Raw genomic sequence first — 72,089 nt, 5'->3', positions numbered from 1 at the left:
TGGGGAATGAGAAGAGATACAGAGAAAAATATTACTCCATACTATTTTCATTCTTACTCCGTTCGTACGTTTCGAAGTTTAAATTTAAGTATTAGTTCGAGTGTTATAATTAACATTGTACGGGTGCTGAATTTGAAGTTTTCTACCGCGTTGAATTAATGGAAGCTAAGAACTTTTGTGTAAGTTTTGTTTATCCTTTTACTGTGTCTAGTAACTAATTTGTTATTATGCTTATTTAACCTAAGTAGTTATTATGTTTGACTAAAAATAGGAAATAGGTTGATTTAATTTGTACAACGATTAATATTTAGATAAAGAACGACTTTAAGGGAGATTGGAGTTTTAACTATTAATGGGTATGGTAAAATAATTAAGTGACAACTTTAAAATAATTAAGTGACAACTTTTTAAACTACTACTATTAATAATTCACTATATGTATAAATAATCACATACGTTGATCGGACATGGAAGACGGGTTATTTATATATATATGGAAATTATTCACTAAAACAGACATGTGAATGGATTAATGGTTAAAAGACTAGTTAAAATTAAGGTGGGTTACATTTAGTGACAACTGGTGTAATTATTGACATACGTGACAACCGCGTCAAACCATCTAAATAGTAATTAGTTAGAATATTTAACTGTGGTTACAAGATAGAATGACGAGGACACTCACATTTGATGCTTGTAATTATAGGACTGCGATGGACAACTCCAGGTGGACATATTAAATATTCTACGGGTGCAAGGAAAATTAACCCAGGGCAAAAAAAAGTAAAAAAGTAAAAGTCAAACATCATAACTACGGAAGTTAAATAAGCATAATACTCTTTTTATTGTATTTTTATCTCGTTTAGTTAAAGTAATATTTATTTACCGCAGTAATTTTTATTTACTTCATTGCTATAATCTAGTTTAAATTTATTATCTTGTGGTTTAAATTAAAAAGAAAAGCTAAAAAGACAAACCGGTCGTTAAACAGTAAATCCCCCAAAGTTACTAAAATTAATATAGATTACCAACTCTAACTTAATTACTTAATTTACCTAGTTAACCCTAGTAGAGCACCCAATAAAAGTGTCCACGGATCGACCTCCCGGACTTTACCCTAGCTATATTACTATACGATAGGTATACTTGCCTATTGTGTTTTAGTTTAATTTAGGTAATTTTCTGTAGTAAATAATAAAAAACTGATAACCGTTTCATACACCCTAGAAAACACATCAAGTTTTTGGCGCCGCTGCAGGGGACACTTTTTGTGTCTTCACAGAGTACATCAGTAGTTAAGTTAGAATTTGTAATAAAAATAATTTTTAGATAGTTTTAGTTAGTACTTAATAAATAAATAAAATAAAAATAAAAAAAATAAAATACAATCTGTGTTGAAACTAGCTTTTTGGAAGTAATTGATGTCCATGGAATATGTTGACTTGTGACTAGCTCCTCATGTGACTTGGTATAAAAAATCTGTTTTTTTCCTCCTATCATTCTAAAAAAATAAAAGTTAGATGAGATAAAAGTAATAAAAAAAGGTCACAAAACCGGGGAAAAAAATGTGTGTAAACTAGTTGTCTTAGGGAATTTTTTGATTAGTGTGGTTGTTGAAAAAATTTATTGTCATTTTTCACTTGTTTAGGAATTTTAAATTCTTTTATGAATTGAATTTTTATTAGTTTTGTTTTATATTTAAATTATATTTTTCTTTTTAGACATATTTTTAATTTTATAAAACTTAAAACCACAAAAGTACAAGAAAGACAAGGCTACAAAGAGCAAACAGCTCGTTTTAACGAGCTTCGAACTGTACGATCTGACAACTTCAATTTTTGGTAATGTTGAGGGTTAATTATTTTTATTATTAATTACTTAGGGTTGAATTGAGTTATTATATTATAATTATATAGTTAGGTTTTTAATTATCTTAATTATTTAGATAATTTTAAGTTTTAGTTTTTATTATAGTTAAGTTTAGCTTTTATTAGTCTTATTTTAATTTTTATCAAACTTGAAAAAAAAATACTCGTAGTTAATATAGTACTGTAACCAAACTATACTAAGTATTGAAGTATATAAATAAATCAAGAAGGTGCCAATCTCTTTTGGGGTTTTGTTGACGACAAATAACCAAGAAAGGAGGAGGCAAGTTTTCAAGTTGGTGTACGGTGGGCCTGCTAATAACAATTACATCAATTAACCACTCACTCTGCTTCTTTGTCTTTAGCAATTGTTATTATTATTATTATTTTATTTATTTATTGTGTAATGGAACCAGCTAACATTCCCATCTAACTTTCAAATTCTAAAATACTATTTTAACTAGTTTAATTAAATATGGTTAAATAATTAGTACTATAAATTAATCAGGGTTAGAATTTTTAATTAGTTTTAATTAATTAGATATTTTAAATTTTTTATTATTAAAATATAGAAAATAATAATAGAATTTTTAAATTAATAAATTAGTAATTTTTATAAGTTTTAGATAATTCTTAGTTATAATAGGTTACGTAGTGAATGCACCGAGCAAGACGTTCACCACCTTTTATACGTTCACCACCTGTAACTCGATCAAGACATCTAGCCAATATTGTCGCCGTTGATTTTTCTTTAGAATCATCATCAAGTCGAACAAGTACTCCAAATCAAATTTTTGATAATCCAATTTTTGAAACCAACTTCACAATTGAGGACCCGGAGGATATTCAAGGACAATTTAGAGATCCTGAACCTCTAATCATTCCTCCTGAACCACTAATCATTCAACCGGAGGTTGTCGAAGAAATAAGCATTAAATCAGAATCTTCTAGTGATTCAGAGCCAACTATTTCAAATATGGGAGACACGGATCCCCAAAGTATGGAAGACCGAATGAGAGCCACACGCACAGGCCAAGGTCACGTCATTACTCAACCAGACATTAATGCGCCAGATTATGAAATCAAAGGACAAATCCTACACATGGTAACTAATCAGTGCCAATTTAGTGGTACTCCAAAAGAAGATCCAAACGAACATCTTCGAACCTTTGATAGGATATGTACTCTATTTAAATTCAGAGAAGTTGAGGATGAACAGATCTATCTCATGTTATTTCCCTGGACTTTAAAGGGAGAAGCCAAAGATTGGTTAGAATCGTTACCTGAAGGAGCGATTGATACATGTGATGTCTTAGTTGAGAAATTTCTTAAGAGATTCTTTCCGGCATCTAAAGCCGTGACACTTCAAGGAGAAATTATTACATTCGCGCAAAAGCCAAACGAAACATTATATGAGGCGTGGACAAGATTCGGAAAGTTGTTGAGAGGATGTCCTCAGCATGGTTTAGACACTTATCAAATAGTGCAAATATTCTACCACGGATGCGACGTTGCTACAAGAAAATACATCGACACAGTAGCTGGTGGTTCCATTATGAAGAAAACCGCAACTGAAGCTCACAAAATTATTGATAACACTGCCTCCCACTCACATGAGTGGCACCAGGAAAAAGATATCCTTCAATCATCTAAAGCGGCTAGAGCCGATTCTAGCCAAGACTTTGATTCCATTTCCGCAAAGTTAGATGCTTTCGAGAGATGAATGGAAAGGATGACTAAATATATTCACCCCATACGAATTAGTTGTGAGCAGTGTGGAGGACCACATTTGATGAAAGATTGTTTTGGTGTTGAGCAAACGATGGAACAACGTGAGAATGTTTCCTACATGAACCAAAGTTCGGGAAATAATTATCAAAATAATTATCAACCGCCAAGGAATAATTTCAACCGACCTTACGACACCCCATACAATCCAAATGGGCCCAAAAATAACTCGTATAACCAACAAGGTCCTAGCAATTAGCAAAGACCCGGTTTTCTTAATAAGCCACCACAAGCCGACGAGAAAAAGCCAAACCTGGAGGAAATGATGGCAAAGCTCATGGAATCCCAAGCACAGTTTGTTGCATCTCAAAAACAAACTAGTGAACAAAACTCGCAATTATTCAGACACCAACAAGCTTCTATCCAAAACTTGGAACAAGAAGTAAGTAACTTAGCAAGGTTAATTGGTGAAAGAAAGCCAGGGAGTTTACTGAGCGACGTGAATACCAACCCTCGAAATGAAGCAGCCAAAGCAATTACCACCCGAAGTGGTTTGATGCTTACGCCACCTGTTATACCAGTAATTTCTGACTATCCTGTTCCATCACCACAACCAGAACCAGAGAAGGCGACTGAACCAGTAATTGAGAAAGCCAATGAACAACAAGCAGAAATCCCAGAAGGTTCAGTACGACCTAAACCATATGTTAAACCATATCAACCACCGCTTCCTTACCCGAGCAAACAAAGAAAAGAAAGACTCGAAGCCGAACAGTCAAAGTTTCTTGACATGTTCAAACAAATAAACGTCAATCTTCTTTTCATCGATGTAATTTCAGGAATGCCAAGATATGCGAAGTTTTTGAAAGACCTGATCACAAACAGAAAGAAAATGGAAGAACTTTCAGTTGTCACAATGAATGATGCATGTTCGGCAGTATTATTGAACAAGATACCCGAAAAACTCTCCGACCCCGGAAGTTTCACAATTCCATGTTTAATGGGTAGTCTTGATTCAATAAGAGCATTAGCAGACTTAGGTGCTAGTATTAACTTAATGCCTTATTCATTATACGTTAAACTAAGCCTTGAAGAGTTAAAACCAACACGAATGAGCATACAACTAGCTGATCGATTAATCAAATATCCTAGCGGGATAATGGAGAATATGCTAGTTAAAGTTGGTACTTTAGTATTCCCAGCAGATTTTGTGATTCTGGATATGGAAGAAGATTCTCGAGTTCCTCTTATCTTAGGAAGACCATTCTTAAACACGGCTAGAGAAATAATAGACGTGTTTGGTAAGAAATTGACCCTAAGTATAGATGACGAGAGTGTGACCTTTTCTGTTGATAAGGCCATGCAACAACCTCAATCTACAGATGACGCATGCTATTATATGCAAACTATATATGAACATCAAGAATTGTTACAAGAATTTCCAGAATTACAAAGAACGGGCGAATGTTCTTTAGGAGAAGGAACAGAACCAATTGATGAAGCTGAATTATTAGCTACACTCATGGCTAATGAATACGAACCAATAACAGAAGAACTTAAAGTTCTGAAAGAGGAAGACAGATACAGGTACAAATCATCGATTGAAGAACCACCAACATTGGAATTAAAGCCACTTCTAAACCATTTGGAATAAGCATATTTGCATGGTGAATCTCAATTACATGTAATCATCTCATCCTCCCTTTCTGAAAACGAAAAATCTCGATTGATTTTCGTGTTAAAAGCCCACAAACTAGCTATTGCATGGAAGATCCAAGATATCAAGGGTATAAGTCCTTCATATTGTACACACAAAATTCTCATGGAAGATGATTTCAAAACTTGTGTGCAACGTCAACGAAAACTAAACCCTAACATGCAAGATGTGGTGAAGAAAGAGATAATTAAACTACTTGATGCAGGTTTAATTTATCCCATCTCTGATAGTCCATGGGTAAGCCCGGTGCAATGCGTACCTAAGAATGGTGGCATTACTATGATCACAAATGAAAAAGATGAGCTTATTCCTACTCGGACTGTAACTGGATGGCGTGTTTGCATTGATTATAGAAAATTAAATGACACCACCAGAAAAGATCATTTTCCCTTACCTTTCATCGATCAAATGTTGGAAAGGTTAGCAGGAAACAGTTACTATTGTTTCCTTGATGGTTTTTTAGGGTATTTTCAAATTCCAATCGCACCCGAAGACCAAGAGAAAACCACCTTCACATGCCCATATGGAACTTTTGCGTATAAACGCATGCCATTCGGACTTTGCAATGCCCCTGCAACCTTTCAAAGGTGCATGATGGCGATTTTCTATGATATGATAGAAGAATGCATGGAAGTTTTCATGGACGAATTTTCAGTCTTCGGTGACTCTTTTGAGTCGTGTCTTTCAAATCTTGAACGAATGCTTATTAGATGCGAGAAATTAAATCTAGTGCTTAACTGGGAGAAATGTCATTTCATGGTTAAAGAAGACATCGTTCTAGGTCATAAAATCTTAAGTGAAGGAATTGAAGTGGATAAAGCAAAAGTTGATGTAATTATTAAACTTTCACATCCTACCAATGTTAAAGGAGTTAGGAGTTTTCTAGGGCATGCCGGTTTTTACCGACGATTCATTAAAGATTTTTCTAAAATTGCCACTCCAATGAACAAACTCCTCGAAAAAGATAATCCATTTATCTTCTCAGACAAATGTATTAAATCTTTCAACATTCTCAAATAAAAGCTCACCAATGCACCATTCATGATAGCTCCAAATTGGGCCCTTCCATTTGAGCTCATGTGCGATGCAAGTGATTTTGCAATAGGAGCCGTTTTAGGTTAAAGGATAGAAAAACGATTTAAACCTATTTACTATGCTAGTAAGACTTTACAAGGAGCACAAACGAACTATACAACCACTGAAAAGGAACTTCTTGCTATAGTCTTTTCTTTTGATAAATTTTGATCATATCTTGTTCTAGTAAAAACGGTTGTCTATACCGACCATTCTGCTCTTAAGTACTTGTTTTCAAAACAAGATGCTAAACCATGCTTAATTCGTTGGATCTTGCTCTTGCAAGAGTTTGACATCGAAATCCGAGATAAAAAGGGAGCAGAAAATCTTGCCGTCGATCATCTTTCACGCCTTGAGAACCCTGAGCTAGAAACTCTCGATGAATCCGCGATATAGGATGACTTTCATGACGAACATCTTATGAAGATCGAGAGTGATGAAATACCATGGTTCGCACCAATTGCGAACTATTTGGTATGTGGATTTCTTGAAAAGGGAATGTCGTATTAAAAACGAAAGAAATTCTTCAGCGACATTAAATACTACTTTTGGAAGGATCCACATCTATTTAAAAATTGTCACGATAGAGTAATACGTAGGTGTGTATTCGGGAATGAAGCTAGACAAATCTTACTCCATTGTCACACACGACCTACAGGAGGGAATTACGGACCTCAACTCACTGGAAGAAAGGTCTACGAGGCTGGATTCTATTGGCCTTCTATTTTCAAGGATGCCCATCTTCTCTGTAAATCCTGTGATGCATGTCAAAGGGTCAGGAGAATAAGTCAACGCGATGAGATGCCACAAAATGTCATTCAAGTTTGCGAAGTTTTCGACATTTAGGGCATTGACTTCGTGGGCCCTTTTCCAAAATCTCATAATAATCTCTACATACTCGTTGCTATTGATTATGTGTCTAAATGGGCGGAAGCGCAAGCTCTCCCAACAAATGATGCACGAGTTGTAGTCAACTTTTTGAAACGTCTTTTTGCACGGTTTGGAACACCGAAAGCTTTGATAAGTGATCGGGGTACACATTTTTGCAACGCTCAACTTGAGAAAGTTCTTAAAAGATATGGGGTAACTCATAAGATATCAATAGCTTATCATCCACAAACAAGTGGACAAGTTGAGAACACTAACCGAGCATTAAAACGCATTCTAGAGAAAACTGTAGGTGCAAATCCAAAGGAGTGGTCCATGAAATTGGAGGATGCTCTTTGGGCCTTTCGAATGGCCTATAAAACTCTAATTGTAACCACACCTTTTCGACTCATTTACAGAAAAGCATGTCATCTCTCGGTTGAAATCGAGCACTAAGCATTTTGGGCTCTTAAGACATGTAATCTTGATTTGCACGAAGCAGGACGATTACGTTTGTAAGACCCGATTATTTATTTTACAGAAGTGTATTAGAGTGCATGAAGTGTGGGGAAAATTGTGTGAGTAAACCGAAGACATAACCTGTTCAGCCCTTCGTGCGCGCCGCGCATGGGTAATGGTGCGCGCTGCGCACTGTCCCTGCGACAGAACCCCAGATTTTCTGTTTTGAGTTTAATGAAGGGCATTATGGTCTTTTCACTTGAGGGTCGGTTTTAGGCCACAAAGGCAGATTGGTGGACTCTTTCAAGTCCACAATCTTATCTTCATCTCTTCCACACACTCTCAAACCCTAGAGTGAGAAATAGAGCTTAGAGAGAGAAAGCTTCATTTGGGGAAGAAGGAGCTTGAATCAAACGAAGTTGCAAGTGTTAAAGTTGTTCACCTTATTCACGGCTACGTTGTGGTGGTATTGGTAAGCTCTAACTCCGAGTTTTCATAGTTTGATTTAGTGTTCATAATTGGGGTTTTGAAATGGGTGTTCTTGAAATAAACTCATTAGTTGTTAATTGGATGTTTGAGCTAGTAAATGGTGTTAATAACCATTGTTGGTTGGTTTGGGTTTGTTAATGAAGATGATTAGTTGTTAATCATGTTTGGTTGTTGGAATCACTAGTTAATTAAGATTATAAGTGATTAGAAGTGTAAACTTGCAAATGGGTGTTGACTTGAGTTTGGGTCAAAATGGATTTTTGTGTCCTAATGATGCAAGTAAGTGTTTTGATGTTGAACCTTGAGCATAAGGGGGTGTTTGAACATAATCATTAGTTAATTTTGATTATGGGTGTTTTGGGCGAGTTTTGACTTAGTCAAAGTGATGCATGTGCAAATGGGTCGATATTGCACTTATGGTGTTTTGTGTATAAGCTAGTGTATTTAGCTTATTCAGTTGTAAATTACTTAGGTGATTTGCAACGGACGATTAGGAGCTCAAGCGGAAGTTGCCTTACTTGAAATCAAGGTGAGTGGAATATTTATACATGTATGTATGTGGTTTATTTACTCGTACGCGATGTGGGCCTTTGGCGCCACATCGTGAGTGTTGGGCGTTATGTCACAAGTTGGTGGCTTATTTGGTATTCGGGTGAAGAGAACTATGGGTCGGTAGTATCTCGCTAGGTGTCTCACTAGTCGGTGACACCTCTTGGAGGTTTACAAGTCGGTGACCTCATATGTATTGACGAGTGGTGCACTATTCGGTGACACCCCATAGTGTTCACAAGTCGGTGACACTTGGTGGTACTTCACAAGTCGGTGATGCCACATGGCGTTCACGAGGCGGTGACCCATAAGTAATAGTGGTGATTCACAAGTCGGTGACACCTTATGATGATTCACAAGTCGGTGACATTTCTTAGTGATCACAAGTCGGTGACACTAGGTGGGGCTTCACAAGTCGGTGATGCTACATGGTGATTCACAAGTCGGTGACACCATATGACGAGTCACAAGTCGGTGACATGGTACGAGTGAGACTCGATGATCTTAGTCGGCTACAAGTCGGTAGTAGTAAGCGGTGAACGGTTAGCGTGTTTATGCCCTTTTATGTTTAGTATATTATCGTGTTGAATTATATACTAACGTTGTTGCTAGTCATGTGTTTGTTGATGCTAACTCGTTTGTTCGTTGTATGTAATGGTTTTGTAGGTGGATGCGTGTAGGTAAATTACATATGTATATGTATAAGTATTGCATTCACTAAACATTAGCTTACCCTCTCGTTGTTTACCATTTTATAGGTTCCGGCGTGGATAAGGGTAAGGGCATTCGTTCGGACTAGAGATCCCGCTTGATGCTAGGGGACGCTTTTGGCTTTAGTAGCTCTTGGAGTTTGACCGATAGTTGGGTAGTTTAATCCCAAACGCCATGCTCATTGTGTAGTTTGGAACTTAAACTTTTTGGTGGTCAAAACTCTAAACTTGTATTAAACTTGTATTTTGGGTCGTGTGGGCCCCGCTTGTAAAACATCGTTTTATGTTTGATTCGTGTTAGTTTTACATATATAAGTTTGCCGTGAAAAGCGTTCGGTCTAAATATGTCGGGAAGTGGTCCATCTTTTTACGAGTTAAAAACAGTTTGATCAGAGCCTGGAACGCCTTGTGCGCGCCGCGCACTTTCAGTGGAGCGAGCCGCGCACCACACCTGAGCAGCAGTTTAAATTTTTTTTTTGGGACTGTTTTTGGTCGGTTATCGGTTTGGGTTGTTACAAGTGGTATCAGAGCATGGTCTAAGGGATTTAGGTGACTTGAGATAGGCGCCTAGACTTAGACTTTTGTGTGTGCTATTATGCGGGACTTGTAGGATTGCGGGTCGGTTCGGGATTTAGTTAGTGCCTTAGAGAATGGGTGAACTAGCTATGTATTGATTATGTTGTTATTAATCGTGTTGTTTGCGTTGAATATCTAGCAAGATAATTGTTGTATTCATGAGCTCAGCATGGCGAGTGAGCATAATAATGCTTCGCGACCATTATTACGGTTGCAAGCCAAGTCATGCAAGTGATGTACAACAAGTGTTGAACTAGATGGGATGTACGAACTGTGGCATATTATATGTTTGTGAACGATTGATCGTGGTGGTGTGTGTAAGTTATTCATGTTGTGTTCCTAACCGAGTTCATTTCTTAGAATGACTACAAGGAGCAAACAAGCCAACGAAGATCAAGACGAAGACGTTGAGTTCACGGCTAAGGTTGAGGCCATCTTTAAACGTCAAAAAGCGGAGTTTCTCGAGGATTTTAGAAAAGTTTTTCGGGAATCGGTTGATGGGCAATTAACCGATCTAATTGATGAAAGGGTGAAGGTCGCAATCGAGGAAGCGCTTGATGCTAGAAATATTTATCCCCGAGGCGAAGGGAGTGAAGGAAATGGGAGGCGGGACTTCCATTACAAAAACTTCAAGGATGCACAACCTCCTATGTTTAATGGGGTAAGGGATCCGTTGAAGAGTACATGTTGGGTTTCAGACATCGAGGGGGCTTTCCGTACTAGTGAATGTCCTCCTGAGAAGAAAACGAGGTACGGTTCTAGTATGTTACGTGAAGAAGCCAAGTTGTGGTGGGATGACAAGATTCAATTGTATGGCGAGGAACAATGTATGAGCTTGTCATGGGATGAGTTCAAAAAGGAGTTCTTTGATGAATACCGAACTTCTTCCGACCTTGATAGAATCCGGGACGAGTTACACAATTTGCGACAAGGTTCGATGGACTTGGTTACTCTCAAGTCTACCTTCTTGGCAAAGACTCGTTTTTGTCCGGAGTATGTTGGTGATGATCACAAGTTGATGAAAGATTTCTATCGTACCATGAATGACGAGTTGAAGGGTAAGATTAGTCGGGGAATGGCTAAGTCTTTTGAAGAGTTGTTTGAGTTGGCGCGGGGTTTCGAACCGGAGGTGTCAAAGCCAAGTGTGTCCGATGTTAGTAAACGGAAGTTCGAAGCGGCGACGTTTTCGAACAAGAAGAGTAAAAGCGCTACCGAAGGTGTCAGAAGCTTAAAGATGAATGACACAGGTGGTTCTAAATTCGCGTGTTATAATTGTGGGCAAACGGGGCATAAGTCTCGTGATTGTCCGTCGGGTAAGGTCACATGTTTTAAGTGCCGGAAGGAGGGACACCGGAAGTCGGAATGTCCCGAGTGGAATAGTGACAGAGCGCGAAAATCTAGCGACGCTTGATTCAGGTACTATTCGATTTTAGTACTATCTTTATGCGGGTGATTTTAGATAATGACTGAGTTTATCCATGTGTTGTAGTGACTAGCTAGGTCGAGTTAGTCCATTGCGGTTTGATTAGCCATGTCGGGTTAATCAATTGGATGTTGGATGTTGACCGAGGCGGGTTAACCAAGTGAGTTTAACTAACCGGGTCGGGTTAATCAATTAAATGATAAGTGTTGACCGAGTCGGGTTGACCTAGTGTGTTTGACTTAACCAAGTCTGGTTAATCAATTGTTGTTAGGCGTTGACCGGGGCGGGTTGACTAAGGGTATTTGACTAACCGAGCCGGGTTAATCAAATTGTTTTTAGAGGATTAACCAAGTCGGGTTGACCGAGATAGTTTGACTAACCAAGTCGGGTTAATCAATAAGTTGTTGGGAGTGTTGACCAAGTCGGGTTGACCAAGTGAGTTTGACTTAACCAAGTCGGGTTAATCAATTTGGTGATAAGTGTTGATCGAGGCGGGTTGACCGAGCGTATTTGACTAACCGGGTCGGGTTAATTAATTCTTGTTAAGGGTTGGCCGAGGTAGGTTGACCGGGCGAGTTGGAGGCCTAACCGAGTCGGGTGAAATCGTGATTTGATTAGAGGGTTACTTGTTTTGCGCTCCATAAGGTTTAGCGTAGTAATGGTATGCCGTTCGAGAGGCGTTCACGTTGACTTTGTATGTGTGCGAGTATAGTCATGGTGGTTGACTATCTTTGTTTGTGTGTAAGTGACCGCGTTAACGGTCGAGACGGTACGGGTAGGGTATAAGTCTTGGTGGCACCAAGCATCGCCATTGTAAGTGAAAGTTTGCTAGGCCTGCTTTGTCTCCTAGGTAGATCTCGACTAGCAGTTGATTGCTAGGGAGTTGTGGCATTGAGCCGTAATGTTCATTGGGTTTGGGTGACTTCGAATAGTCAAGTGTCATATAACACCGAGGATGGACCCCGAAAGGGGCAAGTGAATGAGACTCGGTGGTAGTAATGGGAGTTGCATAACACTACGTCAGGTGCCCTCCATATACCTGCAAGTGGAATGCTTCACTCCGGTGGTGTGATTACTTTGTACTTGGGTACCGGTGAGGAAACCCGAAGGTACGATCATGGTTTATTGCGACGACTAGCGGGCGTTGACGTTTAGCCGATTCGGAAAGACTAGGTTCGAGTATCTTGTGGTAAGTCCGCAGAAAATTTTGAGTATGACCGACGTTGGTACCGGTCATGTATGTTGTGGAATGCTGAAATTTCGCAAGGTATTATCATCTTGACGATGATAAGGTAGGGTTAAAACCCTAAGTGGGGGAGTATGTACACGGAGGGTACGATGCTTCTTTGGTTTGGTAGGCGTGTTTGAGCCATTTGCCGTAAGTTATCTCATTTTGAGAGCCAACTAGAGACGTAGAGTGTTAGTTTGGACTGTCTCATGTAGGGGCATGTTAGGATAGAGTGCATTCGGGAACGAACTCTCTAGAGTATTGGCGATGGGCGTTAGAACTCTAAGTCGTGAGTTGGAGTATGCCAAGGAAATCATGAAGGTTAATTGTGCAATTGGAACGTTGCATGGTGGTAAAGTGTGATCGATAGGATGCACGGTGGCCTCAAAGGTTCCGAGATTGTGTGAGAACTCGAAGACTCGTGGAAAATGAGTTGTTTTCGTTCGCGATGAGGTTTATATCGTGAGGACGCAATCCAATTTAAGTGGGGGAGAGTTGTAAGACCCGATTATTTATTTTACAGAAGTGTATTAGAGTGCATGAAGTGTGGGGAAAATTGTGTGAGTAAACCGAAGACAGAACCTGTTCAGCCCTTCGTGCGCGCCGCGCAGGGGTAATGGTGCGCGCCGCGCACTGTCCCTGCGATAGAACCCCAGTTTTTCTGTTTTGAGTTTAATGAAGGGCATTATGGTCTTTTCACTTGAGGGTCGGTTTTAGGCCACAAAGGCAGATTGGTGGACTCTTTCAAGTCCACAATCTTATCTTCATCTCTTCCACACACTCTCAAACCCTAGAGTGAGAAATAGAGCTTAGAGAGAGAAAGCTTCATTTGGGGAAGAAGGAGCTTGAATCAAACGAAGTTGCAAGTGTTAAAGTTGTTCACCTTGTTCACGGCTACGTTGTGGTGGTATTGGTAAGCTCTAACTCCGAGTTTTCATAGTTTGATTTAGTGTTCATAATTGGGGTTTTGAAATGGGTGTTCTTGAAATAAACCCATTAGTTGTTAATTGGATGTTTGAGCTAGTAAATGGTGTTAATAACCATTGTTGGTTGGTTTGGGTTTGCTAATGAAGATGATTAGTTGTTAATCATGTTTGGTTGTTGGAATCACTAGTTAATTAAGATTATAAGTGATTAGAAGTGTAAACTTGCAAATGGGTGTTGACTTGAGTTTGGGTCAAAATGGATTTTTGTGTCCTAATGATGCAAGTAAGTGTTTTGATGTTGAACCTTGAGCGTAAGGGGGTGTTTGAACATAATCATTAGTTAATTTTGATTATGGGTGTTTTGGGCGAGTTTTGACTTAGTCAAAGTGATGCATGTGCAAATGGGTCGATATTGCACTTATGGTGTTTTGTGTATAAGCTAGTGTATTTAGCTTATTCGGTTGTAAATTACTTAGGTGATTTGTATCGGACGATTAAGAGCTCAAGCGGAAGTTGCCTTACTTGAAATCAAGGTGAGTGGAATATTTATACATGTATGTATGTGGTTTATTTACTCGTACGCGATGTGGGCCTTTGGCGCCACATCGTGAGTGTTGGGCGTTATGTCACAAGTTGGTGGCTTATTTGGTATTCGGGTGAAGAGAACTACGGGTCGGTAGTATCTCGCTAGGTGTCTCACGAGTCGGTGACACCTCTTGGAGGTTTACAAGTCGGTGACCTCATATGTATTGACGGGTGGTGCACTAGTCGGTGACACCCCATAGTGTTCACAAGTCGGTGACACTTGGTGGTACTTCACAAGTCGATGATGCCACATGGCGTTCACGAGGCGGTGACCCATAAGTAATAGTGGTGATTCACAAGTCGGTGACACCTTATGATGAGTTACAAGTCGGTGACATTTCTTAGTGATCACAAGTCGGTGACACTAGGTGGGGCTTCACAAGTCGGTGATGCTACATGGTGATTCACAAGTCGGTGACACCATATGACGAGTCACAAGTCGGTGACATGGTACGAGTGAGACTCGATGATCTTGGTCGGCTACAAGTCGGTAGAAGTAAGCGGTGAACGGTTAGCGTGTTTATGCCCTTTTATGTTTAGTATATTATCGTGTTGAATTATATACTAACGTTGTTGCTAGTCGTGTGTTTGTTGATGCTAACTCGTTTGTTCGTTGTATGTAATGGTTTTGTAGGTGGATGCGTGTAGGTAAATTACATATGTATATGTATAAGTATTGTATTCACTAAGCATTAGCTTACCCTCTCGTTGTTTACCATTTTATAAGTTCCGGCGTGGATAAGGGTAAGGGCATTCGTTCGGACTAGAGATCTCGCTTGATGCTAGGGGACGCTTTTAGCTTTAGTAGCTCTTGGAGTTTGACCGATAGTTGGGTAGTTTAATCTAAAACGCCATGCTCATTGTGTAGTTTGGAACTTAAACTTTTTGGTGGTCGAAACTCTAAACTTGTATTAAACTTGTATTTTGGGTCGTGTGGGCCCCGCTTGTAAAACATCATTTTATGTTTGATTCGTGTTAGTTTTACATATATAAGTTTGCCGTGAAAAGCGTTCGGTCTAAATATGTCGGGAAGTGGTCCATCTTTTTACGAGTTAAAAACAGTTTGATCAGAGCCTGGAACGCCTTGTACGCGCCGCGCACTTTCAGTGGAGCGCGCCGCGCACCACACCTGAGCAGCAGTTTAAATTTTTTTTTGGGACTGTTTTTGGTCGGTTATCGGTTTGGGTTGTTACAACGTTTAAGCCAGCTGAACGAATTAGATGAGTTAAGACATGATGCATATGAGAACTCGCTCATTTACAAGGAAAAAACGAAGAAATGGCACGATAAACGTTTAAATAAAAAAGTGTTTCATGAAGGAGACCATGTCCTTCTATTCAATTCCAGATTTAAACTATTTCCTGGAAAGTTAAAATCTAGATGGTCAGGACCGTTCATAGTTACAAGAGTTTTACCTTATGGAACGGTCAAATTTATGGACTCAAATGATAAACTATTCAAAGTAAATGGACACAGGCTGAACACTATTTCGATGGACCACGAGAGATTGAAAATGATCTTAATCATAAGTTCGACACCACAGCTAACTAAGTGTGGGGAGAGTCGAATGTTCCAAGAAAGAGAAAGATCTCGTGTTTGAAATTCCATTCTTGTGTACTTTTTCAAGAATGAAATCCGATTGGTCTTTCCCTAGCAGACCCTAAAGAACTAGTCTTCTTCCCCCATTCTGAATTTTTATTTTTCTTTAGTGTGTTTTTTTTCTATTTATTTTCAAATGCATAAGTCGCGCACTTTGTTCGATCAAAACCATTCTCTTCTCATATACGCACTGATCAACACCTTACCAATTGATATGGTGTTGGAGATCAGGGAGAAAATGACTGCTGTTAGAAAAGAGAAAAGGATAGAACATAACAAAGTTAATTTCGCACAAGGTACATCTAAATCTGCTGCAAAACGAAGGGCAAAACAACTCGAGAAATGTTACAAGTGCGGAAAATAGTCCCACGAAGGGGAATGCCCCAAGAATCAAACTTATTCTAATTTCGAGTTTGTAACTTTATGCCGAGAAGGGCCAGTCAGGTGTTTCCAAGAAAAATTACCGAGAGGGTACGCATATGAAGCTATGGAAAATCAACTTGGTCGGCTCGCTTTTGAAGCAATTCGCTCAGGTCGCTTTCAAGATGATAATTCTGTGAGATTCTGAAATTCTCACAAGTGTGCGAGTGTGCAAGTGTGTGAGTGTGTTAGTTTGTTGTGTGATTTATTTTAGTGTGCTATTGTGTGATAAACAAGTATGCCTATTTGAAAAGACAAGTGTATTTGTAATTTAAGTTTGTTTATTTAAATACATTCAATCTTCGACTTTCAAGCGATAAATCTTCTAATTTAAGTGTTTAGATTGGTAGTCGGTAAAATTAAGTACCTAAAACTGAAGTTACTGCTATCAAACAAAATTTTAAATTTTGAATTAGAGAATATCGTTTATTGAGAAGATATAAATATCTTAAGTCAAATACTTAATATAACAATTTCAAAATATTCGTGAGTGAAATTAAGTTCCTGCCGAAATTGCGTAGAACGAAAATTTTGTTATTATTATTAAAAGATAATTTGATTTAAGTGGGATAAAAACTTACTTTTAATTAATAATTTTAAAATGACGATTGCTATAAATTAGTCGCGAGTTAAAGATTAGGTGTTTACACTGAAATTACTTTACCCAAGGGTGGGGCGAGAATTTTGTTATCATTATTTTATCCTTATTAATTTAAAGTATAAAAAAATAATAATAAAAAAATGTGTGTCTTTTTGTGCATGTTTGTTTGTTTTGTTTGTTGTGTGAAAATAGGTAAAACAAGGCGAAATTTCAAAGACTGACAGTAATTTCAGTAAAAGTAACTAATTTTTGATGAAACATATGAACAAGAGAAGATATTGGTAATAAATAACAATTCAACTCCAAACAGCGCAAGTTAGGGCTTTCTAGCTCTAAGAGGTTTTAACACCCTTTCTATACTATTTGCCCTCGTGAATTCTAATTTTTGTCTGATTTTATTGCAAATGAGGGCATTGCATGATCTCAAGTGTAGGGAGGGGTTATAATTCTCTTGGTTTATACTTGGCTTATATTTTCTAAATTTTGTGAAAAAATTAAAAATATTAACTAAATGAATTCAAATCTTGTTTAATATGTTTATGAACAATAAAACTAGGTGTTAAAGCCGAAATTATTGTTACCTCAGAAGAACATAAATTAAGAAATAACCAATTCGTGAATTTATTTAATTAAAACAGAGATAAAAAGATTCGAGAAAAAAGCCAAGTGTGGGGAGATTTACCAATCTATTTGTTTAAAACTGCATATCACATGTTTGTGCAAAGTTTTGCAGGTACTTTTGTTGTAATCCATAAAGAACAATGATTGAAACCGGGACATGAGCCAATTGGAGAACTAAAAGGGCGATCTACACTATAAGGGATAATGTTGCACCCAACTGACCCTCCGTACAAAATGTTTTTAAAAGATCAAAATGTGTTCATAAAATCTTATTTTCCTTAAGAAAAACATTAATCTTTTAATACACGAGGTCTTCAGGATGACTCAATTCCATCCTAGAGGAAGTAAAGTCTTCCGAAAAAGAAACGCGCTTCTTGATTTAGGTCAAGAAGTTGTTGTCCAGACCAGTTATAGAGTCTACGGAAAACCTTGTAAAGTTTTCTCAAAAATCAGTTGAAAATCCACGGACCTCAGCATCAAACAGGGTCGCCAAGTGGTCAGACTTATCCTAACCATGAGAGGATTTATCTTATAAAATGGGGAGGATGCCTTGCAAATCAGCCAGATAAGCCTGATGAACCAGATCCCCAGAAAGGATAATATCCTTAAAGATCAAAAATCAGCATTTAAGCCTGATATTACTCAATCCTCGAGATTGACATTAAAGATTGAGATTACAAACTCATGGAATTCAATGATATCTATACTCTAACTTGATCGAGAAAATGTTTTGAAAAAATAAACCGATTTGTTTTCAAAGAACTTATTTTCAGTACGTTCATTACTGTTGAACGTAAAATCCTAGGAATTCACCGGAATTCATTAGGTCACCTGAACCAAATCCGGTGTCAACCGTATGAATGGTGGTTGCATAGCATGGTCAGAGACAGGACCTTGTGCCAGACCGAAAACTTCTAGGGTGATCTTTACTATTTCTCCTACCAAGGATAGTAATTGCATCCGACACGATATTGACCATGATTTTATGCAATGTCCTAAAAGACATCACCTTAATAGTTTCTTGTTCATCGCTCTCCTTTGCAACCGAACGGTAGTTTGCCGTAAGGTAATATATGAAACAAGTAAATTGGATGTGTGCTTTCCAAACACAGGGATAGCGAGTGGGTACACAAAATCGAAAGTTTTAAGCTAAAAATCAAAAGAATATACGAAACCCACAACCCACAAAAATATTTATGAAAACTTACACCGGTGATGGGTTAATCCGAAAAACGTGTCTAGTGTAAAAACTAGCATGCATTTTCAAAACACAAAACGTTTTCATCATGTTCCTATTTCCCTAAGGATCCAAATTTTTCTAAGTCAAGTAAGACTTTAACTACGACCCTTAAGTTTCATTAACTTGGAACTTGCTCATTGTTATGAATTGAATTGATGGAATTTGTATCGTGACGTGAAAAAGAAATCATCATCATTGTATATAGTGTGAAATAGAGTGAAAAATAAAAGAATAAATCGTGTGAAGTGTGATTTCCTATTATTTCGGAGTATTTTTAGTTCTGTATTGCTTGAGAACAAGCAATGTTCAAAGTGTGGGGATTTTGATATTGCTCAAAACGAACATATTTTTAGTCGTAATATCAATCCAAAATAATAAGATTTTATTTGTATTCGTATCATTTTTTACATTGTAATTGTACAAATAAATAAAAGTGAAGACGGAGTGCGAAAATGAAGATTAATGAAGAAAACAGTCAAAAACGCTCAATGTACAAGTTATACTCCAAAAGGTATAAGTTCTTAATACATAAATGAAGAGGTACAAGTGAAGAAGTGAAGTGTACAAATGAGTTAAGCTACAAAGTAAATCATTCGTCAAAGTACAAGTCAACAAATCACAAGATCACTGACGTAAACTTATAACATGGAAATCTGCGCACCTGCACGAGAAAAATCATACCTAAATCATACTGACTTGAAAAAAGGTGAATCTAAAGCCCAGACGTCCGTAACTCAGAAGACTACAACTTTGATTTGAATATCTACCTATGAATTTGGACCAGATCAATACTCTCTGACTCATACCTCACGAATTCTTAAACAAATAATAAAACTAAAATGGATGTTCATATGGAATATGACACATTCTGCACAACAACCTAAACAATTCTAAGGCTGCCTACTTTTCTAGTTTTTAAACCAAAAGAATTGAAATAGTGGGAAGTTTGGTCAAGTTTGTTAAACACTCATGATGGTCTTTGACTCATTGCTCATAAACATGATCGAGCATGATACTTTACAGAGGATATAAAATGAGTCTTGGGGAATGAGAAGAGATACAGAGAAAAATATTACTCCATACTATTTTCATTCTTACTCCGTTCGTACGTTTCGAAGTTTAAATTTAAGTATTAGTTCGAGTGTTATATTTAATATTGTAAGGGTGTTGAATTTGAAGTTTTCTACCGCGTTGAATTAATGGAAGCTAAGAACTTTTGTGTAAGTTTTATTTATCCTTTTACCATGTCTAGTAACTAATTTGTTATTATGCTTATTTAACCTAAGTAGTTATTATGTTTGACTAAAAATAGGAAATGGGTTGATTTAATTTGTACAACGATTAATATTTAGATAAAGAACGACCTTAAGGGAGATTGGGTTTTAACTATTAATGGGTATGGTAAAATAATTAAGTGACAACTTGTTAAATTACTGCTATTTATAATTCACTATATGTATAAATAATCACATACGTTGACCGGACACGAAAGATGGGTTATATATATATATATATATATATATATATATATATATATATATATATATATATATATATATATATATATATATATATGGTAAATTATTCATTGAAACGGACACGTGAATGGATTAATGGTTAAAAGACTAGTTAAAATTAAGGTGGGTTACATTCAGTGGCAACTGGTGTAATTATTGACATACGTGACAACCGCGTCAAACCATCTAAATAGTAATTAGTTAGAATATTTAACTGTGATTACAAGATAGAATGACGAGGACACTCGCATTTGATGCTTGTAATTATAGGACTGCGCTGGACAACTCCAGGTGGACATATTAAATATTCTACGGGTGCAAGGAAAATTAACCCAGGGTAAAAAAAAGTAAAAAAGTAAAAGTCAAACATCATAACTACGGAAGTTAAATAAGCATAATACTCTTTTTATTGTATTTTCATCTCGTTTAGTTAAAGTAATATTTATTTACCGCAGTAATTTTTATTTACTTCATTGCTATAATCTAGTTTAAATTTATTATCTTGTGGTTTAAATTAAAAAGAAAAGCTAAAAAGACAACTCGGTCGTTAAACGGTAAATCCCCCAAAGTTACTAAAATTAATATAGATTACCAACTCTAACTTAATTACTTAATTTACCTAGTTAACCCTAGTAGAGCACCCAATAAAAGTGTCCACGGATCAACCTCCCGGACTTTACCCTAGCTATATTACTATATGATAGGTATACTTGCCTATTGTGTTTTAGTTTAATTTAGGTAATTTCCTGTAGTAAATAATAAAAAACTGATAACCGTTTCATACACCCTAGAAAACACATCAAATTGCTTAATGGACCGTTGAATCACAAAATATTATACAGGCTTATTTTGATTTTAATAAATGGGCTTATTAGATCTCTGCCGCTAGAAAAAAGGTTAACAAAGAAAAGGGTTGTTGTTTGAGTTAGTCCACCGACTATCAAAAAAAATAAAAGGAATTATACCTTTTTTGATTTTAAAAGACATATAGCAAATCACAAAATAAATATAAGGGTTATTTCATTTATTTTTTTTTGCATGGAACAACAACACAAAAATATACGGCGCATATTAGTTTTGGGTTTACGAACGGTCGAAGCAAGTATTCCGAAAACCAAAGAAAATAATCCTTCTGGTTGTTGGTTGCATACGACACAACAAAACAAATTTAAGGGTTGTTGGCCACTATTTTTGTTTTAGAGATAGCCACATAAAAAGGCTTACTGTTGCCTTTAAAATATGTTATTGTTCATCCAATTAAAGAACTAATTGTTAATTATTTAATTAAGTTGAACATCTATGTTGTCTATAGAAAGCAAATCAATGTTGTTTTTCATTATTATAAACAATATTGGATATTGTTTTGGGTTATATACATACTAGCATCTGGTTGGTGTTGCTTGACGTGCTGTGTGGATCAACCATAGAGATATTCGTACACTTTGAATATATGTTTCATCCTAGATGTGGACAGTTGTTTCTACCATTCTTGCATCGCTCATTAAAGGTATATCTAAACTCCACTTTATAAATTAATTACTTTGACATTGGGTCTTGTTGGGAACCGTTAATCGTGTGAATGTTTAATTGAAGGTTTATAATAAATAATAAAAGATGTTTATTATTAAAATAAAAATATGTTTATTTTTAATTATCCGCTGCGTTTATAAAATTTAAAAGTACACACGATTTTCTTTCAGGTATATCCCATTTCACTACACCACTACACACGCCCGAACATAACGGCATGGCGGAACATAGACATCGCAACCTCATTTCCACTATTCTTGCCTTACTACAACACGCTGGTTTACCTGTATCCTTTTGTGCCTATGCTGTCACCACAGCCGCCTATCTTGTTAATAGGTTACCCACTCCCACCTTACAAAATCGATCCCCACTCGAGGTGCTATTTAAACGCAAACCAAACTATACCCGTCTTAAAGTATTTGGGTGCCTATGCTACCCATGGCTACGACCTTACAATACTTCCAAGCTTCAACCTAAATCAAATCCCTGCATCTTTCTGGGTTACTCTCTATCGCTCAATCCGTGTACAAATGTTATGACCCTAAGTCTCACAAGCTCTACATCTCATGTCACGTACGCTTTGTTGAAAGTGAGTTTCCATTAAAACACTCCATTCTGGACTACTCTAGCTTTCCAGGGCTCACCTCATTAGAACCCATTACCACTGTAGACGACACCAAACCATTTGAACAAACTAACACATCTGATGATATCCACCGTGTTACTATTCCCATTCCACTAACTACACATTAACCCTCTAACTCAGTTACTCCCACTCCTAACCACACAATCCATAATGACACCCAACCTTCACCTACTCAGTCCTCACCACAAACAAACACTTATGCAGACCCTCCCATCTCTGAACCTGCTACTACCTTAACTAATATCTCTGATCAAACGAGTGAACCACCTCCCAACTGTAACATCCCGCGTTTTTCCGTTAAATTTATTTTTAACACCGTCTTTTTTTTTAAATAATATCTTTCGCTATTTAAATTCCCAATTTCCGTTGACTAACGTTTATAATATTCTCGTTATTTAATTATAACACCACTCGTTTACTTGAGCGTTTTTAAAATATTCGTTTGGTTAAATCCCGCACCCGCTTTGAAACTCGAGGGACCGGAGTTGCCAAATGGGCAAACTAGTTGACTAGGTCAACTAGTCAACCCATTTTTCATTCATTCAATCACCTCCCTCTCTCCCTCTTTCTTTCTTTTTTTCTCTCAAGAACACAAACATAATTCATCATCTAAATTCGGATCGGGAAGCAAACTTCAAAACAAATTACATATTCGTGATCCTCTCATCATCCTCTTCGATTTGGTACCAATTTCATCCATTTTGGGTAACATTTCTAAAACACTAAATTTCTCTAAATTCGTTTTATATACTTGAAATTGTGTTAGTTAGTGTCTATGGCTCGTGTATAACATGAATATATGTTTTGTTTGCTCGATTCGTTGTTTTGAGTAACTAGTTTGAACATTTGAAATGGGTTAGCTTAATCCTTGATTTTGGATGAGTTAATGTTGTTAGATTGTTAAAGTGCATGTTTTAATTGTGTTACTAGTATCACTAGCTTCGTTTTGATGCGTAGGTTGATTAAGGAAACTTCAAAAACATGAATATTGATTTTTGCGGATTTTGGTTAGGGTTTGATAGACTTAAAACGAGCTTTTGATGTTTCGAATGCCATGAAATGTTATTAGTAAGTGCTTAGTTGTAATGTATGCTTCATTACCTTCAAAACGGCATATCGTATGTGTAAATTGGATTCCCGAATCATAAAATACGTTTTACGAACTTGAAACTTTGAAAATAAACCTTTCTTGATCAATTGACGAGTTTTCGGTTATTGTAAATGATGTTTTTGATTAATGATATGTGGTTAGTTGTATTCCTTGTCGAAATAGCTTTCCGATGATATAAAATACATGTTCTAATTGTTTGCGGATCATAAAATGTGAATGTTTGTGTTTTGGTTCGTGCATACTCTGAAAACTGACCAGAATTCTCTGGCCAGGTAGTGGCGCGGCGCGCCACATCCCCGCGCGGCGCGCAGAATCGCCTGGCCAGATTCTGCTCACTTTGGCGCATTTCACGCGAAATGTTTGACTAGCTATCGACCTCCGATTCACATGAAACTTGTTCTAATATGCTTATATATGAATAAAAACCTCAGAAAAATAGTTCGGGACCGAACCCGAACGTGTTGACTTTTTCGTTGACTTTGACCAAGTTTGACTTTTAGTCAAACTTAACCAAACTTTTATACAATCATTCTAACATGCTTTTATACTTGTTTCTTGTATGAAACTTGACAACGTGATTCACATGCTATACTTAATCGAGTCGTAACGAGCCATAGGACTAATTGAACACATTTCACCCGACCTTGTATCGTAACCGGTTAATTGATACAACTTACTTGTTTAGGTCAAGGCTAAGCAACTTTCATGCATACGTTACTTTGTGAAGTACTTTTGTACTCGTGCACTCGAGGTGAGATCATAGTCCCACCTTTTCAACAACTTTTTATACTTTTAATTCGTGGGCTGAGAAACATATACATTACATACTTATATACATTTCACATGTATATATACTTTTCATACTTTTATACTTTGAACATAAATACGAATACAAAGATACAGACGAGTTAGAACAAAAGTCCTCAATCCAATTATCATTAGTTCCACTTGCAGGGTGTAAGTGTAAGCGAGTGATTATGTTGTGTGGCCATACGGGTTTAACGAACCCTCATTCAGACGGTTCGCTACCGTTAGTGGATGAAATATAATTTCAACGTGCATAGTGTATGTTCTAACACTATATTCAAAATTCAGAGGGAAGATTCAGTTAAGCTTTGGTAATTGGGTGCTCGCAATGCAAACTACATTCTTCGGAATAAATACGATTTGGATAATCATCTATACAAACTATTGTGGTTCAAAGTATACTTTTACAAATACATTTATGATCTCACCAACGTTTTTCGTTGACAGTTTTCTATATGTTTCTCAGGTTCATACTTGGCTATTTGATACATGCTTCCGCGTACACTCATACTTGCTTGGAGTCGAGCATACATGCATACACTCTGATTTCTTGCTTGGGGTCAAGCATACATACATACATACGCTAGGGATAGCACTTTCGGATTCAAACTTTTGTTTACATACTTACGCTATTTATAGCAACTGTGTTTTTCAACTTATATTATGTCGCAGGTTATTTCATTTATACTTTATGACTTTTGTAAACTTAGACTTGTTGTCGAACGGTTTTGTAAACTAAACTTGCAAGTCTTGTACCTTTCAAATGAATGCGACATAATTTTGGTCAAACGAGTCTCATATAGGGACTACGACCACGCAACGGGACCTAAGTAGCGGCGCCGTCAATAACGGTTTGGTCGGGTCGTTACAAGTGGTATCAGAGCGTTGGTTGTAGGGAACTAGGACGTGCATTAGTGTGTCTAACAGAGTCGTTAAGACGCATTAGTGAGTCTAGACTACAACCGGATAGTTAGCATTTGCATTCTGACATACATTGCTATAGATAGCACTTACTTGACTACTTGTGCATTATACTTGAATCATTCTTAGGCAAACTTTTTAATGGTACCCAACCTTCATCATACGAACTCGTATTCCGCCAATTTTTGGTAAAACACGTGAATTCAAGATTCATACGCGTACGGATGACCGCGACTTCGTTAGCTACTCTAGCTCGGGAACTCAAATTCTTTGGTTGTTATCCACCCCGTCTTAGCTTACTATCCATGAGTATTGTAAAGTCACTGTCACTACTCTAGGTGAGTATCGTCATCACTATTTATCGCTACGGTTGCGTACTACTCGCTATCATGACTCGTTACTCTTTTCATACCTAACTACTTTATTGTCTGATTCGAACCGCATTGACGTGAACAATCACTTATACACTTCCCTCGGGGAAACGCATCTTTAGAGTTGCACTAATTCTTTCGATTCAATACGAATCATGTTTGAGACGTCGTTACATTTTGTTCATTTTAGATTTTCACGATGACACGAACTTGAACTCATGGAGTGATGTGGGAATGGAAGTATGATTTGGCGTAATATAACGACACTCGATCAACGTGGTTATATTACGGTAAGACATACCAAAGTTCTAGTGACGCGTGATGGTGGTTAGACTCGATCAACCTAAACACCACCATGTGCCATGTACATGACTTCATCCTTTCATGTTTGGACATCCGAAAACTCCGAGAATAATTATAACAACCATACCGGGGACACACCTTCAATTATTGTCAAATTATATTTATGCTTCCGAATGAATTACCGATTCCATTCGACTTCAACCGTATGTCACACGGGTATACTAGCTCGTCCTCGCGCAGTCTTATTGACTAACTACAATTTACTCGTTATGCTCACATCGGGGCGGAAACTTCTCTTGCATCACCCTCGTACTTCCGGTTCAGGAGGTCCTTATTCTAAATTCTCAATGGAGAACGACTCTTCACGTCATACAAGTATTCGCCGCGAGGGTGGATAGTCCTAACAATCGTTTTCAAAACCCGATAAGAACTTGCCCCGACGAACGTTTTTGGAAACCGATAAATCTTCCGCGACGCGAATTTTCTTGAGAAACTTGTCCTAGCTAACGTTTTCAATTCCTAGCAAACTTGTTCAATATGCCTTAGGGAAATGTACCCCGTTTCGGATCGAGATCCTCGTTTCACTTCTAGATTTTGGAGTGCCTTACAAAAAGCCTCGGGACCGCGTTTAGACATGAGCACCGCGTACCATCCACAACCCGACGGACCGAACAAACATGCGATTTAAACCTTGGAAACCATAATACAAGTTTGTATTACTAACTTCAAATTTACTTGAGAAAAGTATTTTCCTTTAACCGAATCCTCGTACTACAATGATTTTCATTCGAGTTTTAACGTCACTCCTTTTGAAACCACATGTGACCGGAAACGTCATTCTCCTTTTTGTCGAACCAAGTAAACGATGATCAACTCACCGGGGCCGAGTTTATTCATGAACAACCGAGAAAATTTATACATATTCAAGCAAGACCCAACGCGACTCGTAATCACCAAGAGCTACGCCGATGTTAGACGTAAACATTTCAAATTCCACGTGGGAAACCGCGTCACGTTAAGAGTCGCACCTTGGAAAGGTGCAATCCGTTTCGGGAAAACGTAGGAAGCTAAATCCGCGATATTTTGATCCTTTAAATACTTGGGGTGTTTTGGAACCGTCGCTAGCCGTTTAGACTTTTCCGACTCATTTTGGGTCTCCGTTTATCCTACATTCGATGTATCAACTCAAAGACGTGTTTTGCGAAACGAGAACTTGTTATCTCCTTTAATGAACTCACTATCGACGATAACCCTCACTTCCTAGGAGGACCGGTTGAAACCATGAATCATGGAAGCCAAACCTTAAAACAACATATGATCCCGACCGTCAAAATTCGTGGAAATACTCAAGGACGTACCTTCACTTATTCGTAGAATTTACAACGCAAGATCTCGAGTAAGATTCAACAACTACTACTTCCAACTAAATTTCGGGACGAAATTTCTTTTGAGGTGTGGATAATGTAACATCCCGCGTTTTTCCGTTAAATTTATTTTTAACACCGTCTTTTTTTTTTTAAATAATATCTTTCGCTATTTAAATTCCCAATTTCCGTTGACTAACGTTTATAATATTCTCGTTATTTAATTATAACACCACTCGTTTACTTGAGCGTTTTTAAAATATTCGTTTGGTTAAATCCCGCACCCGCTTTGAAACTCGAGGGACCGGAGTTGCCAAATGGGCAAACTAGTTGACTAGGTCAACTAGTCAACCCATTTTTCATTCATTCAATCACCTCCCTCTCTCCCTCTTTCTTTCTTTTTTTCTCTCAAGAACACAAACATAATTCATCATCTAAATTCGGATCGGGAAGCAAACTTCAAAACAAATTACATATTCGTGATCCTCTCATCATCCTCTTCGATTTGGTACCAATTTCATCCATTTTGGGTAACATTTCTAAAACACTAAATTTCTCTAAATTCGTTTTATATACTTGAAATTGTGTTAGTTAGTGTCTATGGCTCGTGTATAACATGAATATATGTTTTGTTTGCTCGATTCGTTGTTTTGAGTAACTAGTTTGAACATTTGAAATGGGTTAGCTTAATCCTTGATTTTGGATGAGTTAATGTTGTTAGATTGTTAAAGTGCATGTTTTAATTGTGTTACTAGTATCACTAGCTTCGTTTTGATGCGTAGGTTGATTAAGGAAACTTCAAAAACATGAATATTGATTTTTGCGGATTTTGGTTAGGGTTTGATAGACTTAAAACGAGCTTTTGATGTTTCGAATGCCATGAAATGTTATTAGTAAGTGCTTAGTTGTAATGTATGCTTCATTACCTTCAAAACGGCATATCGTATGTGTAAATTGGATTCCCGAATCATAAAATACGTTTTACGAACTTGAAACTTTGAAAATAAACCTTTCTTGATCAATTGACGAGTTTTCGGTTATTGTAAATGATGTTTTTGATTAATGATATGTGGTTAGTTGTATTCCTTGTCGAAATAGCTTTCCGATGATATAAAATACATGTTCTAATTGTTTGCGGATCATAAAATGTGAATGTTTGTGTTTTGGTTCGTGCATACTCTGAAAACTGACCAGAATTCTCTGGCCAGGTAGTGGCGCGGCGCGCCACATCCCCGCGCGGCGCGCAGAATCGCCTGGCCAGATTCTGCTCACTTTGGCGCATTTCACGCGAAATGTTTGACTAGCTATCGACCTCCGATTCACATGAAACTTGTTCTAATATGCTTATATATGAATAAAAACCTCAGAAAAATAGTTCGGGACCGAACCCGAACGTGTTGACTTTTTCGTTGACTTTGACCAAGTTTGACTTTTAGTCAAACTTAACCAAACTTTTATACAATCATTCTAACATGCTTTTATACTTGTTTCTTGTATGAAACTTGACAACGTGATTCACATGCTATACTTAATCGAGTCGTAACGAGCCATAGGACTAATTGAACACATTTCACCCGACCTTGTATCGTAACCGGTTAATTGATACAACTTACTTGTTTAGGTCAAGGCTAAGCAACTTTCATGCATACGTTACTTTGTGAAGTACTTTTGTACTCGTGCACTCGAGGTGAGATCATAGTCCCACCTTTTCAACAACTTTTTATACTTTTAATTCGTGGGCTGAGAAACATATACATTACATACTTATATACATTTCACATGTATATATACTTTTCATACTTTTATACTTTGAACATAAATACGAATACAAAGATACAGACGAGTTAGAACAAAAGTCCTCAATCCAATTATCATTAGTTCCACTTGCAGGGTGTAAGTGTAAGCGAGTGATTATGTTGTGTGGCCATACGGGTTTAACGAACCCTCATTCAGACGGTTCGCTACCGTTAGTGGATGAAATATAATTTCAACGTGCATAGTGTATGTTCTAACACTATATTCAAAATTCAGAGGGAAGATTCAGTTAAGCTTTGGTAATTGGGTGCTCGCAATGCAAACTACATTCTTCGGAATAAATACGATTTGGATAATCATCTATACAAACTATTGTGGTTCAAAGTATACTTTTACAAATACATTTATGATCTCACCAACGTTTTTCGTTGACAGTTTTCTATATGTTTCTCAGGTTCATACTTGGCTATTTGATACATGCTTCCGCGTACACTCATACTTGCTTGGAGTCGAGCATACATGCATACACTCTGATTTCTTGCTTGGGGTCAAGCATACATACATACATACGCTAGGGATAGCACTTTCGGATTCAAACTTTTGTTTACATACTTACGCTATTTATAGCAACTGTGTTTTTCAACTTATATTATGTCGCAGGTTATTTCATTTATACTTTATGACTTTTGTAAACTTAGACTTGTTGTCGAACGGTTTTGTAAACTAAACTTGCAAGTCTTGTACCTTTCAAATGAATGCGACATAATTTTGGTCAAACGAGTCTCATATAGGGACTACGACCACGCAACGGGACCTAAGTAGCGGCGCCGTCAATAACGGTTTGGTCGGGTCGTTACACCAACACCCTTGCAGACCCTCCCATCTCCGAACCTACTACCATATCAACTAATATCTCTGCTCAAACCAGTGAACCACCTCCAAACACCTTATCTCAACCAGCTCGTTCTCGCACCAAAAATCCAAAATATTATGGTCCCAAATTTTTGAACACTGTTACAGCCCACCCACTGTCACCTAATATTGAGCCCACCTGCTACACGGAAGCACTTAAACAACCATAATGGCGTGATGCCATGTCCGAAGAATTTAATGCTTTACTCAAAAACAAAACGTGGGATCTTGTTCCAAAAACATCACAAAATCTAATCGAGAACAAATGGGTGTTCCAGGTCAAGCATTTTCCTGATGGCTTCATTCAAAAATTCAAAGCTCGCCTCGTTGCAAAAGGGTTTCATCAGTGACCCGGTGTTGATTACACTGATACTTTCAGCCATGTTACCAAACCGATCATAATTCGTGTTGTCTTATGTCTCGCGTTATCCCAAAACTGGAAAATCAGACAACTAGACATTAACAACGCATTCTTAAATGGTACCCTTAATGAATATGTATATATGATCCAACTCCCAGGATTTATACATCCCGAATACCCCAACCATGTTTGCAAACTCCGCAAAGCTATCTATGGGTTAAAGCAAGCTCCGAGAGCATGGTACACAAAGCTCAAAACACATCTTTTATCACTCGGGTTTACTAACTCAGTAGCTGATGCTTCTCTGTTTATTTACAAATCGAAAGGTGTGTCTATTTATATGCTAGTATACGTGGACGATATTCTGATTACAGGAAATAACACACATGTAATAGACAACATGGTTCATCAGTTGCACACTCGTTTCACATTAAAAGACTTGGGTGAGCTGCGTCAATTTCTTGGTGTGGAAGTTATCTCCACCAACAGTGGACTTTTTTGGTCACAACATACACACATCATAGACATTCTCCTCGATCAAGACATGGATGGTGCCAAGGAAGTCACAACTCCCATGAATACCTCTACTTCTATTCCTCCTGTTGAAGCAACATCATCCACAAATTCTACTGCCTTTAGAAGAGTTGTAGGGAAACTTCAATACTTGGCCATGACCCAACCCGATATTGCTTATGCGACAAATAAGTTATCCCAATTCATGCATAATCCCTCCGATGATCACTGGAACGCTATTAAACGGCTACTTCGTTGCTTAAAAGGAACCATTCATCATGGCTTATTTCTTCAAAAAGTTCAAACTTTGTCTCTAAGTACGTTTAGTGATTCCGATTGGGGAGGTACAAATGGATATGGTAGATCCACTACAGGCTATGCTATATATCTTGGAGGCAACATCATTTCGTGGAAATCAGCACGATAGAAATCGGTATCTCACTCCTCAACCGAAGCCGAGTACAAAGCAATTGCCAATGCCACCTCCGAGATCTTATGGATTCACAACTTGCTTACTGAATTGGGTATCACACAACACCACAGTCCCTCACTGTTTTGCGACAATGTTGGTGCCACTTACTTGTGGGCCAATCCAGTTTTTCATAGCCGAATGAAGCACATCGCACTCGATTACCATTTAGTTCGGGAGCACATTCAAAATGGCACACTCACTATCCAGCACATCAGTAATAAAGATCAAGTAGCTGACACCTTAACCAAGCCGCTTCCCCGTCTACCGTTTCTTCGCTTTCAGTCCAAGATTGGCGTTACCGATGGTACCTCCATCTTAAGGGGGCGTATTAGCACATCTTGACTTGCACGTGTTGTAACTTATATTCCACTTATTATGGAGAGCCCAACTTACTCTCCTGGATATATGTATCAGTCAAACATTTGTTGTATCTAGTTTCCTATATATTCTTTGTATCGTAGTGTATTCAAAGTAATACGAATAACAAACACTTGTTCTCAACTGTGATAAGTTTTATATATTTTTAAGTATGTTTTCATGCAGATAGAAGTAGAAGTAGATGTAGATGTTGAAATAGAAATGGAAATAGAAAAGAAAATACACAGCATCAAAATTTTATTTTATATATAAAATCACACAATTTTTAAAAGATGTTATCATTTCATTATACTTCAAATTTTAATTTTATTAATTTTATGTACAAGCATACAAAGAACTTTAAGGGATGATTGGTATAAACAAGATAATGAAGTAACTACGCGTTGCAACGGTTGCGATACTGATTTTGAGTGTTTATGGATGTGTATTATTTAATTACGTACGTTGTATCAGATATATATATTTTTATGAAATGGTGTGACATAATTTTATGTATATGAGATCATTTTTGAACAAAATATAATCAATCATATTGGTATAAAATATATTTTAACGACAATGATAAAAAAACAAAGATTATTTTTTTTCTATCTTTAACCTTAACTTAACTCACCAGGTAGTATATGCTCTTCTAAAAAGTGCCAAACGAATTTTTTAAAAATGATAAATAAAAAAGATTGTTTAATGAAGAATAATAAATTGGATTTACATAGAAAAAAAGAAGTTGAAAAATTGACTTACAATATAAAAATGTGTTGAAACCAATATGTAAAAAGTGGATAACGTTTAACAAAAGCGTGAATAGTAAACGGAGCAATATGAGGGCTGGAAATTCTCTTGTCATTAGTATATATATTAATAATATTAATTAATATTTAATATTAATATTAGGGAAAATGACACCAAAATGCATTGAACTTTCATCAAAATCCTATTGTATGCATTCAACTTTCAAAAGTCCTATTGTATGCATTCAACTTTGTATTTTCTCCTATTGTATGCATTTAACTTGTTATAAGAGGTTACCTTCTAGGTCACCTTCTAAATATTTACATCTTTACTCCCTCATATTTGTAAATTCTAATTTCATTAGTTCTTTTGTTAAATAAAACATTTATATCTTCATATCTATGTGATACATCACCCTTATTCTGTTTCTTTACTGATTTTCTTACACCACATGAGCTTGAACCACCTGTAATAAAGTAGTGATTTATTTGTGTACAATTACAATGTGAACAAATACATTGAATTTAATATAGCTTCATAAATGAAAGATACTGTAATACACTAAGAATAAAAAAAAAAAAACATTATAGCATCAGTCATTTAAGAGTCTAGATATGCAAAGTGTAGTGCAAACCATGAAACAAAGACTATTCAGCGTTGTACAGCGGACAAATTTAAACAAAGTGAGCAACGTGAACGATATGGGCATTGTGTACAATGTTTACAACGTCGAAGTGTAAAATGTGCACGTCGTGAAGAATACCTTTATACTCACTTTTGTGTTCCATCAAGTGGAAACACCATTAAGACCCAAATAACGTGTATAAATCTATTCATGTTTCCACCATACATAAAAAAACTAAAACAGACCAGAAACAACATGATATAAATACGATTAAATTGTCGTTTATAAAGATCAAGTGATACTGAAATAACCTGCATCTTCCATCCAAATATCGTCTTCTATAATAGGATAAACTGGAATATTGTACTCTCCATCATTTTTTTTTTTTTTTTTTTTTTTTTTTTGAATTTCACTTTTGTTGAAATTTACGCCTTCAATTGAGTTGTTATTCACGATTTCATTCTCTTGAGTGTTGTCTATTTTGTTTGTTATATTATGATCGAAATAATAGTGAATTTTAGTAAGATGAACGACAAATTTGAATGTTAATTGCAATGAATGTGTGATAAAATGATTTGAATAAGAAAACTGTAAGTTGAGATTGATGGGTGGGAACCATATGGTTACTCACGTAACTTTCAAACATGTATTCAAAAAATTAGTTTTTTGTATTTTACATTTGTAGTATTATTTATATAATTACTAATTTGCCCCCTAGATATTTGGTTCCGTAGGTTATGTAGAAATAATTGGTTATGTATTGAACATTTATCATATGAATAATACTTAACGGTTGATAATTTGGGTGATCGTAAGTTAGGCATATCAGTTTGATACATGACTATGTTGTAAATGTAAATATTCAGTAGGCGTACCTCAAAGATATTTACTAGTATATAGTTTGAATATAACTTATCTCTAATCACAGCTTCGTGTCTCGTACATATTTATTTCAATCTGGAGAACAACGGTCCTGTTCAATGTTTATCGTGTCACCAAAATAGATAGAGCAAGACCAAAGTCACAAATACTTTGTTAAGGAATAATGGAAGTCTTGACAAGAAGATTCTAAGATAAATGTGACCTTGAATAAAGTTTTAAGGCTATATAATATATAATTTGGTCAAGTTGATACACTACAACAAAATGATCAATATTACACACTTATTTATGGATATATAATTAATGTATAATTTAGACAAGATGAAGACGATGAATGTATGAAGATATAAATGTTTAGTTTAACAGAAGGATTAATGAAATTAGAATTTACAAATATGAGGGACTAAAGATGTAAATATTTAGAAGATGACCTAGAAGGTAACCTGTTATAACAGGTTGAATGCATATAATAGGAGAAAATATAAAGTTGAATGCATACAATAGGACTTTTGAAAGTTGAATGCATACAATAGGATTTTGATTAAAGTTCAATGCATTTTGGTGCCATTTTCCCTTAATATTAAATATTAAATTACCAACGAACGTTTGCTTCAATGGTATCAAGCCTCAGTGTGAAAGGGCCCGCGATTAGTTTCCAAGCAACCCGGGTTCAATTCCTGGGGGCGAAAGGTTTTCTCTCAAATTTCTTGCGATTAGTTGTCAAGCAACCCAGGTCCCGCGACTAGTTGCCAAGCAACCCGGGTAGGAGTTTCCTTCTAGTGTGTGTGGGTGCAAATGACGAGGGTCGCTGAAATAAATGATCCGCTGATGCAAATTCGCCGTTCAAAAAAAAATATATTAAATATTAAATTAATTAAATTAATGTATTAGTGGATAATGTGGGATGGACGAAATAATTGGGAAAGATAATAACAATAGTCTAAATTAAGTGAGCTATTTATATATAATCCAAAGATTAGGGTTATATATGTAACTTTGTACCTAACGGAAACTACTAACGACGTGAAGCAGGCCAAGAGAGGGAAATCAAAAGTTGTTTGAAGGCCAAAAGACTCCCAAATCCCGCTTTAATATTTATAAATTTCAAGTTTTACTTTTATTTACATTTTGCCCTAAGAACAACTGTTTCTCGGGCAGGAATTGTCAACGAAAACGATCGGAGATCAATCGTCCGATCAGGTTTTCAGATCGCTGGCCTAGGGTTTACTCTGATTGTAATTTGAATCGGTGAAAATGGCTAAGGTTGCAACTAGGGCACAGATGTTGCCGGCGTCAAAACCTCCATTGTTTTCCGGCAGTATCGACGGTGGTTGCTCCAAGGCTGCTGTTAACGGAATGAAACGAAAAACGCCTTCTGAGTTGAGAGTGAGTTCACTATACTATTTCACTATATTGACTATAGTGAATAGTGATAATTAAGTAAATTTGATTGACTTTGCTAGGGCTTTGATATTATTGCACTGATTTAACAAATTAGGTGTCTAATAAATGTGGCCAAGGCAACACATGGATGATTTGTTTGTTGAGATAAAAAAGTGAATTATATGGCTTGTATGTTACTAAAGCCGCAATTTTTATCGATTAATACAATATGTTAAGAATGTGAAATAAGTTGGAAATAGTTGAATATGAATCAAATTGGTACATTGCTATGGAAGTGCTTGTTTAGTGATGGAAATTTAAGAATGTTAGGCGTATAACTACTTCTATTCTTAGGAGAGTGATAATTATGCACTATCTGTTGTTGTCTAAAGATGATATGATGTTTATACCATGTACGCATATATAGATATATGATTTTTAACAAAAAAAGGTACTTAATAGTTTGATAAAAAAACTTAAAAGAATGCCAAACTTTAGCATATTTTCATGGACGTTTGTATAATCGGTGCTGATTTTATATTTGTTGGTAGAACGTCTGCTACTGAGTTAATTATCAATCAATTAAAATCCATGATGTAATTACAGAGCGTAGGAATTTCTGGCTGATTGACCAATCTAACTGTTTGATGTGTTTATTACCTAAGATTTAGCGTGCTGTCTTCATGTTGTTCTGTAGTATGTATAGAGGAAAGCTGATATATGAGATCTTGATAAATGCAGGGTGAGCAGTTGAAACGTAAGAACAACATTGAGATTATGGATGAATCTCAAGCACCAGAGCTTGGTTCTTTGCGGTATCAACCTCACAAACTAACCCTTGGTATTTAAAATTTTCAATAGTTGTATCTATATATATTACTTAACCAACATATTTGTTGACAGGAATTTTAACAGACCATCATATGAGCCTACTAAACCTATTCCACCAAAGAATCCCAGATACATTGAGACGCGTGTCGATGAACTGTTTCCGAGCAGGAAAAACATTTTGAGGTCTAAGATGCTATATGGAAAGGAAAATGTTAAGGTCCGCATTATTATTTTTGATTTGATAAAAAGATCTTTAAATTTTTGTCTGCCCTTACCATATATACATTTCAGGAAAACATTACCGCTGATCATACCGATAGCTTAAGGTATTTTTCTTTTTCTTTCAAGTTTGCTGCTGAAGGGCAACCTTCAGGGTACACATATGTTCATCTTACTACTCTGTACTGTTTAGTTTTGATAATATGCACGTTTCATTCACTTTATCTTGTTGTCGCAGGCCAAAAGATTCACATGCTTTAACTTCAACAACGCCTCACATTACAACCAAAAAAAGTAGTGTAAGCACATTCCGTAGTGTTATGGAGATATCTGCAGGGGGTGAAAAGTCAACAGAAGTTCCACTTGATATGGTATGTATTTGTTGTTTATTTTATATATATATGTTTCACATACAGTCATGTTATGTATATCAGTATATGTAAAAATCAAGATTTGATTATTATTATAGGATGAAGCCTTTAGAGGTCTTGCAGCTCGTGCACATGCTACATTCCCTGTTCCACCCACAGAATCAGTTGACGGGAATAATACAAATTTCTGCTCAGAGTTTCATATTCCTGGTCAAAAGACTCCATTGGATTTCACATTGAAAACTAGCATGCGTGTGATTGCTTCATCTTCAGTAAATTGGTAGGGTCACTTGACTGTCGTCTTTCGTACTTCATTCAATTCGAAATTCTTAGAGTAAAAAATATTACTTTAAGTTTGAAAATCAACATTCTTGTGATCATAACTTCTTTGTAATTGTATAGGTTTCATCGTTCGATAAGTGGTGGAACATTTAATGGTCTTGAGCAGGCCAATAATAAAGCTTTGTATTCGTGGGTGTACCCACAGAGTTCTTTGCCTCCTGCAGTCATATCAGCAATAACTTTATCAGTAAAGGGGGAAGGTTTTGAAACAAAAAGTTAATTAATTTCTTAATAAATATTGCTTTTCATTTTCTTTTATTTACATTTCTTTGAGATTTAAACATGAATTGCTATATAATTGTGCAGTGCAAACGGATTTCTTGACCAAACGTCAGTTGGCATGGGAGGACTCATTTCGTAGCCTTTATGTCAGTTTGAGGAAGAACATTTGTAACTTATTTTATGGTATGGTAGTTTATCTTCACATCCAACAATTAGGTATAATAGTTTACTAGTTTTTCGTATTAATTATCGATTCTTGCAAGTTTACAGTCTGCTCTGCACAGTTTGTGGTAATGTTCATTAGCTCCTATGGTTTAACCCCAAGTGGTAAAAATGTGTGCCGTGCATATGTATCCCAGTCAACAAGAACCTTACGCTCACTGTTAAAAGAACAAGTACGTTTGCGCATTCCATCGTAGGGTATATTAGTCTTTACACTCAAATTATCTTTATCTTGTGCTAAGTCTGTCATAATATATTTTAGGACATCTCTTTTACTATGCCTCTGTGCCATTCTAAAGTGGAACAAGCTAGTACCGAAGACCTATTGGAGCTATCTGAGATCGAAAAGTACAACCTCGGAGAGGTATATGTAACTAAACATTATCATTTGCGCGTATGTCACTGTATGATTAGTTCCTAATATTCAAAATTCAACCATTTATATATATATGCAGACTAGGCGTACAGTTCCTCTATCTGATGTCGATAACAGTCCTGAATCTTTACTGGCGTTTGATGACATCAACGTACATGGTTTATATGACTTTCTGCTTAATTATAGGTTAACATTTATTTATTTTCATTTTTTTAAATTGGCAAACACCTTGTGAAATTCAAACACTAATTAATATTTATTTCCTGTTTTCAGGTTTCTTTTACCGTCTCTAAATAGCTATGACGTTCCTTTACTTTATTCACCCGTACCATTTGAAAACGCTGCAATTTCTGCACCAGAGGTTAGTTTGTTTATATCATCTATGTAAGCATTTCGTGCAGTAAAACAAGATATTCACATTATTAGCTCATCGATTCAAGGTTAAATGCAAGGAGGTAAAGAAGATCGATTATATTTCTGTTTCCACTACAACTGAACCTAATTACAGTTCAGCTTCTACAACCCATTACACTGTTGAAATTAAGGATGCATATCTTCCTCCATGGATAACCAGCAGTGTATGTGATGCATTAATGTCGAATGGAGATAATAGCTTCGAAGCAAGGTATGAGCAGTTTCTTATTGTTGACTTCAAAGTTACATGCAGATTCAATCTTTCTAACATTGTTAAGTTATTTGCAGTTTTGTTACGGAGCCTATGTCTATCGGTTTGAATGTCGGTTTAGACACTGCCTGCTACAAATCTGATTCTAAGGAGGCAACGGTTGAACCAAGCTGTCCGTTTGGTGTCAAGAATACCATTGTCACTCATCACCTGAGCCGTGGCTTTTTGAAAAGCTTAAAATACTCCAATGATTCTTGGACCTCTTCTCTGTCACCAGTCTGAAGTTATTTTTGTTTCAATACTGTGCTGCCCAGGAAATCATCTTTTTTTAAACCTCTAACATGTATTCGCATAAAATTTCTAATTTAATGTTATTTGGTTTATATTGCGTTTTTAGTACGTTGCATTGTATATCAATTTTTAATTTAAAGCACTTGGTTTAAAAGCTTTTCATATATAAATTGATGGCAATCAACTGTAATCAAAACAAATGAAGAGATTACTACCCTTATGTACAAGGCTGCAAAGATCGCTAATCGGGGAGCACTCGGTACAGACTTTTTAGGAAGTATTATGTAACTCGTGAGTACTCAGAGAGTACTCGGATGCCTTTGACCGATTTTGACTGATCATCCAAGTAATCCCCATTTTTGACCTAGTTTGACCAAATTTGACTGAGTACTCCCCGAGTTGCAAAAACCAATTACTCTCACTGAGTAATTTTGAGTTCAACAACATTACATCTCAAAAAATAAATCTGTATACTAAATAGTTGCCTATAATGTTGAAAAGCCAAAGGTTGTTCTCCAAGCCATTATTTCATAGAAATCAATGGATCATTAAGACGATAATGTATGTGAAACTAAACAACAAAACATCGATAAGTAAAGATGTTGGATTCAAAAAATAAATAAATGAAAATGACTAATGTTTGGTTCAAGGTAAGGCTACAACATTACGATTCACATCTTGAAAATGAAATATTGTTTATAAGAATATCGAGTGAACAACATTTGTTTAAAAAGAAAAAGTAAAGCCACCGGAGTTGGAGTCTTTTACCGAATCCCAGAAAGATGGTTTCTCCTGCTCAGCCTTTTTCTTCTCGGCTTTCAGCGCCAGCTCATCAATGGTTCCAGGTAAAGACTCTTCAATGGCTTTCTTGAATTTGTCATGTAAATTCACCCGGTCTCTTGTTCCAGAAACGAGTGTGCTAGCATTTGGTCGTTTTAAAAAATCTAACACATTCAACAAGTTCCTCCTGCAAGATCATAATACATAATACATAAATCTAGAATTCCACGCATCCACGCATATAATTATATTAAAATCATCATATCACATGAGAATAAACGAACCTGCTAACAAAATTTTGTGTAATTGCAATTGAATCTTCAAGATTTATTACTAAATGCCACCATCCATTAGGCACAAAAATCACTTCACCAGCTCTGCAGATACACTCTACAGGTTTCTTTTTCCATGTTTTAGTAGACTCGTAAAAGTTCATAAACCACTCGGTTATGGACACAGGACACGCCACCTCAGCACCATCCGAGCTCGGGTGGACCCCAGGTGGAACCACATCAGGTGGAAACAATACCCATTTCTTTGAACCTTTCACCACTGCATTCCAAGCTGACGTCGAATTAGGATCAATATGAAACGATGAACCTGACCCTGCAGGTCCAATGATAACCCATCTATAATCGGGTCGTTCATCACCCAACACACTAAACAAATCCTCTTTAAAATACACTGGAACTTCATAATCTTGACCCAGTTTCGGAACTTTATTCACGAACTTCGGGTCAAAAAGATACAACGGTCTCTCTTCTTGCGCTTGATCCGCGTACACGTAATAATCATCTAACTTCATTTCAACCGGCCCAACCGCAAATCGAGCATCACCACATACCTTAACTACATAATCCCTATCCCATTTCTTAATTGCAGACCAATTATCCAAACAACCTTCTAACAAAACCGGTTTATTCGGTTCCTCAAAATCCAACACAAATTCATCAACCGAAATCCCCTTTCTTCTAATGATATTATCCCTTTCCAACCATTCATGTTTCATTTCAAGATTAGCACAAAGCCAACTTTGAAACAAATAATCAGAATAAAAATCTTGAACTTTAAACCCTAAAGTTCCAATCTTTAACTCAAAAGAAGGCTTATAAGCAGCAATAAAAGTTGATTTCCATGACCCATTAAACAAAAACCCATTTTTACTAACCTCACAACTTTCTAACACAAGATTCCTCCAAAGGGGTTCATGATTACAAAACACATAAAATGATTTGCTTACAGTTGATAGAATACCCAAATGGGTACCCTCTAATAGCCCTAAAATATCAAGAACAAGTTCATCAGTTAAGGTTTGGATGTTACCTAAACCTGTGTTCCTTGAATTGTGAGGTGATGCCGATAAATAAAAGTTACCCAATGGCTGAACCCCATAATTTTGTGATGGGGTTGAACCCTTTAAGCTGAATCCATCTTCTGAAGTTAAATCTTGTTTTGTATGTGATAAATTAAGGGCTTTTTTAGGGTTTTTGGAATTTGATTTGAGGTGTCTTCTTCGTTTTCTTCTTTGAATTTGCTTTAACAAGGCTCTGCTGGCGAACATGATAACGATTAGGGTTTAATGGATGCTGAATAGTTTGTGTTTAGGGTTTACTAAAGTGAAATGCGTCATTTATTATTTATACACACCCTTTGTTTACAAAGCACAAGGTCACAACAGGGGCTTGTTAAGAGATTTTAGAAGTTTTAGCTTTTAGTTTTTATAAAAAAACTCTTATATAATTCCTCCGTTTTTATATTATTGTCCACTATTTTATTTTGGGATGTCCCAAATTAATTGTCCACTTCTATAAATGGAAAGAAAAGAAGATATTTTATTGGTGGATCTGGACAGAGAAAATATTTCATTGATGGAGAAATGAAGTTAGTGGGATTTCCTTAAACTGTGTGTTTTTTGTCTGGTGACAATAAATATGGGACGGAGGGAGTAATAAAAAGCCTCCTTTGGTGACACGAGCTTAAAGCTTTTTAGAAGTGAGAAAAAGCCCCTGTTTTAAACGCTACACGTACCACCGTTTGAGATTGAGATAAAGCGTTTAGGGTATTTAATTAACTAAAAACCCTTCCATGATTATAGAAAACTCCCACGTAAATCAGTTATATCACCTTGATAAAAGCCGATAACCCCAAGCATCGTTACTCTTCTGGTTTATTATTCACGATCGCGTCTGCAATTCTTCTTTGAGGTAAACCCTAATTCTTAATCTTCTATTGATTCTGCTGTGATATGCAATTTTTGTTAAACTTCTATTGATGCTGCTGTGATTACGGTTGCTAATGATCTGCAATTATTAATCCTCTAATGCTTTTATCACGTTACTCTTATTGATTGATGCTGCTGTTAACCGTAATTGTTGTGCTAGTGGTATTAGGAATATGATTTGCAAAAGCCATAAACTGACATATACGTTAACAGCGAGGACTTACATATTATATGTATGTTTTTTGCTCTTTACTTGTTTAGTTCAATCAGCTCGTTACTTGTTACTTGTATAAATTAACTCGTTACTTGTAATAAGTAGATCATTAGCAATGAATAAATTAACAATGATCTTGTATTTATTTAATCTTGTATCGATGCGGCTGTATAAATTAACTCGTTACTTGTATTGACTTAATCTTGTGTATGTATCAATGTTTGCATAGATGTGTATGTATTAATGATAGTTGGGAATGGGAATAGTTTATATAATTCTGTATGTTCAAACGTTTGCATTCTGTATGTATAGTTGCTTTTCTTTTTTCTTTACATACCACGAGATAAGCTTATTGATGTTAGTAACGTGACAGAAGCGCCAAAGGACTATTTAAAGGAAGATATAATGAGATGAAACATGTTCGTAACGATATTGCTACTTTAATATAGAATGCTCGTCGAAAAAAATTTAGTATTACAATATATGTTTTCGGTTATTTGTTAATGGCTACGTTTGTTAAATCAAAATTTAAAATGAATGATGAAATTTAACTATTTTTTCTAATGTCCATTTTTATCATTTTACTTATTTTTTAACAGCTACAGCTACTTTGCCAAACAATTATATACATTTAAAAAGCTTCAGCTAACACCTGACAGCTAACAACTAGCAGTTAACAGCTAATCGCTAACAGCTAACAGCTACCAGCTTCCAGCTAGTTTTGTCAAACATACCCTAGACCAACAGAATCATAAACTGACAAAGGGCTGTAATTTTTAAAGGGCTGTAATTTTTAGCTTTATTTTATTTATTTATTACTATTACTATATATTTTTTTAGGAGAAAAATAACGAATAAACCTTCAACGAAAAATGAAAAATGAAGATCTTAATCGAGAAAATTGGGCAGGCTATTATTATATTATTTATTACTCATTGCTATTATGTAATTATGTATGTATGTTTACTATATTGTTAAATATATATCATATCATGTATATAAATAAATTTTTAATATACTAAAATGCGTGAAGAATCACGTCGTTTCACACCCAACCCAACTAAATAATGGGTTAAAACGACATTGACCCAAACTTGAACAAAAAACTGCAAAATACCCCCTTCACTATAACCAGCTTACAAAAACTACCCTGAACTCCAGGGGTAATACATATACATAAATTCTCTGAATTAAAATAAAAACTTTACCCAAACATTTCAACAGTCCGTATCTTCCTCCTCGCCCCGAGTTAAATTTCACCGACCATACCGTTAAACTCGAAATATTTTTATGAACAAAACGAAACTAACTACATTCAAAACGGACACTTTTTAGAAAACGCTAAACACAACGAGAGCCCGTATATTCCCGCTCGCAGTGAGTTAAATTTTTTCGACAGCACCGTCAGGCTCGAAATAATTTTATGAACAAAACGAAAATAAGCACATTCGAAACGGACACTTTTAAAAAAACGCTAAACACAATAACTTCCCGTATCTTCCTGCTCGCCGCGAGTTAACTTTTTTCGACAGTACCGTTAGACTCGAAATAATTTTATCAACAAAATTAAACTAACTACGTTCGAACCGGACAATATTTAAAAAACACTAAAGACGACAACACCTACAACGGTGTTTACCAAACGGGTCGTTTTCCCTTCTGTAAATACATAAAGCTACATTTAATATGAATATGCAGGCCGAAAGCCCCCGCCGCAACGCGTGGGCCGGATCCGGACTAGTTAAAATTAAATTGGAACTGTGAGAGGGAGTACTAGAAATGAAGAGAAATGAGTCTTTGTCATTTTCGTTTGTATAATGTTTTGACAAACATTTTGATTTTAAGCAAATGCAAGATAAGCATAAAAAAAGATGTTGTCCTGAGGCTATAAGAGTGACCTCGATACTGCCAAGCCATCAACTCTTTGGTTGTTTTCTAAAATACTTGAGCTAAAGTTATAAAACAGATGAGTAAGAAAAGAAAAGAAAAGCAGTGCATCTATAACTCGGAACACAACATTAGTATCATACTAGAATATGGAACATATAATATACAGTGAACATTTAACATGTTGTCACATTACATTTTGTGCAATTGAGCTCAATTCCAGCCAACCTTACGAGTAGACCAGGGCTACATCCTTCTTACTCACATTCTTTCTTCACTAATCCACCAGAAAACCAGTTTAAGGGAAAAAATTATATTGCGATTCGCCGCTCATTATGCAACAAAAACAATAGATAATAAATCATCACAAAAACAAAAAACAGTGTGTAGATTTTGTGGTACAATGATACTTTGATCTCAATTTTCTCATATTCGTGTTCTTGAAACGCACCTCCAGTGTCCCATATATGACCCCTTGTCTAAAACCATCAGCAATCCTGCATTATTTGCATCCCTACCAAACATATACCTATAGAAAACAAAGATTTACAATTTTTTTTTAAAGAACTATGAACAATTAAATAAAGTGTGACGCAAATTACATTAAAAGTACTATGCTTTATGCACATTTCCAGTTCAGGTAACGAGCTTTGTCTTCGATTCATAAAAAAAATTGTGGTTTCAAGTTTATTTATTTAAGGTTACTAAATTTCAGAAGTTTTTATTGAAGGTATGTCCAATTACCCTATATATTAAAGCCGTGACGTGTTAATACTAATCGTAACTTTGGCCATGTTGACTTGTTGACTTGTTTAAGCATAAGCATAAGCATGAAACGCTAAAATTGAGTCTGATAAAACGTAAATAATTGACGATGCTCAAAATCTGAATGAAATAAAAATTCTGTTTAAACTTGTTTCTAAATGACAATAATACGTTTAATAATTATTCTTAACACAGTTAATAATGTAAAACTATGAAGTGACCTTTTAAATTACTAGATAAAGGTAAAGGTGTGTAATTATCTAAGAAAAATTGTGAACATATTTATGGAAAATGATTTTCATCCTACATTTTCAACCTTTGAATCTCGTTATTATTTTAGGATTATGACATGTGTCTATTATCAATTCTTTGTCGAACCTATGAATCTTTAAATCTTTCATGTGTTATTATATTATTGAGTAAGTTGAATTGGTAGGTTGATAATAGCCTAAAGAAGATATCTAAGGCCACTCCCTATCGTAAATAAATTATTCATCCTCTTAACCTTCCACATCAGCGTCATATCAATACCAATATCCTATAACTAACTCATAAGGCCACTCCCTATCGTAACTAAACTATTTATCCTCTTAACCTTCCACATCAGCGCCACATCAACACCAATATTCTATAACTAACCCATAACTAAACACTCCCTATAATGGCTAAAAAAAGACTCTCTTAATATACAATGTACAAGCAACAAAGCATCAAGTCCAAACAATAAAAAGCCATTGAGACCCACAATTACTATAACCAACCTTCATACTTCCGTTAAATCCATGGTGGAAGCGGGTAACTAAAGCGGGTAACTAGCTCGTGCCTATGGTTCATTACGGGTAATGACGGGTAATGAGCGGGTAACGGACGGGTAACTAACCATAGGGGGTGGTCTAACTAAACACTCCCTATCGTGACTAAAACAATACTCCTCTTAATATACAACGTACAAACAATAAAGCATCAAGTCCAACAATAAAAAGCCACTGGGACCCACAATTCATATAACTAACCAAAACTCTTCCATTAAATCCATGGTGAGTGCGGGTAACTAATGCGGGTAACTAAGCCGTGCCTATGGTTCATTACGGATAACTACGGGTAATGAGCGGGTAACTAACCATAGGGAGTGGTCTAAGGCCACTCCCTATCGTAACTAAACTATTCATCCTCTTAACCTTCCACATCAGCGCCACATCAACACCAATATCCTATAACTAACTCATAACTAAACATTCCCTATCATGGCTAAAACAATACTCCTCTTAATATACAACGTACAAGCAATAAAGCATCAAGTCCAACAATAAAAAGCACTGGGACCCGCAATTCCTATAACTCTTCCGTTAAATCTATGGTGAAAGCGGGTAACTAACGCGGGTAACTAAGTGGTGCCTATGGTTAGTTACGGGTAATGAGCGGGTAATGGACGGGTAACTAACCATAGGGTGGTCTAAGAGGGTATTCAAACCCAGAACTATTCAATATACGTTTTTTTGCATCATTTGTCATCCTAAAACTACAATCAAATGCATTAAATGTACAGTGGTTCAACATTCATTGGTGAATCATCTAAGTAAGAGACAATCAAACACAACCAAGACAGATTATCTTACAACTTACAAGATTACTCTTAACGAACATCTTTCATTGCATTTACCCTTGACCGATCCCACTTATTTTTTATGCGCTTAATTAAATGGCTTAAGTTTATGTAAATGTATTAATATAGAATACTTACTTGGTTTGACTTGCTTTTCTTCTCCACAAGATGAATGATGCAATAGTTTGACAAAAACTCTCCAAAACAGATTGCTTTTTAACAGGCATCCTGTTTGTTGTTCCCATTTCTTTACACAAATTTTGTGCAATTTCTTTCAGTAACACCAATTGTGCTTTATCTGTTCTCATATTAATTATTGCTTGCCTCATTGATTCCCTATCAGCTTCCAATGCATGAAGTCTTGCATACAATTTCATAACCTCAGGATCTTGACTTTCATTTTGACCCATTGAATCTTTTGTTGTACTCATAACCTCATTATCAAATGTATTCACATTCACTTTCGGTTCATTACCATATGGTGCACCATAATGTATCGAATCAACCGTATATATCCTATCACTCATTTCACTTCCATATTCTGACGCATTATCGACTTTCTTGAAACACGTATTTTCGTCTTCTCTGATTGTACCAAAGAACGAACTCGTAGTACTATCTAACGAATAACGACTCGTTGGTTTTTGTTTTCGTGGTGAATGGCCCACGATTACTTTATCGTATACGGGCTGATTTCTTGGGCTTTTTTCTAACTCGTTGATTCGCTGTTCTATGTCCTTTAACGAACATGGGGTCTCGGTGAAAGTATATTTATCGATGTCAATCGTTTCGTTATCTGATTCTGGGTATATTTGTTGTTGTTGTTGTTGTTGTTCATTTGAATTGCATTTTAAAGGGGGGTAATCATATGGAATATAATCAAATTCCCCAAATTGATTTTCAGAATTTGCAATAGTACTATTAGTACGTGTAATCACACCTTTTTCGCCTTCTGCTTCAGATTCGGTTAGCCCATAACTCATCATTCGATACTTATACGCTTGTACTTCACAAGTTAACGATTGAATCGTTTGTTCTCGTTTATACAACAATTCTTCCAATGCAACAATTTCATGTTGATCATGATATATTTTTTGTTCAGAAAAACGTTTAAATTGACGCGCTTCCATTTCAATTTCGGCCTTTTCACGTTGTAATCTTAATATCATTGACATTGCTTCGTTTGCAGCTGAAGACGCTGCGTTTTGCTCTTTTTCCAATTCGTCTGAAAGATCTCGAATAGTTTGTTGTTGGTTAGTAACCATTTCACGTAACGCGCCACATTCGTTCTTTATTTCAACACGAGCCACTTCGGGTAACAAAAGGCCTGGAATCATTAACTTATGTCTTTCTTCATCTAGTTCATCGAGTTTTCTTTTAACGGATCGAATCCATTTTTGAGTACAAGCTCGATTATCGCAACAACTACAACCACATTCGCATTCTTTGTTCACACAATCTGATTCCATGATCATTCGAAACAAATCGAATATATTATATTATGTATGTGAATGTTTTTCCCTTATACTAATTCTCCAGCAGACCATATATATATGTGGATATGAAATCTTTCAAGATCTAAAGAAAAAGATTATAAAAAAAATAGGACCTTGTAATTTATTAAAAAGTTTAAAGACCAAATTCAAATAAAGCAAAATTACAAGGGCCTAAAGGGAGCTCAGGTCATGACTGTTGAAGATTGGAGGTGGAATTTCCCCAACAGAAATGGGAAATTGCATGAGACCAAATATGTAATAAATTTATGAAAAGTCAACGGTTGACCATGCTTTTCGATTTGATTAAGGAAATAGAGGGAAAACAGGAACATGTTGGAGATTCTAAACCATAGATATCCTAATTTTTCATTCACTTTTTAATTTAAATTTGCGAAGAATGTTAAATGTAATTCTTAAAACTACATTTAAATATACTATATTTGATTTAAATACTTACTCACTAATAACTCAAAGTTATATCTTACAACTATTTAAAGAGAATTTATAAACTTAAATATAGTTTAGTGTGACTAATTTTTATTTCAATATAGGCTATATACTCAAATATTAATGTAGGCTATGAACTTGTTGTTTATGTGTACTTATCAACATATATAAAGTTTGACCTGATAAATAAGGTAAAATATTAATTAAAGAAAAAATTACGTGATTGCTCCCTAAAGTTTATAACATATTTCACATTTAATAATTATGTGTTTTTCCAACTCGATTCATCACTCACATATCATAAATTACGCAGTTGGTCCCTCACCTTAACGGCCGTTTAGAAAAATCCGTTAAGTGTTGATGGACTTTTTAACGTTCGTTAGGCTCAGAGACTGTACACGCAAAACGAGCAAACTACAGGGACTGTTCGCATAAATTTTTTAGTTTAAAAAATGACACATAATTAGTTTTACCAGTTTAGCATGTAACCGGTTACATTTTGTTTATATCAATACACATTTTTTAAGTTTATGACCTACAATGATATTTATTGGGGTAGATAGTCTATATTGGAACAAAACTAAAAGTATATGATAGGTAGCTTTAATACTATGATTTATTGGTGATAAATTTGAAGAGGATTTTATGTGGTTCACTTGACTCTGATTTCACACATCAAGCGTGCAACATAAGTATATGAAAGATGATGATGATTTTAATTATGATAATTATTTAAAGATGAACTTCCACGGGTAAGTTAACTCATTCCAAAATTTACATACGGGTAGTAAACAATTTTTAGGGTTTTATTGAGGTTTTGATTATAATTTTAACTGAGTAATTTAATTTTTTGAATAGTGAATAATTAGATGTGAAAATAGGTGAAGTTTTTTTTTTTTTAAGAATAAGGGTAAGACCACATATATAGTAGTGTTTATGGTCTCATCAACTTTTCACTGTCACCACAAACGTCCGTAACGAGGCGTTTGTGGTCTTTTTCAGGCAAGGCGTTGGTAATTCTCAAACGCCAGAATTCTTGAAAGTGTTGGTGATATAACAATTCCTTATTAGTTGGTTGGTGTAGCCGTTTGGAAAGTAGTCGTTGGTATTTTTTTTCCTATATGAACAAACACAAACTTATCTTGTTTTCATACTACAATCTCTCAATCATTCACAAAAATACTTCTCAAACATCTTTTAAAAAGATATTATTGGCTCAAAGTTTAGACGTTTTGCTTGAATCTTTGTCTGAAGATGAAGATATTATTCAAGCGGTGCAACTATATCGTGAAGAACGTGAGAGGGGCGAGACATCAAGGCGACATATCCAACGAATTCCACGTGTTTATATTAATAGAGATCGTGAAGGTACGGGTCAACATTTATGGAACGACTATTTTCACCGACACCAACGTATTATATTGTAGTGTAGCATATTATATTGTTTGGTGTATATGCTATTGATTATGCTAGTTGCGGTATTGGAGGTTATTAGCTTGATACTTGGAGTTAGTATGTTAATTATATTGCTAGCATGTATGCGGTATGTGAGTAAGAGTTTGCAAGTAGGTATATTATATATGTATGTGTATAACTATTGCATTCACTAAGCGTTTTGCTTACCCTCTCGTTGTTTACCTTTCAGGCTCCGGCGTGGATAAGGGCAAAGGTATTCGTTTGGATTAGTGGCTCTCGGGGGATTAGCTTTTGGAAGTTCGACCAAGATTTGGGTAGTTTAACCCCAAACACCATGCTCTAAGTGTCGTTTGGAAATTAAACTTTTGTGGTCTAAACTTGTATTTTGTACGAAATTCGTAATTCGGGACGATGTGGGCCCGGTGTTGAAAAACTCGTTTTTTATTTTGGGAATCTCTTAGTTTTACTTATTATAACGTACTGTGAAAGTCGTTTCGCCTAAAAGTTTGGGAAACGTGTTTTACAAACGTGCATAAACAGGAAGTGGACAGACCACTTTGGAGCGCCGCTCCACCCTGGGGCGCGCCGCTCCAATTGCTGAATCTGGACTGTTTTTTTTTTAAATTTTTTTAAGTGTTTTCCGTTGGATAACGGGTTGGGTCGTTACAAGTGGTATCAGATCATGGTCTAAGGGATTTAGGCGACTTGGGATAGGTGCCTAGACTTAGACTTTATTGTGTGTCCGTTTTATGCGGGACTTGTAGGAGACGGGTCGGACAGGGATATGGTTAGTGCCTAGGTTTAGGTGAACTAACTAGGATTGTAGATTGTATCGTGGTAATATCCTTGCTTGTGTATATATCGCGTAGAGTTGGTGTTGTGTTTACAATCGTCAAGCGAGATAGATGTTGTACTAACGAGTGGATGCGAGACGTTGTACTAACGAGTGGATGCGACGTGCTCACGTATTAATGACTAACTACCATTAATACGGGTGCAAATCGTGCTTAACAAGTGATGTACGACGGGTGTTAAGCAAGACGGGGCGGTGTTGTGTGTGGTTTAATTACTTTTTCGTTATTTAATCGTTGTGCGTTCCATAAAATGAAGACGGAAGACGGATGTCACGACCCGAAAAATTTCGACTTATTTTTAAGTCTATTCTCTATGTGAATTAATATTTCTGACACGATAAGCAAGTTTAATGGTCTCAATTTTTTATTATTATTTTATATATATTCAATTACCCTTTAACTATTTTCGACGATTCACGAACAGTAGTTGTAATTATATATGTATATATATACATATACATATATATATATATATGTACATATACATATATATATATATGTACATATACATATATATATGTACATATACATATATATATATATGTACATATACATATATATATATGTACATATACATATTGTCACACCCCCAAATAGGGCCTGGGGTATTTGTGACTAATTATATCAAATCACAGTCGTATAAATGAGAACGACTCTATATGAGACGTTTATTGAGTTTTGAAGCGGAAGCTAAATATATTACATTATATTTAGAGCATTAAATGTCTTTAATTGATATGATATGTAATGAAGACTCCAAGCATAGCAAACAATCATTATCAAAGCAGTATATATACAGCGGAAGCAATATTTAAGTACCCGAGAATAAACATGCTTTAAAAAGTCAACACGAGGTTGAGTGAGTTCATAGGTTTGTCATAAATAATGATTTCAGTAATAGATCACAAGATTTAATAAAAGACGATATATCATGTATATCAAAAGTATGCCATGAGCGTATAATATCAAAACTAAACGATTTTACCCCGAGACAATACATATGTAATTGTCGAGATCATTATTATACCACCAATTGACCTGAAGTCAACAGTGCGGGACGTTACTCCCAATAGCGCTATTTATAATAATTCCGTTTGCCTCTTCATTATCTAGCAATTAATGATATTATGTAACAACCCAAACCAAACCACGAACAACCCGCGTAAAAATAACAATTTTTTTTTTGCTGGAACAGCATATGGCGCGGCGCGCCATATGGCCGCGCGGCGCGGCAAACTGGTCTGTCCCAAAAGTCATGAAACGCGAAAAAGATCGGCCACTTTCCGACATAATTAGACAAAACGCTTTTAACAACATATTCAAACATGTAAAACTAACACAATTCAAACATAAAATAAGTTTTACAAAGTGGGGCCCACTTTGACCGTTTTACGAGTTTAATACATAACGCGAGTTTCGACCACCAAAAAGTTTAAGTACCAAACGACGCGATGAGCATGGTGGTTGGGATTAAACTACCCAAGTCATGGTCAAACTCCAAAAGCTAACACATCCAAAAGGCGTCCCCTAACAAGCGGGATCTCTAATCCAACCGTATGCCCTTACCCTTATCCACGCCGGAACCTATAAAATGGTAAACAACGAGAGGGTAAGCTAATGCTTAGTGAGTAGAATAAATATATACATGCATGTAAAACTTACCTACTCGCATCCACAATATCATATAACGCATACAAACGCATAACGTCTCAATAAACAAGCTAGTATCGTCAGTTCGTACAACTAGCAACATCAATAGCATAATATTCATAATAATAATTAAACGCTAACGTCAACAACTATAAACCATGGTTAACCAAAATCTTCGCAAGGGAATGACTTCGCGAAACAAGTCATCGATGTTCTTAACAACCGTTAGCTCCCAAAAACGGCTATGGTATGCTAACCCCCGAGGTGTTCCAAAAACGGCTATGGCATCACCCCCAAGTGTTCCCAAAAATGGTTATGGCATCACTTGATCAACGTGTGAGTAAAACACGGCTATTACTCACAATCATGTACACAAACACGGCTATGTGCACAATAACTCGGATAATAATGTGGGAGTAAAACACGGCTATTACTCGCCACTATATGCACAAACACGGCTATGTTCATAAATATAAAACGTGGACAAAACGGCTATGTCTCATAACTATGGTCACAAAACGGCTATGTGACACCATTAATACGGCACGTAAATCATATACATACATATATAGATTTTCCACTCACCTCAAAGTCTTGATGAGAGATAGACAAGCTCAGAAATCTTCAATGTAACGTACCTATTACATTATACATAATATCAATCACAAACTCAAGTTGGTCAACCAACTCAAACTCCATTCTATAGTTATTTTGACCCATGGTGCAATCTCGACCCATTTGCACCCTTAACCCTAATATTTGGGTCAATCATAACCAAAACCCTAACATTTGCCAAATTAGGTCTTAAAACACTTTTCAACACAAGGTCTATGCATATTACACATACACTAACCATCTTAGGTCCACTATGACCCATTTGACCACTTAAAAGTCAATACACCCATTTCGGATCATCCGCTAACCCACTCGACACCCGTTTACATTTATATAAGTGTGCTAGTAATTCAACTAACCAATTTAAGCTCATAAACATAATTTAATACTTTGAAAACCCTAGTTAGTCACCTTTGGGTCTACATGACCCAAATTCGCCCAAAGCACCCAATTTACTAATAAAGTGGGTTTTTAAGTTCACCATTAACCGTAACACCAACCCTTTCCCAAAATTAAATTAGGAAATCAAGATTAGAGCATACCACTATGATCAAAACGTAGCTAGCGGATAGATGAACAACTTTAATGCTTGCACTTAGACCCGATTCAAGCTTCTTCTTCTTCCTTATTTTTAGCTTTCTCACACTAGGATTCTTACTCTCTCTCTAAAATTGAATTGGATAAGAATTGGTGGTTGGAAATGGAGTAAATGACACTCCAAAAACTGATCCAAGGCCTTAAAGTCGGATCACTTGTGATTTTACCAATTTGCCCTTTTAAATATCTAATAAAAAGGAAAAGATGAGTTGTCAGCCCGTATTGGCGCGGCACGCCACTGGCCCGCGCGGTGCACAGATAGCCCAGGCCAGATTCTTCCTTATTTTTATTATATGCAACGAAAACCCCACAACTTGAATAACTTAATTACACAAATGTACAAGTAAAATATTCGGGTCTTACATATTACAAAGCAGGGTTTTGCATGTTTCATATGAGCACAATAACATGTTACATATCAACACAATAAAAGTACTCATGTTGGTCGCATAATAGTTTGCACTTGTGTCTATCCGTTATAAAAATATTGCATTTATTCTCAGCCCAAAAATATATAAAAAGGGAGCAGATGAACTCACGATAAAAAAAATAAAAAAAAATAAAAGTCAGGTTTACCTAATTTATCCATTAACTGATTTTTATATTTATATTTAATTAATAATAAATATAAATATATTTAAATATAATAATACTTTTAATATTATTAATGATAATAAAAATAATAATAACACTAGTAATAACAAAAATAATGTTAATTATCAAAAATAATGTTGATAATAATAATGATATTTATAATAATTTTAATAGTTTTAGTAATAATGACAATACTAATAATATTAATAATGATATTAGTAAACAAATAATGATATTAATAATACTAACAATAATGATAATAATAATAGAATTAATAATAATGATAATATTAAAATAGTAATGATGATAACATTAATAACAAAGTTAATGATAATTATCACTAATAATGTTGATAATTATAACACCATTATTTATAATAAGTTGTATTAATTTATCAATAATGATATTTATATTAATCTTATCACTTTTAGTAAAAGTGATAATACTAATTATAATAATAATTATTGATAATAATAACATTAATAATATTGAGAGTAATAACACTTGTAAACGATGATAAATAATAATAATAATATAAAAAATTAATATTAATACATAATTGTTTACAAATAATGGTTCGTGAATCGTTGGAAATTAGTCGAAGTTAAATGAAATTGTGTTTAAATTTTATCGGAAATTTTTTGGGTTATCACAGTACCTACCCGTTAAAAGAAATTTCGTCCCGAAATTTGATTGAGATTGTCATGGCTGACGATAAATATGTTTTCATGACGGATACGTGTTGTAAATTAGAGTTTTATCATCAATAAGTAATATTGATAAAACAATTTGATTACAGAAATAGTATAAGCGAAACTATCGTAAAAGATTGAAATGAGGAAATTAAATGTTCGCCTTAACTTTTAATACAGTTAAAGTTGATTTTCGGAATTCAAGGGATTAAATAAAATCTTCATAATCTGTATAAGATTTGATTCTCCCGAAATTAAGGAAGTTAGGATTTCTTTGATTAAATGCGGTGAATTGCCTCGATTGCTGTGTTTGGAATTTTGCTATAAATTAGCTTCTTCCGTTTCATTATCTTCACCACTTCTATACTTTCTTCCTAAATTCATACTCCCAAAAGATTTGTTAATATGCTCAATCCCGTATTGATACTTGTTATTATATTGTCCATATATGCAGACATTCTTCTTTTTCATTTACCACCAGAGAAATCTGTTTACTTCTACTATGCCCTTGGGGTTATAATATTTTTAATTTTCCCGTGTCTTTACGTTGCAATACGTATTGATATACACGGTTTATAATTTATATGTTGTTATCAGGCTTTGTGTCTTTCCTTATATGTCGGAGCTCTTTGCCTTTTTATTCTCTTCTCGATTCTAAGTAAAGCGAGTAATGGTCCAGAATTTGTAGGTATGAAGTTTCGAATGGACCTACTGTTCTAAGCGTAATATCACGATTTGATTTGGTAAATTACCAGAATTACTGAGGATAGAACTATCAAGAATATATTTTCTTGATATGTTCAGAGATTAAGTAGAATGTAAGAGTCGTGTAACACGGCAAATGATGATTATAAAGTCTATGAATCATCATCTTCCATTAAAAATTTAGCATGACTTACTGTAATATAATCACGTTGGCCTGACGTCATTATATTATACTAATTCATGCTTTAATTCCCAACACTTCTTCAAAACATTTATAATTTAAACTTGAATTTTACAGAAATAGAAACTAAAATAGTTTCCTTTAGGATGTGATAAAGATATCGCAAATAGATAATTAATTGTGGACAAGAATCGTTATGAAGATATCTTCAGAAATATAGAGGATATTTATAACGAAAGATACGATGATATCTTAGAATTTTCTAAGATCAAATGATGAGAAAAATTCTTCTGTAAGGATTTAAGATAAGTAAGGAGCAAGGTATTAGTTAAGGATTTCGGCAGTTACTGAATCATTTGGATTCTTTGAATATAGGGTTTGTTCCTTGTATTTGTCTTTGGTCTCCTTCATGGTTTGCTCAATCTGTTCTTCAGTACCAAATTTTCTATAGAGCTTTCCTAACACTCCATTCTTTTATCATTAACTTTTTACCATTTAGTCCATCTCCAATTTTGCTATTTTCTCTGCATTTAATGCAGCCATATCTGAATCATCGGTTAGCAATCCGAGATGTTTTCAAGAATTTTGAAGAATTTGAACGCAAATGGTAATCGTCAATATACATATGATGTTCTAGTATTTTGAACTACATGAATATTTTTCTAGGTTTTATGAATAGAGGTGTTGTTCTAGCACAGTTTTGAAGTCAAAGTATAGTTTTAAAAGATGTAGGGATCTAAGAATGATGTCATATGTTATATGTAATTGGATTTGTATGAAAATGGTTGTTCTTTAGTGAACGGATACATATATCTTGTGAACGTAAGTAGTATAATTACTGACTATTGAATCAGAATTGAAGAACGTACAATGTAACATATTAATGTGAAATCTAAATATTTCTTGGGTATTACCTACCCGTTAAAATATTTTCACAATTAACATTTCTGTGACAGCAGAAATATTATGAAATGGAGTTTATGGTGTTGAAGCAGTGATTAAAGATTGCTAAGTCATTAACGAAGGATGTACATCATAGCATATTAGTGATATGAATTAACCAAGTAGTACATACTAGTTAAGATTCACACGTAATAGCTTAGTACGAAAAGATTTATTATTGTTCCAAACCATATATATATATATATATATATATATATATATATATATATATATATATATATATATATATATATATATATATATATATATATAAAGTATACATATATAATTATTTAGGAAGAATGAGTCAGTCAATACATCTTAACTCATTATTACTAATATTCCTTGGTATCTATGGGGCGTATGATGTTGATGTTTGAGGTAACGAGTGTGATGTTGTTGGTGGTGATGTTGTTGCTGTTGGTATTGCTTGTGGTTTTGGTGATGTTGGCGGTATTGCTGGTACTGGTGGTGATGCTGGTTATGCTGCTGGTGTTGCTGATGCTTGTAGAATTCGCACCATATTCTCCAGAGCCACCACTCGAGCGCGAAGCTCATTAACTTCTTCTACTATTCCGGGATGATTGGCGGCTGAAACAAGGGGATGAATAAGATTTAGAATTTTCGATATTATATAATCATGACGGGATACCCTGGAAAGAAGAGAGAAAATGGTATTCCGAACTGGTTCGCCGGTAAGTGCTTCAGGTTCTTCGCTAAGAGGTGAATTTGGTTGGTGGAAAGGATCATCTTCTTCTTGCCTCTATTGATTGAGTCGACTACGAACCCATCCCCAATTCATCCAAAACAGATGATGGCTGATTGGTTCGTTTGTTCCAGTTACGCTGCCATTGGAGCTCGAGGAGTTCGAGGAATCCATATTATGTTTTTAGAATAGTGTTTGATATAAAATGGGTGTTGGATACTGAATGATATATTTTTCTTCTTGAATACGTGTATATAGCAAAAGATTTCCGTAATTTATGGAGGAAATTTAAGAAAAGTGTTAGATAAAGTCAATTGGGATAGATATGATAAGATATGATGTGTCTATACTCCATTTATGTAATAATGGCAGTATGACGTGTCGAGATTTAAAAATGATAAGTATGTAATCAGATAAACTTTCAATTAAAGACTTTTAATTCGTAATGGCCTATTCAGGTCTAGGGGCTTGAGCTATAGGATCCTTTAAATCGGTAATCCAAACTCTTCCATTCTAGAGTTTCGTAGACGCCACCCGTCAAAAAGTTCAATGATCAAAATAACGATATAGCAAAGATTTTAAAACATAGAAAGTTGCAATGAGTTAAGATGAGTTATTTTAAATAAACATACTCAACTTTATTATTAAACGAGTAGAGGTAAACCTATTTATTACACTGAAAAAGAAAGTACTTAGGGCAAAAGCCCTTACAAGAAAGGAAATCTTAAAGCCAGAACTAATAACGAAAATAGAAAAACATGGATTTCCTAGTAGGCTAAGATATCCTACTTAGGATCGGAGCTCCTCTTCATGTCACTTAGAAGCTTCTTGACCTCTTCCATGAGTTTCTCAAACTTGTCATTTTTATCCTTTTGCTTGTCGTGAAGGTACTCGAGGTTGTCGTAAAAGTTGTCGACCCTGCCACTGAGAACGTTGTGGTGATAGTTTGTCATAGCAAAAAGACTGGTGACACGACCCTTCTCGTTCTCCATAATAGCTTTCATATCATTTTCGAGATAAACCATGGACTGTTTACCTCACCTGGTACCACGTTCTTCATCAGCCTTCACTTTTATCACTTTCATTACTTTCTCCATCACTTTTTCTGTGTTATACTTTACAAGTTCTTCTAGCCTTTCGGTTTGAGTTCCGAAGGATTCTATGATGATTTCCTTCAAGATTTTGTTTTCTTTCTCTAGGTTATTTAGACGCGCCTCTATCTGAGCGATGTTTTCATGAAATGGTGAGCTAGCCCTTTTTGATGGACCGGCTTAATCAGCAGTAGCAGTTTCGGTTTGCTTTCTCTTTAGAGATAAGTTTTCAGATGATTCCTCAATAGGCTCTTCTTCGGGCTCGTATCCTGAGAAGTCACCATTGTAGTTAGGAAGGCTTTGAATAGCATCCCATTCAGAAGAACTCGTTGGTTTATATACCAGTGAGTGATTAGAGCCAGAGTCAGCAAAATCAACAGGTGTCGCCTTTGAATGCGGTGGCGTAATTGGATAGTACTTAGGAGAGTGAACAGAGTTCTTAGATTGGCTTGACATTCTAAGGAAAATTAAAGAATTTAATAAGCATAAGTTCTAAGATATAGTGTAGCATTTATCAATTAAAGGCAACAATTAAAGGCACTATGGTCAAGGAATGTTGTAGCCCTACATTGCTAAGGTACTTATTTGTATAAGAAACACATAAAATGCAATCCTGGTTCTCTACAACAATACTGCTCTGATACTAATCTGTCACACCCCCAAATAGGGCCTGGGGTATTTGTGACTAATTATATTAAATCACAGTCGTATAAATGAGAACGACTCTATATGAGACGTTTATTGAGTTTTGCAGCGGAAGATAAATATATTACATTATATTTAGAGCATTAAATGTCTTTAATTGATATGATATGTAATGAAGACTCCAAGCATAGCAAGCAATCATCATCAAAGCAGTAGATATACAGCAGAAGCAATATTTAAGTACCCGAGAATAAACATGCTTTAAAAAGTCAACACGAGGTTGAGTGAGTTCATAGGTTTGTCATAAATAATGATTTCAGTAATAGATCACAAGATTTAATAAAAGACGATATATCATGTATATCAAAAGTATGCCATGAGCGTATTATATCAAAACTAAACGATTTTACCCTGAGATAATACATATGTAATTGTCGAGATCATTATTATACCACCAATTGACCTGAGGTCAACAGTGCGGGACGTTACTCCCAATAGCGCTATTTATAATAATTCCGTTTGCCTCTTCATTATCTAGCAATTAATGATATTACAAAGCAGGGTTTTGCATGTTTCATATGAACACAATAATATGTTACATATCAACACAATAAAAGTACTCATGTTGGTCGCATAATAGTTTGCACTTGTGTCTATCCGTTATAAAAATATTGCATTTATTCTCAGCCCAAAAATATATAAAAAGGGAGCAGATGAAATCACGATAAAAAAAATATAAAAAATAAAAGTCAGATTTACCTAATTTATCCATTATCTGATTTTTATATTTATATTTAATTAATAATAAATATAAATATATTTAAATATAATAATACTTTTAATATTATTAATAATAATAAAAATAATAATAACACTAGTAATAACAAAAATAATGCTAATTATCAAAAATAATGTTGATAATAATAATGATATTTATAATAATTTTAATAGTTTTAGTAATAATGACAATACTAATAATATTAATAATGATATTAGTAAACAAATAATGATATTAATAATACTAACAATAATGATAATAATAATAGAATTAATAATAATGATAATATTAAAATGGTAATGAAGATAACATTAATAACAAAGTTAATGATAATTGTCAATAATAATGTTGATAATTATAACACCATTATTAATAATAAGTTGTATTAATTTATCAATAATGATATTTATATTAATCTTATCAATTTTAGTAAAAGTGATAATACTAATGATAATAATAATTATTGATAATAATAACATTAATAATATTGAGAGTAATAACACTTGTAAATGATGATAAATAATAATAATAATAATATAACAAATTAATATTAATATATAATTATTTACAAATAATGGTTCGTGAATCGTTGGAAATTAGTAGAAGTTAAATGAAATTGTGTTTAAATTTTATCAAAAATTTTTCGGGTTATCACACACACACACACACACACACACACACACACACACACACACATATATATATATATATATATATATATATATATATATATATATATATATATATATAATAAATTGAAACACATTAATAAAATATTATATGAGTTAATTATTAGAATTAATTATGTAAAATAACTTATGATATAATAAATATTGTTATTTAAAAGTTCACTATTTAACCTATGAGACACGAGGGTATTACTGTAATTGTTTCCTTTCAACATTCTAAATTTTATGCACATATGCATGCATCACATTTTACAAACCCCCACCAATTGACCTGAGGTCAACAGTGCGGGACGTTACTCCCAATAGCGCTATTTATAATAATTTCGTTTGCCTCTTCATTATCTAGCAATTAATGATATTACAAAGCAGGGTTTTGCATGTTTCATATGAACACAATAATATGTTACATATCAACACAATAAAAGTACTCATGTTGGTCGCATAATAGTTTGCACTTGTGTCTATCCATTATAAAAATATTGCGTTTATTCTCAGCCCAAAAATATATAAAATGGGAGCAGATGAAATCACGATAAAAAAAATATAAAAAATAAAAGTCAGATTTACCTAATTTATCCATTATCTGATTTTTATATTTATATTTAATTAATAATAAATATAAATATATTTAAATATAATAATACTTTTAATATTATTAATGATAATAAAAATAATAATAACACTAGTAATAACAAAAATAATGCTAATTATCAAAAATAATGTTGATAATAATAATGATATTTATAATAATTTTAATAGTTTTAGTAATAATGACAATACTAATAATATTAATAATGATATTAGTAAACAAATAATGATATTAATAATACTAACAATAATGATAATAATAATAGAATTAATAATAATGATAATATTAAAATGGTAATGATGATAACATTAATAACAAAGTTAATGATAATTGTCAATAATAATGTTGATAATTATAACACCATTATTAATAATAAGTTGTATTAATTTATCAATAATGATATTTATATTAATCTTATCAATTTTAGTAAAAGTGATAATACTAATGATAATAATAATTATTGATAATAATAACATTAATAATATTGAGAGTAATAACACTTGTAAATGATGATAAATAATAATAATAATAATATAACAAATTAATATTAATATATAATTATTTACAAATAATGGTTCGTGAATCGTTGGAAATTAGTAGAAGTTAAATGAAATTGTGTTTAAATTTTATCAAAAATTTTTCGGGTTATCACACACACACACACATACACACACACACACACACACACACACACACACATATATATATATATATATATATATATATATATATATATATATATATATATATATATATATAATAAATTGAAACACATTAATAAAATATTATATGAGTTAATTATTAGAATTAATTATGTAAAATAACTTATGATATAATAAATATTGTTATTTAAAAGTTCACTATTTAACCTATGAGACACGAGGGTATTACTGTAATTGTTTCCTTTCAACATTCTAAATTTTATGCACATATGCATGCATCACATTTTACAAACCCCCACCACATGTAGAATAGTCTCAACTTCAATCTAAAATTGGCTATGATTAGATATCGCTAGCAAGTTGATATAAATATAATATATGATTAGATATCACTAGCAAGTTGATATAAATATAATATATAGGTACGTGGTTTTTCATTTATCTTACCTTTACATTGTGTGAACTTTCTCATCCATTTAATCAATTAAAATATGATAATTTTCATTATATTACTTACGACAAACCACACCACCATTTAAATCATCCACTCACATCCCTTTTGAAAGAAACATAAATATTTAATCACCAACTCTTTCCGTTTATTATTGTTGATTGGAAAACAATCATTCACATACATGCATGGACTTATTTTCTGTACCTACTCCATTCCAATATATCAACTACTACTACTTGTCTTCTTGTTCCATTTTCAAACACAAGTAATTTCATATATTTTTTTCTTGATTGACATACACTTTTAAAAAAATAAATAAATAAATAAATAACTTGATTTATTTAACAAATTCATAATTGATTAAGTTGATGTCAAAACAGTTGCATAAAAGCGTCGGTAGATTAAAAACAAAATGGATGATGGCTTTTTTTTTCTGCACGTTTAAGTTGCTTAAATTATTATTATATTTATTTTCTTTATATTCTTTATATTACTCATTTTCCCACTTGTTTCGATAATCACCAAGCACATCACTCTCATATCGTTTGTTTACTAATTATTACACCTATAGATGCATGCATTAGAACCCGCCTTTATTATCTTTGATTACTTGATATCTTATACATGCATATTAAAATTGTAATGGGGACCATTACTTTTCTTTTCCTCTTAATTTGTTCGAGCCAATCCCAAAATTAATAACCCAATAGTGCATTTGTTTACTATATATTGCAACTAGTGTACATAAATCTATACAGCCTATCGAACAAAAATAGAGACATTTTTCTTTCTCTGCTATGTCCTTCGAACTATTACTGCTTGTCTTCTATATTTTTTGAAGTACTCGTTTTCTGTTTTCTGGTTCATTCCTTAGAACATCACATTTGACTAGAAACTACCAACCCTCACCATCATTGAACCCGTCTCACTACTGATAGTCGAACCATACTGCTATACACTTTTATCATCACCCTACAACATCATCATCACCATCTTCATTGATCATTCATCTTCACTCAACCCGAACATCATGTGTTGTTGCTACTTCTATCCGAACAAGACCACTCGAAACAACCACCACAACACAAACCCACTTCAGTTTTGTTGCTACCATCGATAAAGAACAACATCATCACAAATCAACACCACCATTCGGGAATCACTCAACACAACCCATTTGTTTTTCCTTGTTCGAAACTGAATTGGATTCCTCTCGTCGTGCTCTACACATCTATACCAACAATTGTATGATTAGGGTTCCATTACTCGGTCATTGTAATTCGACTATTCTTTGCTTGTGAATTGTCAAGTGCACTTGTAACACCCCGTTTTTCTAAACATGACGCTCAGGGCATCATTTGAAGTCCAAGAATGATTATTTAATAGTTTAGATGTAATGCATTGACCACGATTGACTTTGAGATGTTTTAAAAGTGAAATTGGAGTACATCAGGTAAACTATCGAGTTTGAGTGCAGTTTGTCGCGTTCTGGTGCGTCGCGTTCCGTGACAAACATGCTTGAAATGAGACAACTTCTGATGGTGATTTCTGTCCACTTTGTCGCGCTTGAGTGTTGTGTGTCGCGTATTGGTGTCGCGAAACGCGACAAATGTCGCTATAATGACATTATTAACCCATTTTAATGGAATATTTTGAGGGTGTTTTGGTAATTCACTTATGGCCGGTTCTAGAGCCATAAGAATGATTTAAGGCTCATATTATCCTCATTTTCACTCAAAAATACTTTCACCTTCAAACCCTAGAGAGAGGAGAGTTTTAGAGAGAGAGAACTCCATTTGGAGAAGAAGGAGGTTGTTTCGGGTCAAACCTCAAGTGTTAAAGTTGTTCATCTCGTCAACGACATCATTTTGGTGGTATTGGTAAGTCTCAACTCCGAATTTCATCTTTGTAATTTGATATTCAAGTTTAGGGTTTTGAGCTAGTTAGTTGTAAAACCCATTTAGGAGGTGAAATGGGTAATTGTAACTAGTTATTGTTGATGTTGGTGGGTTTTGGGTTGGTTAATGATTTAACCATGTTTAAGGCTTGTATGTAGCTTGTAATCACTAGTATTAGTGATTATAGAAGTGTTGGAACCACTTTGGGTGTATTTTGGTTAACTAATTTTGAAATGGGTCAAATTAGGGTTAAGGTGTCATATTGGGCAAGATTGGTATTTAACGCCTATGCTTGGGTTTAATTGGTATATTAGGACCATTGTCACTTGTGTTAGTGATCATTGGCTAGTTTTGGCGCGGTTTGAGCTTGGAAGTGCATTTGGGTCGAAATTGCACTATTTGACATTTTGGGTCGATTTGTAAATCCACCCTAATTGTGTTGTTGTATTTGTGTTAATGGAATAGGCACTTTCCATTGGCGTGTTGCGGATTACTTGGTTGCATTCATCAAGGCTTAAGGTGAGTGTTAATATCTTATGTGCATATGTATGTGTAGGATGGGTGCGGGTCGGGTTAAGTGTTTCTCGGTCATAGAGCTCACTTCACATATAGGTGGATTGATGGACTTGTGTATAGGTCCAATTGGCACGGTTGTGCATTTTGGTTGACCACCTTTGGCGAGGTGCACACTTTGTGTGTACGTTATCACATGGGCGTGTGATGTGGATTATATAACCCCAATGGCGAAGGGTTAATATTGTGAGTGGAGTATTTATACGTACGTGTATATGGCGTATCTATTTGTGGGTGTTATGGCATGAACCATCAAGCCGTTAGTGCCATAACATGTGTGCGATAACATTTGAACCACGTGCCGGTAGCATCGAGTGTGAACCACGTGCCGGTAGCACTATAGATATAATGATGTGAACCACGTGCCGGTAGCATCGAGTGTGAACCACGTGCCGGTAGCACTATAAAATGAGCGTGAACCACGTGCCAGTAGCGTCGAAGTGTGAACTACGTGCCGGTAGCACTATAAATATAATGATGTGAACCACGTGCCGGTAGCATCGAGTGTGAACTACGTGCCGGTAGCATTATAAAATGAGCGTGAACCACGTGCCGGTAGCGTCGAAGTGTGAACCACGTGCCGGTAGCGCTATAAAAGAGTGAGACTCAAATACGTATGGTGTGAACCACGTGCCGGTAGCACCATAGCGTTATGGTTAACCATATTATGTTGTTGGATATTGTTTAGCATGTTAAATATTGTATACGTATATTGTTGTATTGTTATGATGTAGCTAACCCTCCGGGTGTAGCTCATTGGTGTTGTTCACCTCGTCGTTGGTGAACTAACTTATACTTTGTTGATATCTTTAGCTTGTGCTTAGAGATCATACGGTGTGCTTAGTGTAGTTGCCTTATACTTGGATGCTTCGGTATGCGGTATTTAACTTTTGTGTGGCGTGTCCATTTTATACATATATATGTATGTAGTATATTATCACTCACTAAGCGTTAGCTTACCCTCTCGTTGTTGATATTTTTATAGGTTCGCATGCTTGGCGGCTCGGGTAAGCTTGGGGATTAGAGATCTTGGCTAGGTTGCTTAGAAGATCTTGCTTTTGTATTCGATTAGGATTTGGGTAGCGTAGTCCCAAATCACCATGCTCGGTTTTGGTTGGAAACTAAACTAGTCGGGTCGTGTATGTCCGTTTGGACAATTAATCAATGTATTAAATATTTTAAGGCTTATTAAACCTTCTATTGTATTAAAGATGTTTATGGAAACACAATTGGGACCTAAAGTGTTATTTAAAGCGTATTAAAAGGAAAAATTTTTATGGGCCAATTTTAATACGGGTTGGGTTGTTTCAAGTGGTATCAGAGCATGGTCTAAGGGATTTAGGTGACTTGAGATTGGTGCCTAGACTTAGACTTTTGTGTATGCTTATTTGTTGCGGGACTTATAGGATTACGGGTCAGAACGGGTTATAGTTAGTGCCTTGTTTGTAGGTGGACTAACTAGGATTTTTGGCTTGTGTTGTGATGCTATTCCCTTGCGTGTGTTTATATCGCGTGGAATTGTCGTTGTGTTGGTTATATCATCGAGCGAGGCGGTCGTTGTACTAACGAGTTGAGACGATGTGTGTGCGTAATAAGTACTTGCAAACCTTATTACGGGTGCAAATCGTGTCTAACAAGTGATGTACGACGAGTGTTTAGCAAGATGGGGGCGGTATTGTGTGTGTGCTTTATACGTTCGTGATCTAATCGCTTTGCATTCCTTAGAATGGCGACGGGAAACAGGATCGAGATGAACAATTTGGAGTTTAACGCTAGAGTTGCGACCGCCGTTGTGGAGCAAATGAGTGCGTTTCGAGAAGAAATGGATAGGAAGTATTCCGAATCTCGGAGTAGTGGTGAAATGGAGCTTGTCTTAAGAGCTTCATGAGGACTAAACCCCCGATGTACGACGAAAAACCGGATCCTTTGATAAGCACAACTTGGATCTCGGATGTCGAAGGGTGTTTTCGTACTATTGAATGCCCTCCTAAGAAGAGGACAAGACTCGCTACTAGTTTGTTGCGGGGTAGGGCGAAGGATTGGTTGGATGGTAAGATTGATTTTGTCGGTGGTGAGCCGTTTATGGCTTTATCGTGGGACGAATTTAAGAAGGAATTCTTCGAGGAGTTTTGAACTTCAGTCGATTTGTCGGAAATGCGTAATGAGTTGCGAAATTTGCAACAGGGTTCTATGGATTTGAACACTCTCAAGATGACCTTTATGGCGAAGGCTCGTTTTTGCCCGAAGTATTTGGGGAATGATTATTTGTTGATGCAAGATTTCTATCGGACCTTGAATGATGACTTGAAGTGTAGAATTAGCCGGGGTCAAGCGAAATCGTTTGCGGAATTATTTGACTTGGCTAGAGGTTTCGAGTCGTATTCACGATCGAAGAGGTGTGAACCTTCAAGTGAGAGAAGGGTTGTTTCGTATGGTACTTTGAGTAAGAGGACTAAGGGTCCGAGTGTGAGCACGGGTGGTACGCGGGTATACCGGATTCTAGTACGTCTCGATGTTACAATTGTGGCGTGAGGGGTCACAAGTCGTGGGAATGTTCGGTGCCAAAGGGTGATGGCATGGTGTGCTTCAATTGCCAAGAAGAAGGACATCGTAAGTCGGAATGTCCCAATTTAGCGGGGACGGGTGTGGCAAGGAGACGTTAAGGTACGTTTCGTTTTAATAAATATGTCCTTTGATTATTTATTAAGTGCCGTTTGTGTTTGAGTTGTAAAATGCCTTGTGTTGTGCATATTGTTGTTATGGGTGACGTTCCTAATGGAAGTACCCTATGGTGACATTTGATTAACGGGCGAAGGGCGTAAGACTTGGTGCAACCAAGCATTCCTTAGTATTTGGGAAATGTTTCTACCAAGCCATGGAAATGGGTTTTGGTGTTCGATTGTTAAGCGCGTGTTCACTTGTGTGTTGGAGTTGATGAACCATGATGTTCGATGGGTGGGATGAAACCCTTGAGATCGAGTGTTTTGAATCTCGATGTATGTTGGTAATGGAGTTTATATGACACGACATTAGGTGCCTCTTTTATACCTACTAGCGTGGTGTTCAACTCCGATTGTGTTGCGGTTACATTGTACTTAGGGTACCGAAGTGAAACCCTTAGGTACATGAGTGATCGGGTGAAAGTTGACAAACTATAGCAATTGGATGATTGCGAGGGTATAGTTTGTGTAATCGTGGTACACTTTTCGTTTGAAGTGTTTAAGGATAGGTTAAAATCCTTCGTATGCTCAAGGTTGGAGCAAGTTATAGTGATGGGTCGTGTGAGCCCAATTGTTGGTAAAGTCTACCTTTGGTAGCATTGTTCGGTTGTACGAGTTGTGGATATGGAACGTAGTTCCAAGTGGGGGAGTTGCACTCCCGCACGAGGAGGTTTTTTTTAGTTTGAGACTTCGGATGATACTTTTGGTAGATCCGGAAGTTTGCGTTGGGACCTAGTTTTGGTCGATTTGTGTAAAGTACAATTTTGGTTAAATTGTACTTATGGTTTTGGATGTAAGTTACCACCGAGGTGGTAATGTGGTAGATCTCATTGAGAGATAAAGGACGTGTTTGGCGAGCAAGGTGAAATCCCTCGGTTAAGGGATGTGCGTATCGGATTTTCTTCTAGAGAATTATTGTTTTGTACCTATGTTTGATATAGGTGGTTCTTGCTCGATTGTGGGAATGGTTAGTGGTATCCGTTAGGATTCACTATGGTGTGGCAGAGCGCGATGTTACGCTACTCGTTGTTCGAGGCCAAGAGGGCGTTGATTGGTGAAGCATGACCTTCGGGGTCCGCTGACTTCATCATGGTATTGTTGATTGGTGAAGCATGACCTTCGGGGTCCGCTGACTTCATCATGGTATTGTTGATTGGTGAAGCATGACCTTCGGGGTCCGCTGACTTCATCATGGGAGTAGTGACATATCGGTGAAGCATGACCGTTGACGGGGTCCGCTGACTTCATCCGATGTTGAGTGATCTATCAGTTGTTTTATACACCGATGGTGGGGTCGTAAGGACCGTGTGGTGTGATCTATCGGTTGTTTTATACACCGATGGTGGGATCGTGAGGACCATGTTGTGTGATTAGTGATACCTTTAAGGAGATTATCCTTTCTGGGGGTCTGATTCATTAGTCTTATCAAGATAATTTGCACGGCGCCCTCCCCATTTTACGAGACAGATCCTCTCATGGTTAGGATAAGTCTGACCACTTGGCGACCCTGTTTGATGCTGAGGTCCGTGGATTTCCTGCTGATTTTAGAGATGACTTTTCTAGATTTTTCGTCAAACTACAGCTGGTCTGGACGACAACTTCTTGACCTAAATCAAGAAGCGTGTGTCTTTTTCGAAAGACTTTACTTCCTTTTAATGATAGAATTGATTCATCGTGTAGATCCATCTTTTCTTTTATCTTTATTATAATATTGCGGGTAAAACAGTCAATTTAGTCCAAAACAAAAGCACCTGCAATAACTTTACAGAAACATGTGATAGATAGTTTTTTTAATTGAATAACTTGGTACATTCTCCCCACACTTAGTTTCTTTCTTTGCCTTTTTATTCTCCTTTATTCCATTTTAAATGAATTTAAGTGTTTTAGGGTGTTTCTCAATTTATGTCCTTTCCGAGGTAACGATAATTTCGGTATTAACACCTAGTTTTCATCGTTCATAAATATGTATAAACATGATTTTGAATTCATTTATTTGAAATTTTTTAAAATTTTCACAAAATTTGGCAAATAAACTAAGTGCAAACCCGAGAGAATTTATAACCCTTCCCTACACTTGAGATCATGCAATGCCCTCATTTGCACGAAATCAGACTATAATTATAAATTCACGAGGGTGACAAGTGTAGAAAAGTGATTAAAAATACCCAGTTTGTAATTACAAAGCTCGTCGAATGATAGATGGCGCGCCTCATCGTTCATTCCTTCTTGTTTTATCACACATGTTTTTCTTCAAAAACGGTTGCTTTTCTGAACTGTTTGCTAATCTTTGAAAATGCGTCTTTACCCTAACTTATTATGCATGTTTATTAACGAGTTATGCACTAACCCGAACCTCGAATTTAACGTTAAGTGAGGTTAGACTTCCCCATACTTAGCTGACGACATGTGAAGTCGGCAGAATAAGTTTCACGAATTAAAATAGTGAGCCAGTTATTTACATCTCGGGTGGTATAAAATATATCAATGGGTTTAAAGTTTAGACCCACCCGATCGTCACTACTTAATTCTTTTTTAAGTGTAGCCTTTAGTAAATGGATATATCTCTTTTCTAGTTCTCGGTCAAATGGATCGATATACACCGACATACATATTTCTATAGGGTGGACAATTCCTAACATTTCCTTCCGTTTATTCTCGGGATCAAAGTTTTCACCTCTATTACCCAATTGGTTGAAATTCAAGGTGTCAATATCTATTACAGCTTGTAGTTCATCTTTAGTAGATGACTCGTCTATTGAGAATATTGGGTTGGAAGGTTGTGGAATGGTAAATTTCGGGATCGAAGCAAATTCTTCTTCATTAATGGTACTTATCGGTTCCACCATTTTGGTCTCGGGGGTAAAATTTTCAACATTATCGTTTTCTCAAGAGTACCAATTTGTCACCCTTACTTCTTCTTCTTCATCCATTGATGGATCGTTGATTTCGTCGGTAGAGGCTAATGTGTCGATATGTTGTGAAATTGGTAAAGCTAAATAAAAAGTATCATCGGGATAATTGGTGATTTCGGAGCTCTCGAATTCATCAAAATTCGATGATATGAGATTTTCTTGCACAATACTCCTCAGATCAACAGGTGTGTAATCTGATAGAGTTTCTGCTTGCCGATTTACAAACTCTCTCATTTGTTCATTTTGAGCATCGAGTTCTTCGAGTTTGATTTTCATATTGTCTAAAAGATTTTCAGACACATAATGTTCCTCGTCTTCTGGTTGTTGAGTTTGGACATATTCTTGGGAATAATTCTAATTTGAATTGTATTCTTCATAATCATTCCATTCAGGTTCTATGGGTGCATAATTTTTCATAGGAACGTAATAATAACATTCCCATGTTGAGTGATAATCTCCACAGATTTCACAACCAGTTATTGTTTCGTCATTCGTGATCCAAGATTGACCGAACGAATTGTCATCAACACCCGTTTGAGAGTATTGATTAAATTGATTTCGGATGTCATAAAGAGTTCCCAAGATATTTTCGAGGTTTTCCATACTACACTTATTACCAAATTTTAGCTACAATGTGGTGCATTTATTAATTATCCTATTAGTTATAAAACTAAAAATTATATAAGTTATCAAATTAATAGACTTTTCTGATTTTGCCCACGTTTCGAATAGCCAATAGATGCAGCAGGTAGCCAGGACCCTTTAAATCGGAAGCCCACAACTCGCCACTAACAAATTCAACTATTACTATAAACCAGAAAATTTGGATGTCTATCAATTTAACTGTTTAAAATAATTTTTTGTTTTGAAATTTTAGAGAAGAAATAGAAAAAATTCTAAGTCCTAAAAAGTAGAGCGTCAAGAAATAAGAAAGAAAAAGAGCGCGTCAAAAAACGTCGAAAAATAAAAGGTCGAAAAATAAATGTCGAAAAACAAATAGTCGAAAAATAAAAATAAGAAAATAAAGCGTCGAAACTTAGTATTCTAAAAACTAAATATTAAAAGTTATGTCTAAAGGTATTAAAGCTTAAAAGGAATTCTATATCCAAAACGGCAATAACTTAAAAAGTACTGAAATTTTAAAATGGCGTCGCAAAATTGTAAAGCACCTAAATCTTAGTCTAAAGAAAAGACACTTAAGGAATTTTACGGCAAAGTCTTAAAAACTAAAAATAAAGTAACTACGGCAAAATACTAGTCTTAAAACTAATTACGAACGATAAATATAAAAATTACGAATTAAGCGATATAAATATACAATTTATAAAAAGAAACTAAAAATGATAAAATTACAATTTTTATAAAAATATTATTTTTATATTATTATTATATAAAAATATTAATCTATATATTTAATAATAATAAATAAACTTAAAATTACAAATTATAAATTAAAACTAAAATTATAAACTAATTAAAACCCTAATTAATAATAATTATAAATTAAAAACCCTAACTACATTTATGGCGTACCAAGTCAGACGTGTCAGACCACCCCATGTGATCGCATGGGGTTTAGGCTAATGGGTCATGCGACCGCATGGCCTGTCAGTCCAGGTTTTTTTTTTTTTTAGATTTTATATTATTTTTCTAAAAATTATAAATAAATATATTTATACAAATATATATTAAAAATATAGCGTTTCGCCGCTTCTCCGGCAGCGGTGCCAAAAAACTTGATGTGTGAGCGGAGGGGTACGAAATACTATTATTTTTACTACGAAATACGACGAAATATGATACAAGTTTTAATTAATTTATTTACAAATGGGATATACCTAAACTCTGCTACAACACTATAGGCAGTGTACCTAATCGTAGAGTAGTATAGTTTTTAGTAAGTCCGGTTCGTTCCACAGAGAGACGGCTTATTTTACACTATATTTTAAACAAC

The 72,089-nt window shown here is 35.3% G+C and overlaps 4 protein-coding genes across 5 annotated transcripts; 2 read left to right on the top strand and 2 right to left on the bottom strand.

Moving 5' to 3' along the window:
* The first annotated feature begins 30,678 nt into the window (after positions 1 to 30,678).
* Positions 30,679 to 31,218, top strand: LOC139889761 (uncharacterized mitochondrial protein AtMg00810-like). The gene has a single exon (XM_071872696.1). It carries the CDS (start codon positions 30,679 to 30,681, stop codon positions 31,216 to 31,218), a length of 540 nt encoding a protein of 179 aa, XP_071728797.1.
* Positions 31,219 to 36,007: 4,789 nt separating this feature from the next.
* LOC139866069 (uncharacterized) lies at positions 36,008 to 38,864 on the top strand. Of its 2 annotated transcripts, none has more exons than XM_071854207.1 (13): positions 36,008 to 36,075; positions 36,164 to 36,308; positions 36,383 to 36,417; positions 36,549 to 36,681; positions 36,780 to 36,961; positions 37,084 to 37,223; positions 37,330 to 37,428; positions 37,516 to 37,640; positions 37,730 to 37,831; positions 37,923 to 38,029; positions 38,117 to 38,204; positions 38,284 to 38,468; positions 38,546 to 38,864. In XM_071854207.1, exons 1-13 carry the CDS (start codon positions 36,038 to 36,040, stop codon positions 38,748 to 38,750), a joined length of 1,584 nt encoding a protein of 527 aa, XP_071710308.1. In that variant the 5' UTR covers positions 36,008 to 36,037; the 3' UTR covers positions 38,751 to 38,864. The 2 variants fall into 2 exon arrangements, with proteins under 2 accessions (XP_071710308.1, XP_071710302.1); XM_071854201.1 differs by having other exon boundaries at positions 37,084 to 37,238.
* A 481-nt stretch (positions 38,865 to 39,345) lies between these two features.
* On the bottom strand, positions 39,346 to 41,131 carry LOC139866060 (arginine-specific demethylase JMJ22). Its single transcript, XM_071854189.1, has 2 exons — positions 39,824 to 41,131; positions 39,346 to 39,726 (listed from the first exon to the last, which is right to left on the bottom strand). Exons 1-2 carry the CDS (start codon positions 41,098 to 41,100, stop codon positions 39,486 to 39,488), a joined length of 1,518 nt encoding a protein of 505 aa, XP_071710290.1. The 5' UTR covers positions 41,101 to 41,131; the 3' UTR covers positions 39,346 to 39,485.
* Positions 41,132 to 44,063: 2,932 nt separating this feature from the next.
* LOC139866049 (myosin-binding protein 7-like) lies at positions 44,064 to 47,858 on the bottom strand. Its single transcript, XM_071854180.1, has 2 exons — positions 46,368 to 47,858; positions 44,064 to 44,390 (listed from the first exon to the last, which is right to left on the bottom strand). Exons 1-2 carry the CDS (start codon positions 47,702 to 47,704, stop codon positions 44,288 to 44,290), a joined length of 1,440 nt encoding a protein of 479 aa, XP_071710281.1. The 5' UTR covers positions 47,705 to 47,858; the 3' UTR covers positions 44,064 to 44,287.
* Between the last annotated feature and the right edge of the window lie 24,231 nt (positions 47,859 to 72,089).

The sequence above is a fragment of the Rutidosis leptorrhynchoides genome, chromosome 1, assembly GCF_046630445.1.
Source record: "Rutidosis leptorrhynchoides isolate AG116_Rl617_1_P2 chromosome 1, CSIRO_AGI_Rlap_v1, whole genome shotgun sequence".
Lineage (NCBI taxonomy): Eukaryota > Viridiplantae > Streptophyta > Magnoliopsida > Asterales > Asteraceae > Rutidosis > Rutidosis leptorrhynchoides.
Note: the sequence above shows the minus strand (reverse complement) of the source record. Positions and strands in the feature narration are given on the sequence as shown.

What these genes read in the sequence shown, in the direction of transcription:
- LOC139866069 (XM_071854201.1), top strand. Translation starts at nt 36,038, where the DNA reads ATGGATGAATCTCAAGCACCAGAGCTTGGTTCTTTGCG. An exon ending in CATTTGTAACTTATTTTATG is followed by an intron (nt 37,429 to 37,515) that starts GTATGGTAGTTT and finishes GCAAGTTTACAG; the next exon opens with TCTGCTCTGCACAGTTTGTG. An exon ending in GCTCACTGTTAAAAGAACAA is followed by an intron (nt 37,641 to 37,729) that starts GTACGTTTGCGC and finishes AATATATTTTAG; the next exon opens with GACATCTCTTTTACTATGCC.
- LOC139866060 (XM_071854189.1), bottom strand. Translation starts at nt 41,100, where the DNA reads ATGTTCGCCAGCAGAGCCTTGTTAAAGCAAATTCAAAGAAGAAAACGA. An exon ending in ACACAAAATTTTGTTAGCAG is followed by an intron (nt 39,727 to 39,823) that starts GTTCGTTTATTC and finishes ATGATCTTGCAG; the next exon opens with GAGGAACTTGTTGAATGTGT.
- LOC139866049 (XM_071854180.1), bottom strand. Translation starts at nt 47,704, where the DNA reads ATGATCATGGAATCAGATTGTGTGAACAAAGAATGCGAATGTGGTTGT. An exon ending in AGAAAAGCAAGTCAAACCAA is followed by an intron (nt 44,391 to 46,367) that starts GTAAGTATTCTA and finishes TGTTTTCTATAG; the next exon opens with GTATATGTTTGGTAGGGATG.
- LOC139889761 (XM_071872696.1), top strand. Translation starts at nt 30,679, where the DNA reads ATGGTTCATCAGTTGCACACTCGTTTCACATTAAAAGACTTGGGTGAG.